Below are 72,089 nucleotides of genomic sequence, written 5' to 3'. Positions count from 1 at the left end.
GACGATATTGCCAAACTTCATAGTTCTATCGCAACGGGAAGTACCCTAAAATTTTTATTCCCTTGAGAGTGTCGAAGTATTGCTTATCATCGACTACTTAATTATTACGAATCAGACTTCCAATTATTTTGCAACTATTTTTTGCAGTAGGTATGTAAGTTCTACGTTAAGCTGATATCTGCAAGCAAATATAGTACTTTCCCTGCTAACTTTGAATAATCGTCTCGTCAGTATGCTGTGGGCGTCTAATCCGAACAATGTGGCTTTTAGAATATTAGGTAATAGGTCCTGTATTCTTTTATGTATTGTATAATATATATGTATTATTGGTGTAGTATTGGCGAAGGGTGTGGTGTTTCGGCGGTTCCGTGGGAATCTGCCAAATCCTACACCGGAACAGGCGACGCAACGAATACCATCGTGTCGCCGAAATAAAATATTTTTTAGCTTGTAAGATTTTTATTATTGTATGTATGTCAGTTTGTAAGGTATGTATCTATGGGCCTTAGTTGCCTGATAATACATAAATGATATTTGATTTGATTTTGATTGGTCCAGAAATAATCGGAATCTTTGTCTTGCATGCATATTTTATATTTTGAAGCGCTATTAGGTACCTAACTAGGGTTATTTTATGAAAAAATGAAATATCCTACCTATTTACGATTACCACATTTATAGTTTCTAAATATACATAGGCATTTTTAGAGGTTACATTTTTTTTATTTCTTTTGTTTTACTTATTATGTATTTAGCCAAATATTAAACAACTTATCATACCTATAGTTTTCAGCAAATATTTTAGCAGTAGCAGTACTTTGTACAGTGTATATAATATATGTTCCCCTGAAACGCGTGAGTCATTAAGACTAACATAACAACCGAGTGACACACCTAGGAACTGTATGTTAAGCTTGCCAAAAATTACCTCATTGTGCGAATTTTAACATGACAACGATCATACTGTTATCAGCCGTATGTCATATCTATTATACCAATAAACCAAACACTGAATGCAGTCTAAACCTCGTCAGACACAACACTCTATAACGGTAAAGCAACGCGGTTACGTCTCTCGCGATTCGTCACAAACATAACAATAATACTAGCACAAACCGACAAGGCATATGCGTTCGTAGGTCTAGTAATCTTAAGCCATTCTACGATTTGTCGTGTGACAAAGATACTATGTCGATTTCACGGCACCATCGGTATGGCAGAACGTTCGAAACAAAAGCGTGCGGCTTCGGGTGCTATGCGCGATCTAGATGGACATGATGGTTGCAGTTTTATCGTCTATCGCGTCATGTGTCGCTCGCAACATACTATTTAGAAAGCGATAGAAACTATGACAGACTAGAAAAGCGCATCCATGTTAGATCCGCTGTTCTTGTATTCTCATGATAGCGCACGTGAGTTCTCCCGCGAACCGGTGTATCTTTACCTCAAGATCCGTAAACGAATGTTTATTTTGCGAGTCCTCTTATACTGGTTGAAGCAATTTGAATGACCCCAGATCGATGTTTGACGAGAAAGCTCTTAGACGGTATGCGAAGACCTTTGCGTAAGCGTTGCGTAAGTTGATAGCTGTAGAGGTGTTATGATTGTTTTTAACTGTGGAACTTTTTGGAGATGTGCTTTGGCATTACAAAACCACTAGCATCCTTGCGAAGGGATTGGTTGATTACATCCTTCAGGAAAAGTATTCACTGAATACTAGCACAAACAAACATAACACAGTTTCGGATCCCATTCTAGAGCTACAACCCCGACTCTGGTACAGCAAAATCCCTTAATATCAATTCTATCACGACAGCATTGCTTCAACGAGGAAGTTGCGTAACCTTGAAAAAACATACACAAGAATGCAATTCGAAGTGCGAATTGCATCCGTCTTCATGATTAAAGCATTAGTCACCGTTTAACTGAAAAAGGCTAGTTTGCACATTAAAGGATATTTGGGTCCCGTGCATACCATATTGGTATTGCTCTCAATGCAATCGAATCTTTATACTTAAACCTAATCACCCTAATACTAACAATAAGTGATCACTAATTCACTGTAAAATAATTTTACTCTCGCCAAAAGTAAGCGTACCTAGCTGCCTACGTTTGCTAGACTCACAGAATAACAATGCGGTATTGCACAAACTTCATTTCAATCCTCAGGCGATCAAAAGATGAAATCATTTAAGCTTTGAGGACCTTACATTTACATCTTATTAACGTATTCGACATTGGAAAACGTGTTTGTTGGTTACAAGCTTTTATTTTTTATACCTTAGCCAATATGTCTCCTGGCTGCATCTTCACCTACTTCCGTATTTACTATGCCAAAAAACAGCTTGTAACATATGACGACTTACTTAATTGTTAAGCAAGATCATAGCGAGATGTTTAATAGACTTCAGAACCCCTAGTATAAATTTCATTCGATAGCGTGACGAGCTTTCGTGTTTGCGTTACCTATATCTATTTTTGTATGGGATTTCGAACAGCGCGCCAAGCGGGACGTTTTGGAAACTTAAAAATCCCACACATAATGACAGCGCAAATGCGTAGCACGACACGCTATCGAATGAAATTTACATTGGGTACTGACAGTGTATTTCATCACGCCGACAGTTAAATTGACACCTGACACTGATAATTTCCTGTACATTTCCGGGTCAATAGGTAAGGATAAGGACAGTAGGTATACTGTAGGTAGCATCAATAAATACTCGTATATTTACTTGTTGAACCAGCAACCGGAGAATTGTCATTATGAGGTGACTTTGAGAATATTCTATTAGGTATATGACATACCTATGTATAGGTACTTTTTGTAATTTTTAGGGTTCCGTACCCAAAGGGTAAAAACGGGACCATATTACTAAGACTCCGCTGTCCGTCCGTACGTCCGTCTGTCCGTCCGTCTGACGGTGCGTCTTGATGGTGCGGAACCCTCCGTGCGCGAGTCCGACTCGCACTTAGCCGGTTTTTTATTATTATAACTTACATTGTACATTCACACACACATAGGACATGAGTGAGTGCAAGCTATCCGAGGATGATGTCGTGGACAGGGCGAAGTGGAGAAGGTTAAGCAGGAAAGCCGACCCCACAACCATGTGGGATAGATAGCTAGGAAGAGAGAGAGAGAGAATTTACATCGTTGACTGAAAATGTATTATTTAAAGTTTTCCTAAATCACTCAAACTGCTTCTTAATTGATATTGTAGAGTACTGTTCTTTAATGTCACTTGCGATTTCATCTCAAGTACCTGGGGGCCGATTTTTGAATTTCGATCGCTCGATTTCGTCACTCGAAAATCGGTGGAAAACGGCGAAATGGTGATTTTTGAAATACGAGTGATAGAAATTGGGAATCTATTGGTATTGACCATTCGTTTTCAATTCAGTAGAATTTACAGGCCTAGTAGTGGAGATATTACTGAACGAAATACACGAAATCGAGCCGTCGAATTTCAAAAATCGGTCCCCTGTACGGCTACCATCAGTTTGGCACTGACATAAACGCCACCGACAACGTAATTTACTTTCTATACATCTCCCCTCAGAAGTATAGAAAGTAAATAACGTTCTCGATAGCGTATATGTCAGTTTTGACACTGTCATTGACTCACGGGCTCTGCACACTTAGCTAACCTATGAAAGTGCTCATGCAAATTTAAACACCCTGCGACGTAATTAATTATCTACCACGTCATGTCATTAGGTTCATGCTCTAATTGACTGCATTCTTGCCCGCTGACCAATTGTCTTCCTAGCTAACTTACTAAGTGCCTAAGGAGCTAATTACGGCCACCCATTTATGAAAAGGAAACCTTACTGCTTTCTAATAAAGGTCAAAACTGCATAGTTATGTGTGAGGCAGGTTAGGTACGCTGTTCGCTTCAAGGCTAATTTCAGCGTATTGACGGTTTATCGTACCAAGATTGTAAATCCGTGTGGTGCTCAATTAAAATCGGAACGTAACTATTACGAATTAAGGATAATTTTTCAACTGCGTAAGTAAGTTGGATACGAGTTGGAGAAATGAAGCGGTATCTAGGTATGATATCACCGGCAATGAATCCAGTTGCAGTGAAAACTGCATTCGATAATCCGGTGGCCTCGTCTTTAAACTATTTGTATAATTAAAAACAATATATTTGTTTTGGAAGGCACGCTAAACATAAGATTGGATTGCTGTCCGGCGGATGTCTATTTACAGAGAAGGTATCAATTTAATATAACAACCTTTTTTAAAGTAGGTTAAAATGTTCTTAAGGTGAAGATGAAGGAGTGCACTCGTAGTAGGTACGCTCAATGAAGATAAGATATAAATACATTGAGCATCACAGAAATAAATAGTGGACTTGTATACTTTTGCCAACCTCTGAAGCCATCTGTAGTTATTTGGATAAACATCGACAATTATTCTTACCGTACCCTTACTTGCAGTAGGTATTTCTATGTAAACCAAACAAACTAACTCTGATAAACTGTAGATATTCATCTGAAATTTTACAAATATAATAATAATTACTCGCAGTCTTTGTCGATCTTATTATGTACGCGAAAAACTTAACAAAAGTTGTAAGATTATTTAATTTAATCTGTCACTTTGTTACCCATTGAAAATTCACTTCTTTCCGGGTAAAAGGTTAGCTGTGTTATGTGGAGCATGTCGAATTATTGTCTCAAAGAATTTATAATGAGTTAAAGTAATTTTATAACGATCATAAAATCAGACGATACAAGGGCGTGATTAAAACAGAAAGTGATCGTAGGCGTCCTGCATTGTTCAACAACAATAGAGGCATCTGTGTAATAAATCACAAGACTTCATTCAAAATTCAACTCTCATCCTACTAATTGAAGTTTCAAAATCGTTACCAATTAAAATTTGAACTCAAAATAGTCACCAGTTAAAAACTGCAATATGAACACAAACTTAATCTGAAGCATATTAAGTCTAAAGTCGATGTCAATTAATTTTATTTTCGTCTTGTAGACTAAGCCGGGTGCCAAAGCATATTGAGTCTTATGAAATTGAAATAAAGATGTGTGTAATAATATATGCAGTTGAATCCGACGCAAAGATCGCATTAGTCATAGGTGCGTACTGCGTAAGTAGTCGTAATATATATCGTGAAATTCCAATATGCGATAATAATATTTACCTAAAATTAAAATTGTGCAATGAATTATTATGTATCTGTCTAAAAAAGTGGTTTTGGTTGTTAAACTATTTATTTCAACATGCGGAATTTAAAAAATGATATGAATATAATACTACCCTCTTCTGTGCAATTCGCATGCACTTACTTACTTTTCAAATTGAATTTAAGAATAGCGTGGAAATATATGTCGCCATTCCACAAGCTGTCGTTAAAATAGATCGTATCGAGCTTAATTGTTTGTTGAACGAACGTAGCAATTGTCAAAATTGTCATTGGCACTTAGAACACAATTTAAGGATCCTTACAGTAGGTATACCACAGACAAGACATCCTCTAGACTGAGCATAGTAACGCTACCCCCTCTGCCACTTAAATACGGTAGTTTTACTCCATCTTCGAGTCAATCCCGTGCCGTGAATGCCGTGATTGGTCCGTGTCTTTGAACGGACCAATCACAGCACGGGATTCGCTCACCTCGTCCCCCTGCACCCCCGTATTTTTAGCAGCATTGGTTTCATGAAATAATTGCTCTAAACTCCGTCTAGAGGATTCCTAGTTTATGAGGTATGCTTACAGCGATAAACCGCCTGTTGCTACCTTACGTTGTAAACCTGTTTTTAATTTTGTTTTCTTTGTGGTGCAATAAATAATATTTATTACCTATTTATTTATTATGCTACATACTATATACCTTCATGCAGTTTAAGAACTCTCTTATTTAATCGCACCTATTTCCTGGTTTTTATCTAATACTACTATGTTTGAATCTACTCTGGAGACCAATTAAAACTTACATTATGACATCTAACTAAGTGATGTCAGTCGATGTAATTTTGAATTGGCCTCCTGGTTTGCTAGTCTCGTAATATGGCCGCCGCTCTGTATGCGCGGCGTGCGCGGGAGCATCAACTCGGGAATACGGAGGCACACAGCTTTTTAAAATAGGATATTGATTTGATGTAAAGTTCTGTGAGTCCTTCTAGCACCAATATTTATGTGAGTGCGTGATGCTGTTATTAATATCAAAGTAAGATAATATTTTCAAAATCTGAATACAGACCTACGCCTCACAAATCTGTGTTTAGAACAAAAAGCCATAGTCAAAGCTATAGATTTCTATCTATGATTTATGACCATATTACTCATTCTAGTAATTTTCTGGTTGGATCCTAAAGATCCACGAATTTGCTCATGATCTTATTGATATTGCCTGCTGGTTTTAATCCTTATAAAGATTATAGACCTTTCAGACCAGCGGGCTCAGCACGGTTCCATTTTTATCGACTATCACTATGCCCGTCACTTTCACACTTACATACTTGTTAGAAGGTGACAGGCATGGTGACAAATGATAAAAATGCGACCGTGCTAGTAGGGTAGAGACCGCACAAAGACAGACAAAAAGAGCCCGGTCTGAGACGAAATATTTTCAGTAAAGGAAGAAAAAGTCAGACAACACCTAGTGGGCCACAGTTGTAGTTTTACGCTAACATACAGACAGACACACATGAGGTGAAGGACTTGGTTAGGGTTCCGTACCCAAAGGGTACCTAAAAACGGGACCCTATTACTCATAAGAGTCTACTGTCCGTCTGTCTGTCTGTGATCAGGCTATCTCATGAACCACGGCTAGACAGCTGAAATTTTCACAGACAATATATTTCTGTTGCCGCTATTATAACAATCAATACTAAAAACAGAATAGAATAAATACTTAAGTGGGGCAACATCCCATACATTAAACGTGATTTTTCGGCCGTTATATACTCGATATTACGGAATGGTACGGAACCCTTCGTGCGCGAGTCCGACTCGCACTTGCCCGGTTTATTATATAAGGTGTAGATGTGAATAATCACTGGTTAAACTCGTTCTTCTGCCGTTGCATCTTAATTATAGCAAAATAATGTTATCTACATTCGACAAAAACAGCAAAGGCCGACATGTCCAGAATCCATCACGGCTCAATAACATCCAGTTCATTTTGGGAATAATTGGTTTGACTCGCATGTAAAGGATGGACCTGCGAGGTCGAAGCTACATTAAAAACTTTCATATAATTTCTTGGTCCATAACTACCAATTAACTTTTAGCGAGTTTCAAGCCCCACCAAGCCGAAAAAAAATGAATATGGATCATTATAATTATAACTAATTAATTATCTTACTTAGCCCTCCTAAGCTACAGACTACTTAAGACTACAGCTTAACTAACTCTTACGTTGCGTACAGTTAACAAAAACACATTTAATCAATACGTTATATTTTTAACTATTCCTGTTGAATCTTCATACACAATAAGTTACTTTTTAGCAAATTGAATATATTAAAATGAGTCTGTAAACCATGATGATAGACGTGAAACTAATTAAATTTTTTAGAATTCTAAATCTACATATAAAATGCTCCATTTTAAATGTTGTATTCAGTTCTCTACGCTTTTTAGGGTTCCGTAGCCAAATGGCAAGAAACGGAACCCTTATAGATTCGTCATGTCTGTCTGTCTGTCCGTCTGTCTGTCCGTCTGTCTGTCCGTCCGTATGTCACAGCCACTTTTCTCCGAAACTATAAGAACTATACTGTTGAAACTTGGTAAGTAGATGTATTCTGTGAACCGCATTAAGATTTTCACACAAAAATAGAAAAAAAACAATTAATTTTTGGGGTTCCCCATACTTCGAACTGAAACTCAAATTTTTTTTTTTCATCAAACCCATACGTGTGGGGTATCTATGGATAGGTCTTCAAAAATGATATTGAGGTTCCTAATATCATTTTTTTCTAAACTGAATAGTTTGCGCGAGAGCCACTTCCAAAGTGGTAAAATGTGTGTCCCCCCCCCCCCTAACTTCTAAAATAAGAGAATGATAAAACTAAAAAAAATATATGATGTACCCATGTAAACTTCCACCGAATATTGGTTTGAACGAGATCTAGCAAGTAGTTTTTTTTAATACGTCATAAATCGCCTAAATACGGAACCCTTCATGGGCGAGTCCGACTCGCACTTGGCCGCTTTTTACTGTTTAGGGCACCCAATTCCATTTTTACACTATTCGTCTTATTAAGTTGTATGACCCGTCATTGCAAGATTTTGCATCACTCATTATATTAATGTAGTACCAATTAAGTTACCAACGAACGTTGAAAGTTGAAACCGGACTTTTGGTGTACCAGCATTCCTTAGGCGATCAGCCTTGTGCAGGTTTGGTAATGACATTTGCCTTGCTTCATTACTTCATTAGGGTTTATGCACAACTAGCTTTATCTTAAAACATTAATACCAATTAAATAAACCTACTTACAGTACCTACAGAAGAACTTGAACTACGTAAGTAAGGTGTTCAGAATTATTCGAAAAATATTAACAGAAAAGAAAAACGTAAGCGATGAGCAGAAGAGCCGCTAGACTATTATTCCTTATTTATCTTTAGGTACCTTATTTTTAAATTATATTCAATTAATATTTTCATATTTTATGGGACCCTTTTGGTTCTTAGTTGTTACTTTAGCCCACAAGTCATCCGGCATAGGTACGGCAGACGTATCTTGTCCAGTCCCATTTCATCTGAGCGCCTGTTTCACCTGCGTCACTTATTAGAGTTTTGGAGTGTACTTAGTACAGTCAGCATCAATAGTAGCGGATGAAACAACGCGCCAAAAGTATCTGCCATACTGGAATTAATTCCCAAATAAAGACATTGAAATAAAGCACCAGAAGATTATTAGAGAAATGTAGACAGCAGTTATTTTAAGACACAATTTCTATTTTAAAACCAGTATGAAACTATAAAGAGTAGGTAATTTGATTGTGACGGCACAAGCTATTGTTTCATATAAATTCCATAGTAGCAAAATCGTTTTGACAGTTCGAAAAAAGAAACTGATTTGACTAGTAGTCAAATACCCTATGGTAGTGATCCATTAATTTTGATACTGATAGTGTTTTTAAGAAAAAAACTTGCTCTAATAAAATATTTAAAGAGCTGCAAGTGTATATTGACCATCTAATCGATATGCTCATTGCCATAAGAACATTGGCTCTACGATACCTACTCACTTCGATGGACTAGTTAGTAATGGGAGCAAGTTATTCAAGTATCGCATACGGCGGCCGTGTATATAGGGAAAAGTATTTAGGTAAATAACTATACGTGTTTACCTTAAGTAACCTTGCTGCCGTTAAGATGTTTAATCTTGTTTGTTATTAATGTTTTGCTTAAAAAGGTTAACAGATTGCACCATTTTTTACTACTTTCATGATTTCAATTTACTCAGTTCAATTTAGTCTTCTTATAATAGAAACTAAAATAACAACACAACCTCGTCCTTCTAGTTCTGCGTAGTAAGTAATATGCTGTCCCTCAAAGCTGAAAACTAGTCGAACTTTCAGGTGAAACTAGTATAAGCGGAGCTCCAGCTAATCTGGCCAACGGCCTTTGATATCACAAAAAGCGGGCCAAGAGCGTGTTGGACCATGCTCAGTGTAGAGTTCCGTAGTTACCTGCCCGTCACAATAGGCTGCCTTGAACAGGCGCTATTATTAAGCATCATGTACAGTCAGAAAAACTTTTAGCTTAGCATACATATTTGTATAATGTGTATAATTGTATATGTTCCTAAACCCAGGTTGACTACGGAACCCTAATAAAAAGGTAGAAATTGAAAAAAAGCGCCTTGTACAGATTGTTTGACATTACTTTTTTTCAGTAAAATGAACTGCAATATTAGCAAGTACCTACTCAAATGCACCATAAATCTAGCAGTAGGTATACTCGTGTAAAAAAAAAATACGAGATCCAAATCGTTAATCTGTTTCCACAGGAGCTTAACCAATTAGGAGCATGTAGATGCAGTGTAGGGACGCCCGGCCGGAAGCAGGCGGGCTGTCGATCGCGTGTTGCGTTCACTCAGCCCAGTTCCCTAATTAGGAGCATACAACAAAGTATCTTTTGGACTTCTTAGGGCGTTTTTCTCACGTAAGGGCATATTTCACCCCGTTATAGATATGTAGAGTTGTGACATCCGAAGGTTGTGGGCGTCCATTCCATCCTTTGCCGTCGATAAGCGACTTGAACAATGCACCCGACTTATGTTACTTTTTGGAATCACGAGCCAGCGTTAATAATTGAGTATTAGAATGCAAGAAGGTAACGCGAGGTAACGGTGCCAGCCGTGTGTGGAATCGGCTCCTGCGGGAGCTTGCACCGAATTTTAATTTCTACAAGCAAATTAGGACAAATAAAGTCTAGCCTGGTATAGTCAAGTGTGGAAATATGGATATTTGGTTCAACCAACAATTACTAACTTAAGTTAAGGCGCTTCACCTTCGTGGTTTTTTTTATGTAAAAAAAGTATTTCGTCCTGAAATGTACATAAAATCCCATTTTTGACGTTTAATCTCATTAATTTTATCTCGTAAATAGTTTACATATACATATTTAGAGAAATAAGAATCTATTAAACCTTTTAAGCTCAGGTGAAAGAGGAATAGCATTCTTCCTTTCACATCGTGCATTTCGCTCTTACTTTTCCGTACATACGAGTATATCGGCTCGGGGGAGACGCACAATAACTAAATCATCATCATCATCATCATTTTAGCCTTCGGTCGCCCACTGCTGAGCATAGGCCTCTCTTCTTGTACGCCACTTGTCCCGGTCCTGTGCTAGTCTCATCCAAAAGTGCCCCGCGATACTTCGAACGTCATCCACCCAACGAACCAACGGACGCCAGGCGCTTCTTTCATCTAAATAACTTGATTCAAATATCATTTTGTTTTTTTAATCATTTGAAATATATTTTTCACCTCAGCAGCTAGAACAAGGGTACTTTGCTACTTAAAAACAGTGAGCAAAATCGCATTTTGCTTACTAAGTGATACAAAATGAGCAAAGCGATTTTGCTCACTGTTTTTAAGTAGCAAAGTACCCTTGTTCGAGCTGCTGAGGTGAAAATTTAATTTTTGGTATATCTTAAGAAAACATGAGTGAATAGAGGTACTTAAGTGATGAAGAAAGAATACATTTTTCGGGTTCTCTAATATGTTCTCACTGCTGAGGTGAAAAGTTTTGTGAACTACACGAGATCAAAGTTATTTACATCTCGTGCGCTTTTGAGTCCCTTACTACGCTCAAGATTCTAGTATAGAATCCTTCGCTTGCACGGGACTCAAAATAAGCACTCAAAGAAATATCAAACTTTGATCTCTTGTTGTACAAATAACTATTTTAATTTCGATCGGCATTTGTCGATGTAAATATGATTATCATCTTGGCTAGGTCCCCTGGATGTGGAGTTGCAGTTTTACTTCTATTCTTTCCATTGTCAGCTACCTAAAAACATAATGTAACCAACTGTACATTGATTTATGTTATGTCCATATTTTTCAGTGTCACTCGTTTATGGAATATTCAAATTCCAAATTAAATATTCAGGAACGGTTTCGGTACAAAACGGGGTTTAAAATCGAGTTGCGAATCGAATTAAAGATTGTGTTATTAAAACTTAACTACTATGTATATAAATGTTTAAAATTAGTTTGAATACGTAAGTAAACAGGTTCTGATAACAAATGGGCGTTTTTTAGGGTTCCGTAGCCAAATGGCAAAAAACGGAACCCTTATAGATTCGTCATGTCTGTCTGTCTGTCTGTCTGTCCGTCTGTCTGTCCGTCCGTATGTCACAGCCACTTTTCTCCGAAACTATAAGAACTATACTGTTGAAACTTGGTAAGTTGTATTCTGTGAACCGCATTAAGATTTTCACACAAAAATAGAAAAAAAACAATAAATTTTTGGGGTTCCCCATACTTCGAACTGAAACTCAAAAATTTATTTTCATCAAACCCATACGTGTGGGGTATCTATGGATAGGTCTTCAAAAATGATATTGAGGTTTCTAATATCATTTTTTTCTAAACTGAATAGTTTGCGCGAGAGACACTTCCAAAGTGGTAAAATGTGTGTCCCCCCCCCCCTGTAACTTCGAAAATAAGAGAATGATAAAACTAAAAAAAAATATATGATGTACATTACCATGTAAACTTCCACCGAAAATTGGTTTGAACGAGATCTAGTAAGTAGTTTTTTTTATACGTCATAAATCGCCTAAATACGGAACCCTTCATGGGCGAGTCCGACTCGCACTTGGCCGCTTTTTTTTTTGTTGTCCCCTACACTTTTTTTTTCAAATTTGGGATTTTTTATGTTATTTCTACTCAGAATCACGAGCTCTTTCTATCCTAATAGGAGAAAAAAAGTATCCCAAAATTTCCATACATTTTTCGATCTTTCCATTCCGCGACCGCCATACAAAGTCTATGAAGATTGGTGACGTAATGGAAATAAAAAACCTTAGGACACTTTTTTTCTCCTATTAGGATAGAAAGAGCTCGTGATTCTGAGTAGAACTAACATAAAAAATCCCAAATTTGAAAAAAAAGTGTAGGGGACAACAAAAAAAAAACGTCCAAATCTATATATATAAATGCAAGTGTCCTGACTGACTGACTGACTGACTGACTGACTGACTGATTCATCAACGCAGAGCCGAAACTACAAAAGCTAGAAAGTTGAAATTTGCACACTAGGTTGCATTTGTAAAGTGTACAAGAGATAAGAAGCGATTTTGAAAAATTCAACCCCTAAGGGGGTTAAAAAGGGGATGAAAGGTTGTATGGGGTTCAAGTTTTAGTTTAAGCTAGAAATTTGAAACTTTGTGAAAATGTATTATATTAAAAAACAAGAAAACTAATTTCAGCGTTTTCGAAAATTCATCCCCCAAGGTGGTGAAAAAGGGGTTGAAAGTTTGTATGGAGATCAAATATTTTTGTGAGTGTGTGACTTTAAACTTTGTATATGGGTATATTATTATAAGACAGGAAAAGTAATTTCAGCGTTTTTGAAAATTAATCCCCTAACAGGGTTAAAAAGGGGTTGAAAGTTTGAATCCATTACAAATGCTTTGAAACTTCTTAGAAAGGCATAATAGCCGATTACAAAAAAAAGTAATTGCGACGTTTTAGGAAATTCAACCCCTAAGGGGGTAAAAAAGGGGATGAAACTTTGTCTTGGGGTGCAAATTTTATTTTTAGCTAGGACCTTGAAACTTTGCAAAAAGGTATTAAATTAAAAAACAAGAAAACTAATTTCAGCGTTTTTAAAAATTCATCGCCCGAGGTGGTGAAAAAGGGGTTGAAAGTTTGTACGGAGATCAAATATTATTGACAGTGCGGGACTTGAGTCTTTGTATAGAGCCATATTATTAAAACTCAAGAAAAGTAATTTCAGCGTTTTTAAAAATTCATCCCTTAAAAGGGTTAAAAAGGGGATGAAAGGTTGTATGGGGTTCAAGATTTATTTTAAGCTAGGAATTTGAAACTCTGTAAAAATGTATTATATTAAAAAATAAGAAAACTAATTTCAGCGTTTTTAAAAAGTCATCCCCCAAGGTGGTGAAAAAGGGGTTGAAAGTTTGTATGGAGATCAAATATTTTTGTGAGTGTGTGACTTTAAACTTTGTATATGGGTATATTATTATAAGACAGGAAAAGTAATTTCAGCGTTTTTGAAAATTAATCCCCTAACAGGGTTAAAAAGGGGTTGAAAGTTTGAATCCATTACAAATGCTTTGAAACTTCTTAGAAAGGCATAATAGCCGATTACAAAAAAAAGTAATTGCGACGTTTTAGGAAATTCAACCCCTAAGGGGGTAAAAAAGGGGATGAAACTTTGTCTTGGGGTGCAAATTTTATTTTTAGCTAGGACCTTGAAACTTTGCAAAAAGGTATTAAATTAAAAAACAAGAAAACTAATTTCAGCGTTTTTAAAAATTCATCGCCCGAGGTGGTGAAAAAGGGGTTGAAAGTTTGTACGGAGATCAAATATTATTGACAGTGCGGGACTTGAGTCTTTGTATAAAGCCATATTATTAAAACTCAAGAAAAGTAATTTCAGCGTTTTTAAAAATTCATCCCTTAAAAGGGTTAAAAAGGGGATGAAAGGTTGTATGGGGTTCAAGATTTATTTTAAGCTAGGAATTTGAAACTCTGTAAAAATGTATTATATTAAAAAATAAGAAAACTAATTTCAGCGTTTTTAAAAAGTCATCCCCCAAGGTGGTGAAAAAGGGGTTGAAAGTTTGTATGGAGATCAAATATTTTTGTGAGTGTGTGACTTTAAACTTTGTATATGGGTATATTATTATAAGACAGGAAAAGTAATTTTAGCGTTTTTGAAAATTCATCCCCTAACAGGGTTAAAAAGGGGTTGAAAGTTTGAATCCATTACAAATGCTTTGAAACTTCTTAGAAAGGCATAATAGCCGATTACAAAAAAAAGTAATTGCGACGTTTTAGAAAATTCAACCCTTAGGGGTTAAAAAGGGTATGAAACTTTGTCTTGGGGTGCAAATTTTATTTTAAGCTAGGACCTTGAAACTTTGCAAAAAGGTATTAAATTAAAAAAAATGAAAACTAATTTCAGCGGTTTTAAAAATTCATCCCCCGAGGTGGTGAAAAAGGGGTTGAAAGTTTGTACGGAGATCAAATTATTATTGAGAGTGCGGGACTTGAGTCTTTGTATAAAGCCATATTATTAAAACTCAAGAAAAGTAATTTCAGCGTTTTTAAAAATTCATCACTTAAAAGGGTTAAAAAGGGGATGAAATGTTGTATGGGGTTCAAGATTTATTTTAAGCTAGGAATTTGAAACTCTGTAAAAATGTATTATATTAAAAAATAAGAAAACTAATTTCAGCGTTTTCGAAAATTCATCCCCCAAGGTGGTGAAAAAGGGGTTGAAAGTTTGTATGGAGATCAAATATTTTTGTGAGTGTGTGACTTTAAACTTTGTATATGGGTATATTATTATATGCAGGAAAAGTAATTTCAGCGTTTTTAAAAATTCATCCCTTAACAGGGTTAAAAAGGGGTTGAACGTTTGAATCCATTACAAATGCTTTGAAACTTTTTAGAAAGGCATAATAGCCGATTGCAAAAAAAAGGAATTGCGACGTTTTAGGAAATTCAACCCCTAAGAGGGTAAAAAAGGGGATGAAACTTTGTCTTAGGGTGCAAAATTTATATTAAGCTAAGACCTTGAAACTTCGCCAAAAGGTATTAAATTAAAAAATAACAAAACAAATTTCAGTGTTTTAAAAAATTCATCCCCCGAGTTGGTGAAAAAGGGGTTGAAAGTTTGTACGGAGATCAAATATTTTTTAGAGTGCGGGACTTGAATCTTTGTATAAAGCCATATTATTAATTCTCAAGAAAAGTAATTTCAGCGTTTTCAAAAATTCATCCCTTAAAAGGGTTAAAAAGGGGTTGAAAGATTGTATAGGGTTTATATTTTATTTTAACCTACGAATTTGTAACTTCGTAAAAAGTTATTCTAACTAACGCTAACTATTGTTAGCGTTTTTCAAAATTCAACATTTAATGTGGTGAAAAAGGGGTTGAAAATTTGTATGGAGGTCAATATTTTTTGTAAGTACGGGACTTGAATCTTTGTATAATGACATATTATTAGAATACGAGAAAAGTAATTTCAGCGTTTTTAAAAATTCATCCCTTAAAAGGGTTAAAAAGGGGTTGAAAGATTGTATAGGGTTTATATTTTATTTTAACCTAGGAATTTGTAACTTCGTAAAAAGTTATTTCATTAAAAGAGAAGATAACTATTGTTAGCGTTTTTCAAAATTCAACATTTAATGTGGTGAATAAGGGGTTGAAAATTTGTATGGAGGTCAATATTTTTTGTAAGTACGGGACTTGAATCTTTGTATAATGACATATTATTAGAATACGAGAAAAGTAATTTCAGCGTTTTTAAAAATTCATACCCTATAAGGGTCCAAAAGGGGTTGAAATTTTGTATAGGGTTCAAATTTTATTTAAAGCTAGGAACTTGAAACTTCGTAAAAAGGAATTTTATTAAAAAACAAAAAAACCTATTCAGCGTTTTTAAAAATTCATCCCCCGAGGTGGTGAAAAAGGGGTTGAAAGTTTGTATGGAGATCAAATATTTTTGAGAGTGCGAGACTTAAATCTTTGTATAAAGCCATGGTATTAGAACACAAGAAAACTTATTTCAGCGTTTTTAAAAATTCATCCCATAACAGGGTTAAAAAGGGGTTGAAAGATTGTATAGGTTATAATTTTATTTAAAGCTAGGAACTTGAAGCTTCGTAAAAAGGTATTTTATTAAGAGAAAAGAAAACTAATTTCAGAGTTTTGAATAATTCATCCCCCATGGTGGTGAAGGGGGTCGAAAATTTGTATGGAACCCAAATATTTATCGGAGTGCGGGACTTGAATCGTTGTATAAAGGCATATTATTACAATACAAGAAAAGTAATTTCAGCGTTTTTAAAAATTCATCCCCTAAAAGTTTAAACAGGGGTTGAGAGTTGGTAGAGGGTTCAAATTTTATTTAAAGCTAGGACCTTCAAACTTCGTAAATAGGTAGTTAGGTAATAGGTTTTATTAAATAGTGGACTTGAAAATCTTCTGGGGATTGAGAGAGATTATATCGAGATTATCGAGAACAATTTTATTCAGTTAGGGGCTTGAAACTTCGTAGCCAGGTTGTGAAAGACAAATCTCATGCGTTGTATAATAATGATTAACCGTCCCTACTTCTATCTTTTGCTGCATAATGTTCTAAGCTAATGTAGAATTTATAACCACCAATATACAAATCCACGCGTACGAAGTCGCGGGTAACAGCTAGTATAACATAAAAATAAGTTTTCTAAGTACTACTTATGCAAAAGTTAAAGTTCTAAAAAATATAACTTAGAAATTCGTTTCCTAATGTAAAAGCGGGCGGGGCGGCGGAAAGCGCCGAAATTTTAAAACGTAACAAATATAAGAGCCTCGGTAGAGAGTACCATTTTGTACCATTTGGAGTTGAAACTCTAGGTTCATGGGGTCCCAGCGCGCATAAGTTGTTCGCAGAAATCGCGAAGCGTCTGGTTGACGTAACTGGTGACCGAAGAGCTGGCGGCTACCTCGCACAACGTATCAGCATTGCGATACAGCGAGGAAATGTCGCCAGCATCCTTGGTACAATGCCTCAAGGGCCTATTTTAGATTTAAGCTAGTTTTTAATTTCTTTTAGTAATACACTGTATATATCTTGTTTGTAAATAAATGATTATGATGTTTCCTATGTAGGTATGTAAAAGTTGATGTTCAGAAGAATATTTAAAAAAATAACCTTAAGAATAAAATGAGAGAATGCTTTATACAGGTTGTCAAAATCAAAAGAATACCACTTCCTTCTTCATCATGGACATAATAATCAATTAATCGCATTATTTATTGAATGTATTATTATTTGCATATTGTTTTTATTTAAATCAAAGTATTTGCCGAATTGTTTCCGAAATCATTATGTATAGTAGGTCTAATTTTGTTTTTACTACCAACATGTTATAATTGTAATGTGTAATGCGTAACACTCGAACTAACTAATTTTATCGAGGGGTGTTATTGAACTTACGTTCGTTCTCACATACTAAGTGTCACGTGATCCCAATTACTAATGATCAAATTACTATCGTCACGTCATTCACACAATGCAAGTATTGCATGCAGTATTCTGACTATGCTGAACGTAACTTTTAAACTAAAATCTGCTATTTAAGTATATGTTGTTACTCACTGCGAATTTCGCACATATTTTAAGCGTTAACGAATGATGACTAAAGGCCTGTGCACACCGGATGCGTGTGCACAGACGTGCACTTGCACGTGCGCATTGTAATAAATACAGATCCTTATGAGAGACGGCACACCGCTTTCGTAATGTGTGCGTGCACGGCTGTAACATTTTAGAGCACGTGCACGTCTACCACATGCAGCCGGTCAAGTCAAGCCGGTGTAATCTGGTCTCATATGATCAAACTGACATTATTTTGTAATCGGTCTTCGGTACTTGATCGATAAATGTTGGGTAAAAATTTATATCGTATGAAAATAATTGCTAATTAACTTATACCTAATCATCTCTCAGTTCATTTATAGCGAAACAAGAATTCAAAATAGATTATGTTCAATTATTAAAGTACTGTTTGATATGTGTGTTGTTATTGTAACATAGATTTCGATCTAGTTCGCGTGACAGCTGTTTGTAACTTCATAGAAACTCAATTAAAACACGTACCATCATAACACTACAGATTTTTCGATGGAATACGATTACATTCAACTATTTGTGTGCCGTTTAGGTATGTACCTACTATATTATAAGCGACTCACGTCTCCCACGTCATTCCATATCATGCTACCTAGGCATTCATCATCAAAGAGTTTGACTACACCATATTCAACGGGGCATCAATGGGCGTTTTTTTTTGTTGTCCCAAACACTTTTTTTTTCAAATTTGGGATTTTTTATGTTATTTCTACTCAGAATCACGAGCTCTTTCTATCCTAATAGGAGAAAAAAAGTGTCCTAAGGTTTTTTTCATAGACTTTGTATGGCGGTCGCGTAATGGAAAGATCGAAAACAGTATGAAAATTTTGGGACACTTTTTTTCTCCTATTAGGATAGAAAAAGCTCGTGATTCTGAGTAGAAATAACATAAAAAATCCCAAATATGAAAAAAAAGTGTTTGGGACAACAAAAGAAAAACGCCCCAATACATTCGATCTTAGATTATAAATAAATAAAAAAAAAATGCTCGATCTTAGATTATTGCGATTTTATGACTCTCCCTTCCGCTTTGAGATTTCGTAATGTTAAAAAGCGAGTTTTAGCGAAAATACGTCAATCTGAATTGGATTAGACTTACGCATTTAGTATCAAAGAAGGCCCTGGAGGATAATAGATAGGTACACATTCCTAAATAGGTATACATACCTAAATATGTATACCTATTTACATAGACTGAAATTGACCCTAACTCAAGTTTCCTCGTAAACTCACAGGTACATTGCTATACAAGGGAGGTCCCCAGGGCTTTATTAAGGCAAACAATTGGACAGGATAGAAAGCCCTACATAATAGCGACTCATGATAGGTACCTATTCATGACTTTCAGACATGAAGATATTTGCGTGGCGTAGACACCGCCGTGTATACCGAGCTTTAGGCGGCACGAATGGGCACGTCTCTCAGCAATAATCGTTCCAATAATCGGTGACATGTAAGTATTTATACGAGTATACGCACTTCCGCGAAAACCGGAAGCTGATGTAACACTGTCCGGGCGGCATTGGCGCGAGGCCGGCCGACTTTCAAAGAGGACCTCGGGTATCTAATTAACCGGGTTATTACTATAAAGGAAAACGTGAGGAAACCAGAAAGCCTAATTTCGATTTGCCTTACTATGACTCGAATACCCCAGAAGGAAAGTGATGTAGATAACGGAATTTCGATTTGTTAGGCCGCACAGGCGCTTAATTGTATGCGTTTACGCAGAAAAATGGAGACATTCCACATAAGAGATTTCATTGCTTATATTTATATAAGAACATTCAATTCGGATGTGGCAGAGTAGATACCTACTTTCATTCTTAGACCCTTGACAAAACTTGAAATGTCGATAACATGAGGTATTTACATATTTCGTTTTTGCTAAGGAGGATCTGCCACATTGAGGCCTTAATCCTAATTAATAACTTAATAACATTTCGCGAAAAAACAGCCGCTCCAGTGATGCCTCCACAGCTTTCTCACGCTCCTTATTCGAGTATTGGAGGGTCTGCCACCTTGTGGCACAAAACTACAATTGTCATTGACAAATCATCACACACATATTATCTAGGTTTACAGAGTGTGCAAGGTATTTTGGTGTGTTTTTCTATACTATGTTATTGAATTTTTGGTAACAGCAATATTACCAAAATATATTTATATTGTAGCCGCATTTTTAACATGTCTTTATCTTTGCATTAAATCGTGTTATTATGAATATAGACTAATGTATACATAAAAATAACACATCTGTTTGTTCCACTTGTTCTGTGTCACACCATTCGAAAAGTGCTTAAACTCTGTCCTTTACTTATTCAAGAGATATAGATCTTTATTTTACATCCAATGTACATATTTATATTGCATACGAGTATACTACATAGTAACATATAGGCACATGGACCCTGGTAGGGTACCGCAAAAATATTTGTAAGTAATACCTGTTAAATAACAGATCAAATTATAAGTTTTATACTTACATGTGAGAAGCATAACATGACTTAAAATAAATTAAGAGTAGGTAACAATTAGGAACAATCAATTTAACATATAACTATGTTTTCTTACATACTTATAACAAGGTATCCTCCATAGATTTGTCTCGCTATCTTGACTATTACTCCTCAGTTCACGGTCAGAGCATTCTTTATAATGCTCCTCAATCTCCCCATATTTGAAGAAACTTTGACAGATGTGTTTTTCTTTAAAAGTGTGTCTCTATGATGAACCTGACTACGCCGCTCAGAGCCGCAGCAGCTACTCCGCTGACATGGCTATTACAAAGGACCGTGGAGGGTCCAACTTGCACACGGTTGTATACTGTGTTCAAGTAGGTGGTGAAGCAGCCGAACGGTGTCTGTTGTTTTAGAAGACGGCTCAGCCAAGTGCGCTGGAAGAACTCCGCATGGCCGGCCAGGGAGCATGTGGACACTGAAACAAATGTTATTTCACTTCTTTAGCGGCGCTGAGCACTTTATGAGGTGAGAAAAAAATGATAAACTCGAGACAGCGTAAGGAGATCACTTGACCGTAAGGCGATCACGTGACCGCAAGGTTTAGATGGCCACTCATTTAGATGGCATTTAAATCAATAAAGAAAAACTTAATGACATTGAACATTACATGAAAAAGGTTCTAATCTTGTACGGGCTGAAATACGAGGATCTTACAGTTACATTCTAACTTTATATCCACATATATCACTCAAACCTTCAAATCAAGGGTGAACAGGCACCTTCTGGGCAGACTCGCTCCATCGTAGGCCACGTCTTCGCTTCGGCTAGTCTGTGGCCATGAGTAAGCCCATTTTTAATAAAAAAAATATATGTATATGTAATTCAATAAAGCTACATCTTGATGAAATCGCTAATAAAAGTGAACTCAATGTCATGACCAAATATATTTAGATGTGAGGTCTGCAAGGTACTTAACTTTACAATTTCTATTCGAATTTTAAACAATTAACGTTACAAATTTAAGCTCACTGGCCAGCAATTTCGGAACTAAAGTTTTTCAATAGAAAGGAGGATGGGTCAATTATTCATAGTGCTGCAGACATTTTGGACTAGTCATCGAGTTTTCACTTCTGTCGGCACTCCCGGAGTGCAACCCCTTGTTTTTTTGTATTTTGTGCAATAAAGTTTAAATAAATAAACAAATGTGTTTTTAAATATTATTTTACATTTTGTTGCAATATACATGTCTGCAGTTTTATCACTCATCCTACTTAGTGACGCTATACCCCGAAGTATACGCAGTGATGAATGTACAAAGTCGAATTCGCACAATTGTCTTACTTTGTTCCATCAACAGGTCGGGCGACTTGAACTTGTTCATCACTATGTACGAGGCCTCCTCGTAGATGCTGTTGCACATCTTGTCGATGAATGCCGCGTCCAGCTGCGGCGAGAACGCGTAGCAGCCTCTGCTGTAGCGCGCCACCAGGAGGAATAATACCCTGTGAGGAATTCAGACAGAGTAACAAGATCAAAAAGAAGATTGAAAGTATATGAACGTGGACGTAAGTAGGTTGTTAGAGGAAAAATTACCTTGACTTTATTAAAAGCAAAAATAGATGGTTAATCATATTTTTGGATTCGATCGTTTACACTATACATATAGCTACGCGACCCATATTTTCCTGGGGGTGAGACGGAAGACAGAAAGCACACTGTGAAGGAAGGTGCACTAGGTCAAAGATTGTACACGACCCAATAAATAAATTTGTTAAAAGAAAACCGGTATGATGAAAGCCGAGCTGCAGAAGGGGCAAGATCTAAATTTAGTGCACACTGTGCACACAAGACGTGTCTGATGCAGCCTATTCAATCGTTCTCGTTTCTCATACTTATGAGAGAGAGAGATAAATTTACCCGCCACTTCCTTTTTTACCCCCTGATTGAAGCTATCAAACTACACTTACCTGTGGACTAGAGAGTACCCAAAGTCAGAGCCATTCTCCACAAAGCTCAGACATTCGTTTGGAGTAGAGCACTTATAAGGGTGTATGCCTGACTTCGCAGGATTCCACCTCAGAAAACTCATGCAGGCATCTGAAAGTGATATTTACTAAAATAAGAGCGCCTAATAAATTAGGGACTAAATAAACAGGGACTAGTGAGAGGTTGATACTAATAAATAGGTTTGTATACGTATTTTATATAACACTTATACAAAGAGTACCGGTAGCTGAATGGAGCTGTGATATACCTTACCCTAATGAAAGTTCGTTGATTGTGCAATTTTACGGTATAATCGTGGGCTGATAACGAACTCTGCTTTTATAAACATGTTGAGTTTGGAAAGAAAAGTTACTACTTACATTGGGCAATAGAAACTTGAGCAGCTTCCTTTTTCGCTATTCTTACGTTACTCGTATTTATAGACGCTTATTTGTAGGTATCAGGGGTATAAACTAGAAAAACATACCTGACTGATCCGGGTTCGGTATGCTATTATCAAAGTCCAGTATCCTCTTTTCGTACCAGGTCCAGTTGGAGTATTCCTCGGTCAGGTACTCCTCGGTAAATCCATGCAGATGTACGTCGGACACCGCCTTGAATTTCTGGAGTCTCTCCGCCCAAATGTCCTCATCTATGAATAAATAAGTAACTGAAAAAGAGGTTAATTTGAACGTTTGCACAGATGGCGGGTCGAAGCCCAGTCCGAACTTATTTTATGGATTGTTATTAATTGTGGCATTAGTTTATGAAGCCGTATTTTAACTTTATAAATTTAACTTTATTAATTGAATCGCATGGTATCTCTAGTTTAGAAGTATAAGCCCATAGATGGTAGGAGCCTAATAGATGTGGTATACGCGTGCATCCGTGAGGGGCAAAACACAGGCAATGCGACAAAATGATTGGTCGAATTTATTTGTTGCCCACCATAATCCATACTAATTTATGGTGAGGAATAAAAAAATGTGAGACTGTGACAAGGAAAAACAATAATAGCGCTTTCGCTGCTACTCCTACTGAAAGATGCATAAGACTATATATCCCGTACGGTATATATTTTCCCCCACCCCTCATGCCTGATCCAGTTAAAATACCTATACTAGATTCATGTATAAGCCATATTCACTGCAATTTATGTCAAATTAAATATCAAAGCATGTACAGATTGTAGGAATTCGAAATGAGCTCCTGTTATCATAAGAATTCATAGGTGCCTGCTAAAAAACATAGGCATATTTTATGCGCGTGATTCTCAATATGTACAGCCACGAATTAACTAGGCGCTTAAAGCTAAAACCACACTTACACTCATAGTTATCGTATTTGTTGGTCCTCATGTACTTAAAGTAGCTCAGTAAAACTTTATTTATGTTCAAAATCTTTTGTATTTCCACCTTCAAAGTAAGCGGTAAGCTTGAATTCCTTTTGAGCATCACATTTTTCAAATTCACTGAAAAGAAAACGTTTTACTGAAAGTAGTAGTAATATACCTATAGTATCTATTGCTACGAGTATTAACATTAATTTTGGCTCAAAACCTAATTCTTTTTTTCCGAAGTGACGATATATATCGACAAATATCAATAATTTTCATTAGGTTATGTGTCGAATATCGACGGATATCAGGGTGCGTAACCAAGATCCAATCGTTTACGCTCCGTAGTGAACGAAACGCAACTGTTTCTGTCGCACTAGTTAATACGGAAGAGTGATACATAGAGATTACCGTATCGTTCGCTACGGAGCGAACGATTGTCATCTTGGCTAAGCACACTATCGATTTTAACACGATCTAATATGTAAGGTTTACCAACTTTATAAGTATACTAAGAACTGCTATTATTACCATTTACAATGAACAGTCCAAGTCCGAAATTTCCGTCAATCTTGTTCTGTGGTGTTCCCGCACTATGTACTATTTTCTCCAAGGCTCTCAAGTACAAAGGCAGATCAGCTTTTGTGGGGAACACATTAGAGTTTGCCGGGTTGACACTCCGGTTCAGTCCAAGAACCAATGAAAATACGAGGAGCAAACATTTGTTTAGTCCCATTGTGCACTTATTCGGTGTTGCAATGAGCGAGTACGATAGGAGACTGATGACCGTCCTAGAACAACAGCAGTTTTATATCCTTTGCTGGAGAACAAAAGATGACCGGGCGTCTAATAAAAATAGAATAAAGTTGGGGCCACTCTGTTAGCGGAAATGTACAGTCAAAGAATTCAATTTTTAACCCATTTCGTGACAATCACTCACCAATCAATCAATCGTGAGAGTCGCTGGAGTCCTCATACTATTGTCACAGTGACAAAGTACAAAATTGTTCGGAAATTAAATTCTTTGACTGCAGGTACCTAATTCAATCGAAATGTTAGTATCTAGGCATAGGCAAGGCTGTTCGAAAGATACTTTAGAAGTTTATATTATACTTAAAAACTCGGAGGCCCTTTTAAATGGGTGTGATTATAATTATTATTATGTATGTATCGCATAAGGGCAATAGATCCTATTAGTAGCTCCACTACTAAGGTTAATATTTCTTAATACAAAAGGCATAAGGTCCACCGATGTACAGTTAACGGTGCGGGCGATGGTACAGTGGTCTACCACCCTACGGTTGAGGTTCGTTTGAACGTCATGAGACAACAAGGTCAATTTTCCCTTGCAATAATATTATGTCAGTGACATTGTCAACCTTAGCGATCGTTAGATCTCGCAGAAACTTTTGTCAAAACTGGTAGACCACTTTCTTGGCCCACTGTACCTAATCCGCGAGGGTCTACCATTTTACTGGGGTGGTTGTTGAGAAGTTAGTAGACTTTATTATGGTGGCAGCTACTCATGCACTGGTGAAAGCTTGGCTGCATGGATCTGATTTGTGTTATGTTAAGTAAGCCAAAAGTTAATATATAAACTAGCCTTAAATTAGACTAACTTAGCTTCTACTAGTAAATCACCGCACTATAATTCGTTTTTTTAGCATTAGTAAGAAGGTACCTATAACAATCTTGACGTGACTTTTTATAAAAAAAATATTAAAAAACGCTTTATAAGATTAATTTATAATATGTTTATATTATGTAAAAGATCGTAACTTCGTAAGTATATGATTTATAATTATAACACATTTGCTGTGATTATTTTTCAATGGTGATTTTTAATAAAAAGCAAGTCAAGATCGCTTACCTTCTTTCTAATGCTAAAAAAACGAACTATAGTTCTTTACCAACCCTGAGATAAGTGTAGACCTATAGTGTACGTATTCGTATCCGCTTAGAGTGGAGCCTTAGGGACCTCCTGCGGGGTGACAGAACGGCGAACACCCCCGATAAGCCCCTCTAGCCCACCTAAAACCACATTCAATTCATTTTAATAAAAAGGAATAATGCAAAACGCTTTTATTTGGCGTTTTGTGAATCTCCAATACTATACCTACCCTAGGTATAGAGTAGGTACTTTTTCTCGGTTTCGTTAAACATAAATCTTCACTCCGCACTTTAAAATAGCGCGTGAATTTTACGAAATTTTGGAGGGCGTATCTTAAAATTAGTTCAAGTGAAAAAAAAACAAAAAATATATACACGTGAGGGTATGTGGGGGAAGGGGGGCTGAGGATTGCCTAAAACCTCTGCAAATATGGGGGGGGGGAGTCAAAAACTAAACAACCCCTGATGATTTAAGTATTTGGTCATTGTATATAGATTATCATTTGATATACTGTTTTTGTTATTGTTTATAACGTTTGTAATCACGTTTAGGCAAGATGATTACACTTCCAAGACACTGTCATCAAATCATCATTCTTAGTCTAGCTAGTAGCTAATAAATATACAATATGTTTAGGTATAAACAAAAACCTACAAACATACCTACCGTAAAATGGGGTGAGTAGGGACAAAACTTCAAACCTCGATAACATTTTATTTTTACATATGAAAACTGAATGGTGTATATAATAAGTGTTCCGGACGTTTGTATTTTATTTAGTTGTTATTTTATTTTGGGTAGTTCCATTTCATAACTTTGACGATAAAGAGGAAAACCCACCTCACCCCGTAGTGCCTCGTATTTGGGGTGAGAGGGGTTTTCATACAAAGGTGATCTCTCAAACCTTCTCTCCCCATTCATAACTCACCACTCCCCGCGAAACCTACTCACCCCGTTTTACGGTACTCGGCGTTTGTCGAATTGTCGATTGACTTTTCTTTGGATAGTGAAGCATAGCGATCGTTGGTATCGGAGACCAAGATCCACTCTGGATCGTCCCGCCACAGCAGTAAATAAGTAGGTAAGTAGTATCTTAAAAACATATTATCCGGTTAAGTAGTTTGTGCTTAAAAAAAGACTTGTCTTGATTTAACTCTAGTCGTTACTCGTTTCTTTTCAAGAGACACTAAGTAAACATTATGAGCCTTGTAGCTTGAAATATAGCTGGTCAACCAAGTCTTGTCAGTAAAAAAAGGCGCGAAATTCAAATTTTCTATGGGACGATATCCCTTCCCGCCTACATTTTTCAAATTTGCCGCCTTTTTCTACTGTCAAGATCTGGTTGACCAAGTATAAATGTTTTTATTTTTATTTATATATTTATTTAACTGTGTACATAGTACTGTCTTCTTATTTATATTATATCCTGCTACCCTAAGGTTGTCTGGTAAAAATTGCTTACAGCGATAAGGCCGTCTGTTGCTAGTGCTACCATACGTTCCACGTCTCTTCTCTTTCCGCACAGACTCTACCAAGTACTATTGATTTATCTATCTAATACCTTTAAACGAGCAATTCTTGTTTATTTATTTATTTATTTATATATTTCGAAGATCTCGGAAACGGCTCTAACGACTTCGATGAAATTTGCTATATGGGGGTTTTCGGGGGCGAAAAATCGATCTAGCTAGGTCTTATCTCTGGGAAAACGCGCATTTTCGAGTTTTTATATGTTTTCCGAGCGAAGCTCGGTCACCCAGATATTTACTAATAATAACCATGTGATGACGTATTATTTTTTTAGCGGTAACCACGGTTTAGGTACAGTTTCTAACTATGTTTCTGCCAAAATATATCTAAAAAGATCGAAATCCTAAGAAAAATCTAAATAGCACGATTCAGAATTTTCACTTCTTTGGACATCAGCATCTAGTGAGGTTTCAGGTAGTTTATTATTAATCAAAACTGTAATGAGTTAGGTGACCATTATCCCAAAAAAATTCTTAATAGCGTGATTCAGGATTTAGACTCCACGGAACAGCGCCATCTATCGAGGGAATAGGTAACTAAACATAAACTGTAACGTCGGGGTCATTATCCTAAGAAAAACCTTAATAGCGTGATTCAGGATTTTGGCTACATGGAACAGCGCCATCTATCGAGGAATACAAACACGTATCATTACCTAACGTGTCACTGTTGGCAGAGACGTGTTGCTCTTGGTCACTGTTTCTGCCTCTCTATCGCTCCAATTTCCAAGGATCTTAAGGCCCCAGTACACAATGGGCCATCGCCGGCCACTCCAAGGGACGCAGCCATGCGGTAGAATGAGATAACAATATCACTTGCTCCCTCTAACGCATAAATGCGTCCCTTGGAGTGGCCGGCGATGGTCCATTGTGTACTGGGGCCTTTATAGGCAGATAGCAAAATTTCGACTTTCCATTTTCGCGTTGCGGTAGGCCAATATATAAAGTGTGTCAAAGGACTGTCTTATTTCAAGCATAGACAGGGAGAGTCATACTATCTTTGTCTTACACTAGTACTAGCACCCAAAAGAAAAGGATGAGTATAGTTTTTTTTTGTTCCTATTTACTGACAAATTGGTCTGACCATCTATAGATGGTCAAGCAAATCTTGTCAGTAGGAAAAGGCGCGAAATTCAAATTTTCTATGGGAAGATATACTTTCGCGCCTACATTTTTCAAATTTGCCGCCTTTTTCTACTGGCAAGATCTGCTTGGCCATCTATAATATATATAGCTGGTCAACCAAACCTTGTCAGTAAAAAAAGGCGCGAAATTCAAATTTTCTATGGGATGATATCCCTTCGCGCCTACATTTTTCAAATTTGCCGCCTTTTTCTACTGTCAAGATCTGGTTGACCAAGTATATATTATACTACTCTTTGCGGTAGCCCCTCAGAGACGTCGAACATGGTTCATATAATATATAGTTGGTCAAACCAATTTGTCAGTAAATAAGAACCAAAAAATATATACTCATCCTTTTCTTTTGAAAGCTAGTACTAGCGTAAGACAAAGATAGTATGATTATCTCTGTGTTTGTTTGAAATGAGACAGTCCTTTGACAAACTATTTTATAATTGTATTATTGATTTGCAAAATTATTGTCTATGTCTATAGAATATGCTATTTACCTGACAACACCATTAAAATGACACGACATAAATTTACTGGCAACCCGAGCATGGCGTCTGTCAACCATTTTGAAGTATCATTCCCTGATTGTTGTCGTTCCGAGTCGGGCGTTTGCTTATTATATTTATACAAATTATGGGTTTAGCCACAGTAGTAGAGAATGAGGGTCATTTCCAACACGAAATGGCCAACGCCGGCACGAAGCTGGTTGTCGTGGACTTCACGGCGACTTGGTGAGTTGTAACCTAGAAGTTTCAAAACTACGGAGTCATCGTGGTTAAGGTACGGTGTTAGCCGTGTTAGTAACAAGTTTTAATGTTTATAGGTGTCCTCCATGCCAGAGGATCGCGCCTTTCTTTGAGCAACTGCCAGCGAAGTTCCCTAGGGCCGTGTTCCTAAAGGTGGACGTAGACCGCTGTGCGGAGACTGCGGCCGCGCAAGGCATCAGCGCTATGCCTACTTTTGTTTTTTACAGAAACAGAGTAAGTGTGCTTTAAAGTAATTTATTTACTTAAATGTTTTTTTTGACACTGATAAATCGTCCCATAAAACGTTGAGTGTTAGCAGAAGCTGGGGTAATTGGATTTCAGTCTTATTTGGAATTGATTGTCCTACTTTGCGACATTATAATTATAAACGAATAAGTATATATATAAACGAATACATGGAGGAGATCATCATGAAATTAAAATGATAGGTCTCACAATTAAAATTAAAAAAAATTAACTGGGACTAAATTGCCTTACTTTATTTGAAAATCATATAGGATAGTGTCAAATTCTGCCTGCCTTGCGAATGTTATACAGTGAAATATTTGTGTTGTGAATAATGTTGTAAGGGAAAGACATTTTTATTTGTAAACAACAATTTTTTTGGTTTATTTTTCCAAATATTGCTATTTGCATCTTGAGCTATCATACAAAATTTATAAGTCTCATGGCAAAACATGTGAATCTTCATTTCTAGTTATGTGTAGGGGGGACAAGATTAAAACAGAGGTAGGTTGAAACTATGTCAATTTGGAGACATCTATACAAGTACAACCGAGCTGGAAAAAAATATGTTTAGCATCTTCCCACTGTCTGCTGGCCCTCTATTTATTATTATTTATTAAATACATTTACACGGCATAACAGCATGTGCAGGACATATCGCACGGTATAAAGACAATAGATGGACAATATTGGCACTGAAATGGAGAGGCCCTATTGGCAAAAGGAAAGTGGGAAAGCCATATAAACGATGGCTAAAATGATATAAATGCTGGGAAAGACTGGCTAAACGAAGCAGAAGACAGGCAAAAATGGAGAGTTGGAGGAGGCCTACACTCTTAGAGGGGTCCAAATTAAATAAATAAATAGTAAATACACACATAAACTTAACACTAACTACTAGCTATAAGAAATTTTTAAGTCTCGTCTCCATATCGCGCGGCAAACCAGCCGCGCGCAATGGATACCGGGCTGCCGCGCGAGTCAACTCGATGCGCCCGGTATCCATTGCGCGCGGCTGCCGCGCGAGCCAATGTTCGATGGTTTGCCGCGCGATATGGAGACGGGGCTTTAGTCACAATCTTTGGCAATCTTCATGATGGTGTACTGTCTCATAACCTATAGCTATTTATTTAATGAATCTTTATTTAGACAAATCAAAATTTCATTTGTCTTGGCGAGTTCTGACACGTGCGTCTATAGTATAAAGTTATGGTTGTGTTTGTTTAATTATGTTTCAGACGAAGATTGATCGGCTTCAGGGGGCTGACCCGGCATCTTTGGAGAGCAAAGTGAGACACTACTATGGATCTGAAGATGCTGGTGATGAGGACAATGCCGTTGCCGGCCATGTAAGTTACTAAAACAGTTTCTACTAGTTTAAGAAAAAAATACATTTCAACATAGAATTAGGGTGACTGCTGCGTCTCCATAGGAATTTGCCACTCTTAACAATAAGAGTTCTTTTGCCTTGTTTCTTTTTGGCTTGTTATGAGTTGCCAATAACTATAGCAGTGACCCTACTCTACTAAAATATGTATAGTCATTTATAAAACAAGTAAGGTCATTAAACGGGTAGTTACCTAATTACTCGTACTAACCCCTATATTCACAAAACGTAGCAACATGTGTTATCAAACCTCTTAAATTATGTCTCTTTTTAACAAACAAATGCCAAAATTATAGGATAGGGACAAACAATTATAAATGGTTTGTTAGATTTAACAATAACGCCAATAAATTATTTTAAGGTTAAGGAAGCATAGCGCTGATGCACAGCGGTCTACGTCCACCTTTAGGAACACCGCCCTAGGGAACTTCGCTGGCGGTTACTCAAACAAATGCACAACAGTTTTAATTTTATTTTTGTCTATAGGTACATCACCAATACACATAGTATCACCAATATCACCATGTAGAATCCAAAACCAAATAAGTAGCAATACATATTCATAATTAAATGATGATATTCATTAAGGCACAGGGAATTGTGTTTTTATAAAACATTGCAGATGGACCTCGGAACTTTCATCACCAAGAGTGAATGCGAGTGCCTCAACGAGGCTGACGAGCACCCTCTGGCGCATGCCCTGACCAGCGGCGGTGGCTACCTCGCCAGCGACTGCGATGAGCAGCTCATTATCAACATTGCGTTCAACCAGGTACTTAATAGTAGTTTATGCAACAGTGATATAATAAGGGTTCTTAAAATTCAAGGGTCGAAGTTACAAAACGAGACGTAGTCGAGTTTTGTAAAAAAAGACCCGAGAATTTTAAGAACCAATTATGAGCTGTTGCATACATTACTTTTTCTATGACAGCTGCAGCAAAAAAAAAAAAAAAAGTTATTATTAAAAAAAAAGAGTTATTATTAAAAAAAAAGAGTTATTATTTAAAAAAAAATGAGTTATTATTTAAAAAAAAAGAGTTATTATTTAAAAAAAAAAAATATTATTTAAAAAAAAAGAGTTATTATTGTAAATGAAAACATACCTCTTTCAATCAAGATGATCGGAACTTGTATCTTTAAAAAAAATAAAGCAGTTGTATTATACTCATAAGATGACTGCTAGCAGTCATCTTATGAGCCTATAGACAAAGCATTCAAATGACATTGCTTTAGATATCACTGTCAGTCATTTAATTGACACATTTAAGTGCTGGAGTAGAAAAATATATTTTTTTTAAATAATAACTCTTTTTTTTTTAATAATAACTCAATTTTTTTTAAATAATAACTCTTTTTTTTTAATAATAACTCTTTTTTTTTAATAATAATTCTTTTTTTTAATAATAACTCTTTTTTTTTTTTTTTTTTTTGCTGCAGCTGTCATAGAAAAAGTAATGTATGCAACAGCTCATAATTGGTTCTTAAAATTCTCGGGTCTTTTTTTACAAAACTCGACTACGTCTCGTTTTGTAACTTCGACCCTTGAATTTTAAGAACCCTTATTATATCACTGTTGCATAAACTACTATAGTTGGAGTGAAGGTGCCTAGTTAAGTGAACATTGTGATTGGTCTTGACTACCTCGCCAGGAACTTTGATCATTAAGATTGGTCAAAAGGTTCAACAAGGTCATATACAAACCATACGTTATCTCTTCTGTTGCCGAAACTTAGCATTCTGGAGATTTATGTATCGTATATCGGCGAACATCGGCTGGTTTGGAACGCATCAAATTAGTGGGTATCTGTCTCTAATTCGTATCTTTCTGGTTTAAATAACAACTAAAACTTGTTTCAGCTGGTGAAGCTGCACTCGGTGAAGATCAAGGGCCCCGCCGACAAGGGCCCCAAGTTCGTGAAGCTGTTCATCAACCAGCCGCGCACGCTGGACTTCGACCAGGCCTCCGGGAACAACTCCGTGCAGGACTTGGAGTGAGTACTTCGAGTTAACTACGCTTACACATGTGCCCCCCCAAATGATTGCGAATTCGTACAATACATAATATTTTTGCTTAACCTTTTGGACGGACTAAGTGTAAGGCCTGAGTGGACGCTCGAGTTGGGCGTGCAGCGGGGCGGGGCGTGCGGCGTGCATGTTAAACAAATGCAAACGTATAGTAGCGGCCTTAGTGCACGCTGCTAAAATCACTTGGGAGCTCGACGCCCCGCCGAACGCTCCGCTTCGAGCGTCCACTCAGGCCTTATACTAAGAAACGAAACCCTGAGCTCCTGATGCCACATTTGTTAATTTGATTGACTGTGCTGATCTAACTCGCAATATATTAACCTAACATTTCCACTTCCCAGGCTCACTCCAAACGACGTGGAAGGCAACCCGGTCCCCCTCAAGTTCGTAAAGTTCCAAAGCGTCCAGAACATCCAGCTGTTCATCAAGGACAACCAGGCGGGCGGTGACGTCACGCAGATCGACCACCTGGCGTTCTACGGCACGCCCGTCGCCACCACCAACATGGGCGAGTTCAAGCGCGTCGCTGGCAAGAAAGGCGAGGGGCATTAATGGCTTGGCCTAGAGCTTGCGTAGGGTGATACTACCTGGCTTTTCTAAATACACCGTGATTTTTTTTAAGTCCGTTAATTTCAGGGGTGCGTTCCTGAGCTTGATTAAGTAACTTTCTCAAAGAAACCGTTTCTGGAGATAACCAATGATTTATTCGTATCTGATATTTAAGGCCCCTACGAGCGTGTACACTTGCCTTAGGGGTTTAGTATGAGTTTATACATCTACTAAACCCAAGAAGAAAATTAACTATGCCATTCGGTTTCCTTAAATGTACTCGGCCATACCCCGAAGTTAACAGAGTTTAAGCAAAACACCGTGTATAAATAAATTATATTCATAAAACTGCTTCTAACATTAATGTCAATGTAACAATTAAGGCTCTTTCCTGACTTATTGGTACAGTATCATACTTACGGTATTTTTACCTCATTGGCAGAGTGATGCCTCTGCCAATGAGGTAACAATACTATTGTCGCACCGATCCCTTACTGCCATTGAATATTGAAATAGTATTGACGAGCGTTTATGAATAGAATTAGGATTTTTTATGGGTATAGAATTTTATATCTAGTGACCCTGCTGGTTAGTATCACACCTCGGCTGCGCAACACTAGGGTATGTACAAACTTTAAAATCACATTGTAGCGCATGAACGAAGAAAGCAAGTGTTGTTTGCAGCGCCGTTGACTTTCTTAAAAAATTAGTGTCATTATTTATATCAGTTGCTGAAGATTGCAGGCTTGCAGCCTTGATTTTCTGTTTAATGATTAAGGTCCATATTTAAAATATGAATTGTGTTTCTTCAGTGTTGAAAACATACGATACGGGTATTTTATGATTTCGTTCCCAGGCCGGACGCCCCGATAGTCGGGATCGTGGTACTATACTTTTATATGAAGAATTTTTTTGTGGCCTGGCGCGGATGTCTTGTTTGGCTGGGTGGCAATGAATGTGTTAAGTTATAGTACTTAGCAAAATAAATAATTGACCGGAGTTATCCTCAGAGCGCCAAACCATGCATGCTTTTTAAAGAAATTCAAGTCCTGTTGAAAATTTTACGAGATAAAATAAATCCTACTTTTATTCTTCTATGAAAGGTTATAATTCCACTGGGCCACGATGTAATGGCTTACCACATTCCGGTATCGAAACTGAATGAGGTGTATATATATTAAAAAATCGTAGTAAATGGAAATCGAAAGTAAAATAAGTCATGTCCATCGTGAACGAAAACGTGTGGTCTAAAGTTTAGTACCCTAACGTGTTGCGTAGCTCTGCCAAAGCCAAGTTTTCCAATTATTGTTATACACATTTCCCAAACTATCTAATTTAGCAAAAACTGAATGTAATATATTTTGTAACATGATTATCATATTATTTAAATGGAACATTAGGTATTCACAATATTGTGTAAGCGTAAGGGTCATAACGAGGTCCGCAGTTTATTAAATGGTTCTGGAATTTCAGACTTTGTATATGCAATAAATAAAGATTATATTTTAGTGATGGTTTTATTGCTTAGCCTAAGGTTTGGGGTCTTGGTTGAGCTCGTAGATCTGTATGTAGGCTTCGGTGAGCGTGATCATCTGCGGCAGGATGCTCGTCACGTGGAGGTCTTGCATTTCGTACCTAAAACGAGGAGTACGTTAAAATAGTGAGCCGTAAATACTTCCCAAGAACATTATGATAATCTTGATCTGATGTTTCATCATCACTTTAACCTTTTCGACGCCGTGTCAAACACAAAAGCTGTCACGCTGACGCCACGTCACCGAAGTGTCAAAACTGAAATTGAACTTTATGCATATGCACGTAGGTCTATGTTGCTCTGTGGTCTGTGACCGATTAATCAGTCTGGCGTTGAACCTACGGTGCGGATATATCGGTCATTGGCGTCCAAATGGTTAAGGATACCCATCTCTTCACAATTTTTACAAATACCGCCGCGTACATCTAATAATTAGGGCCACAATCATGGTGCAAAGTGATGCGTGTCGCAACATTCTCATTTCATTTGGACCGGCTGGCCTAGTGGGTAGTGACCTTGCCTGTGAAGCCGATGGTCCTGGGTTCGAAGACCAGTAAGGTCATTTATTTGTGTGATGACTCATAAATATTTGTTCCCGAGTCATTGTGTTTTCTATGTATATAAGTATGTATATCGTCGCCTAGCACCCATAGTACAAGCTTTTCTTAGTTTGGGCATAGAGAAATATAATAAGACAAGAGTGCTCACTCCATACATCAGTTAGACTATTAATTTCAGTGTCTACATCTAGCATCGAGTAGCGGAACTATCAGTACTGCTACTTGACAATAGATGTAGCACCGACCGGAAAGTCTTATCTCAACAGCATAAGACGCTAATAGTCTTTTTGGTACTAAAACTGATGTATGGAGTGAGCAATCTATGTATTTTTAGGGTTCCGTACCCAAAGGGTAAAAACGGGACCCTATTACTAAGACTCCGCTGTCCGTCCGTCCGTCCATCCGTCCGTCTGTCACCAGGCTGTATCTCACGAACCGTGATAGCTAGACAGTTGAAATTTTCACAGATGATGTATTTCTGTTGCCGCTATAACAACAAATACTAAAAACAGAATAAAAGAAAGATTTAAGTGGGGCTCCCATACAACAAACGTGATTTTTGACCGAAGTTAAGCAACGTCGGGCGGGGTCAGTACTTGGATGGGTGACCGTTTTTTTGCTTGTTTTGCTCTATTTTTTGTTGATGGTGCGGAACCCTCCGTGCGCGAGTCCGACTCGCTCTTGGCCGGTTTTTTTCTCTATGGTTTGGGTAAGATGTCCCCTAATATTTATATTGCCCTAGCTGGAGTGGATTTTGGGCCGTCGATGGATAATAGTGGCTAGTTGTAGTGACGTACCACTGCTGCGTGGGTTTGTGCAGCACGTGCGCGCGGTATGTGCCCTTGTCGGGCGCGCCGTCGTGCACGATGTTGCCGACCAGCTCGTACGTCGTCCGGCCGTTGTGCTTCGCTTTGATCTCCGGCGTGAGGATATCACCGAAGTCTACGTTCCTGTGGCAAATACACATTTTGCACTTATTAGGGTTCCGTAGCCAAATGGCAAAAAACGGAACCCTTATAGATTCGTCATGTCTGTCTGTCTGTCCGTCCGTATGTCACAGCCACTTTTCTCCGAAACTATAAGAACTATACTGTTGAAACTTGGTAAGTAGATGTATTCTGTGAACCGCATTAAGATTTTCACACAAAAATTTTATATATTAGGTACTCGTCGCGGGACAGTTGTTTGTATTAAATATAATTCTAAGTTCTATTTGGTTTTAAATAAGTTTTTTGGTATAAAAACGGACTACCACTTGTTTTTCAGGCGCCTTATAGGCAAGCATAGTAATGAAGGATATAAAATGTTGGCCGTTAGCAGGCCGGTATCCCTCAAACCGCGACTTGAGTCAGAAAATTTAAAACTGTTATTACTATAAAATCTGTTTTTTTAACTATGAAGTACAACTCCATACATTCTCTATGTAAGAAACAAAATATTCCATACTATTTCCTATGAACTACTTCACAGTTAAAAAAACAGACTATAGTAGACTAGCATAATACAAAATGAATGCATATTCGTCGTCGAGAAGAATGTCCTCAAAGTAGACCCAATATGCGTTGGGACGACGACATCAAAAGGACTCGGTTACTTAAAGGTTAGCTGGAAGAGATCCCTTAACGGGATAAGTTCGCCTTTGTACACATTTACTGGATGATCTCTGTGTTATGTACTTGTTTTGTGCAATCAAGTGTTTACTACTACTACTACTACGGGGAATAATTGAAGTGGCTCCAGGTTGCACAGAACCGTGACGCGTGGCGTAAAATGAAGGAGAACTACACCCGAAGGGTAGAAAAGGGTTAAAGAGAGAGAGAATGCATACTCACTTGACAGGAAAGTTGACAACCGTGGGGTTCTTTTCGACAAAGAAGGTGTTCTTGGTGAACCGCTTGATGTACAGTATGAGGTACGGCGGTAGTTGCGTGATCTCGAACCGCTTCAGGAAGTTCTCCTTGTACGTCTTGTATTCTTTGGACGTCTGCCCGTTGAATTTGGAGAGGAGTTGGTAGAGGTTCACCTGGTTATAAATAAATTAGTAAAATCGACGAATCCGACTATCGGATATTTTATGATTTCGTTCCCAGGCCGGTCGACCCGATAGTCGGGATCGTGGTACTACAGCTTTATATGACGAAATGTTTGGATGGGTGGAAATGAATGTGTTAATGAAGATCTGCACTTAACTTTAGTCTTTTTGAAGTGAGACTCAAAAGGATTTTAGTCCATAATAAACACGACTCCAACATACGTTTTGAAAGGTTTCACATAGGCCATAGGGTCTCCAGAACATTCTCTGTTTACTAAGGGAAATGTTCTCGCTCAGGTAGTTTCACATAATTAAGAGTCTACTAAAAGCGTCGCTACTACAATATTTAGTGTTTCTTAAGTCTTTGCATTTGTTGCAAAAACGATTTATCTCTGAAAAGAACTCTTAATTTATACAGCATTCTCAAATCAGCATTATAAACCCTATTCTACTTATTGACTCGTATTTAGTTTCCAACACTGACCTGCGGAATAATATTCTCTCGAAACTCGTCGGTGAAGAGCGGCGTGGGCGGCAGGTCGCACGTCAGGTACAGGAACGGAGACTCCGTAACCAGTTCCTTGTACTCGTCGCTGGTCAGGTCGACCCGGGCTGCGTCGTCCGCGTCGGGCGGTGGCAGTTTCCTGTCAATTGCACCATTACTGGGGCTATCTTTAACCCTTAACACATTCACTACCAGACAAAAAACGGCGCACTACCCCAGAAACCGGTCGTCTATAGCTGTGTATAAAACAACCCGCCCAGCGGGTTGTCCGGCATCTGAGCAAAGTTCACGAGTGCCCACCAGGCGACTTCTCGGTAGTCAAAGTATTAAATGCATAGTGTTGCCAAATGTCTACAAAGCATTAGACAGCTCACAGATTAAGGGTTAAACAAATTCTATTTGTTCCTGTATATTATTTCAATAGTAAAACTAATAAATTTCCCGAATTATTACATAAATTTACACAGTATTTTAATTTATAAAAATTACATTTGTTTACAGACGAAATGTCGGAAAACTTGGAAAAACCTGGAAGTTGATGATTTTTAGTATGTGATTTTGGGCAGATTTTTCGGGGTTTGTAATTATTTTATATTTACAAACTTTATTATAGGAACATGATAAATAGTGTACCTTTCTGATGGCAGTTTTTCCTATACCCTTTACTAATAGCTATATATTTCCAAAAATATGATATAGCCTATGCAACTTTTAACACTGATTTCGCAGTGAAAATGATGATATACATTTTTTTACTATTTTTCCTAGAAACGGCAAACAATTATGTGATACATATATTAATTTCGGGCAAAAAGAAAAAATCATGCATTTAAGGGTTAACCAATCGGGGATAGAGAGCCAACTTAACCTCTTGTCTAGGATTTTGATCGAATTTTTGGTCATCGTTTAGCATTTATTCGAGTATGTTTTTTTCTGCTTTACACAGCTGGCACAACCGAGATTTGAAGCCACGAGTCTTGACTTATATAACGTTAGGAATGGCCTTAAGTTCTGCGATTGAAGCGTCTTTGGCCTCTTTAGATACCTATAAGTATGTATTTGTCGGAAACTATTAATAGTCATTCAAAAGGCTTTATTCTTTTTTTTTTCAATTTATTTGGGACAAAAAACAGTAACACACAGGATTTACACATAGAAATAGAGTACAAAGGATAATAAAGTGTGAGACCAACAACATCGTCCACAGATTACTAGATTACCTACTGATAAATTTAAAATATATAAATATATAACAATTATTAAAGCGTTCTTCATCAATTCTCATCTACTCAAAGGTTAACTGGAAGAAATCCCTTAAAGGTATAAGTTCGCCTTTGTACTGCCTATCCTGCGCCATTCATTTGTGTTTTGTACAACAAAGAGTTTTTACATAGGTACATACATACATAAAGACAAAGATGACAGATGACGTACAGAGTGTCCTTGGTCTACTTGCCTCGTGTATATCCTCATGTGGCCGAGGAAGGACTTGTAGATGATGGAGCTGTCCGCCTTCTTGGTGCCGTTGAGCGCCATGTGCAGGGAGTTGAGGAACCAGGACAGGAAGTCTACAGGATCACCTAAAAAATATCACCAACGGTTTCTTAAATGTCAACAAATGCAGGTTTGGTGATATTAAATTAGTGAATAAGATTGTGATTTCCAATATTTGCAATATGATATCGCTAAATAAACCGTTTTAAATAGTGGCCATACGGTAAGCTAGTCAAATTGGGGTATTTGGTGCAACAATAGCAGATCGAATCAGTCGCAACGCGGCATATTAACACGTCTACAGCATTTCGCAAGGCGCATAATTTATAAATTACACACTTCATAAAATTGCTAAATAAAATAATTCATTCAGCATTAATAACACGACGTTTAATAATATTCAACACATTACAATTAATAAAAATGTACATTCTAGAGCGATTAATGCTTATTTTCGTATAATCTTTCAATTGGAATCGAATATGTATAAGGCTTGTTTACATAGCTGATGCCTACACATTACTCACTTAAGAAGTCTTACCTTAAAAAATATGCGTTAAATTATTTATTCCTTCGCCTGGCCTATATTAATATATTTAATTAATGAAATCGATCCTAATTAGGACTACTACTACTCAGAGCATCAGTTAATACCCTCCTTTTTTTGCCTTTGGATTTACACAGATACTTGGAGACGTTATTTATTTATTTATTTAGAAATTTAATTCAGGCAACAAGGCCCATATTACAAATACCTTACAGACTAACATACATATGTATTTTATAAACTTAAAATTAAACACTAGTTATTTAGTCGATAAAACGGCGTGGCTCCGTTGCATCGGCTGCTCCTGTGTCGGATTCGGCAGTTTGCCCCGGAACCTCCGAAACACGACACCCTTCGGCCAGAAGTCAGCGCACTCGATGGTCCCCTGCAGCGGACAGGGCAGGGCCTGCGTTATAAGAAGCGCGCACCTGTCGTACGCTCCGGGCCTTAATAATGGCCGACAGGCAGAGTCAGAGTTAACTTCGCACTTATTCACTTCGCAGGTATTTATATTATTATATAAGTAATAATAGTAATTAATTTCAAATATTAAACTACAAAATTTGAAATCATTGGTAGGGTTATTAATTAACTATAGGTACGTAATAAGATAATTAAACACTCAAACAAAATTGGAGCATCCTGTGCCCAGGCGAGTGCAGTCCGGTCCGGCCAGAGCGGCCGGTCGACAGAATAATAGGATAAGGAAAAATGTTATTTATTTAGCGCTCAGTGCAGTGGTGTCGGTTGTTGTAATTTAAATGATAGATTAAGTTGAGCATGTTATGAATGTAAGTAGTTTCTTAAGTTAAAAGATATTCTATTGTTGTATAAAATCTACCGCGGATGGAGTATCGAGACAAACCTTACTGGTTTACCGATACTTTTGTAATTAAGTTTAGATATTGTGTTGTAATTACCTGAATAAATAATAATAATAATAATTTTTTTTTACAATAGTCCCAATGCCTGCTGAGACCGGTTAATGGGTGTCTATTGTTGCACCTGTAAACGGGTCCCAGCAGGCGTTCTACATGACATTAAAGCTCTCCAAAGGGCCTCTACGTGTTGGATCTATATCCCCACGCAAGCCTATCAAAAGACCGGGATTTATAGACCCGTGATCCCAAAAAAGGAGATACAAACATAATAATAATAATAATAAATGGCTACAAATAAACGTACTCACTCTGCTTAATGAACTGGAACCGCTTCTTTGACCACAGCACAACAGCCTGCAGCATCTCGTGCGGCGACACGTGCGCTTTGAACGCGCGCGGGTTCCACAGCTTGCGTATCAGTTCGCCGAACCGTTGCACGAGCAGGAAGAGCGAGTCGCCTGGCGGCCGCTTCACGTTCGCGTAGTTTGCTTCTCGGAGGAAGTAGTTACGCAGCGGCCGGACTTGGGAGAGGCACTGGAAATAAGTATTTGTATAAAAGAATGTACTCTTCGCTTTCGTTTATTATTAAGACAATAACAATAATTATACATATACATACATATAATCACGCCTATTTCCCGGAGGGGTAGGCAGAGACCACGGATTTCCACTTGCTACGATCCTGACATACCTCTTTCGCTTCCGTTACTTTCATAACATTCCTCACTCACGCTCACCGGTTTAGGGTGCTCTTGACCTGGCCTTTCTTCAGGATTTCCCCGATCTGATCGGAGTAAGTCCGCCTAGGTCTGCCCCTTCCAACTCCCTCTTCTAATAATTAGCCCAAACAAGGGTAGGATACAGCGTTTTAATGAGTTCTGTTGAACATTTTACGGTCTTCATCTTCACTTCACCTTCAAATGATACTTTCCGAGTGCAAATACAAAATTAAGACACCATAAAAGAGTTTTTGGCTATTGGGTGTTAAGTCCAGGCGGATCCAATCCCAGTCCTAATTTAAGAGCCTCAGTTACCTCCGAGAGTGCGACTTAAACCTTAGCTAATCATTTGTTGCATTATCTATGAAAAGGGACCCTATTGTCGATGGCGCTTACGCCACACAGCGTCGCGCGGCATTGTATTTATATCGGAGCATCGTTAATAATGGCGTAAGCGCCATCGACAATAAGGTCCCTTTTCATAGATAATTTTTCATGGCACAGCTTTGCTGCGTCATCTGATCGGGCATACATTACCTGTAGGATAACGTTGCAGTAGTCGTTTGCCTTGATGTTGTTGAGCCCCACGATCCCCGGCATGTACATGGTGCCATCGATGGCGCGCGACTGCTTGGTGTTGGAGTCCATCTGCTGTATCTGCTCCGGGGTGAACACCGGGTTCAGCACATACTTGATGTCGTTCAGCGATGAGTCTGCAAATTGTTACACAATTATATAATTTAAAGTAAATTTCATAGTATAGTCTACAGTAAATTTATTGTAAAACACTGTAATTATTTTTCTATAGCTTCTTATAAGTTATTTATTAAAATTATGATTTAAAAGAGACCTTAAAGTGCATTGCATAGCATTAAATTAAAACACCAATTATTGTTATACAGCTTCAAGATTCAAGACAATCTTAAACAAAGGGATTTAGTAAATCCATAGAGAAACTTCACAATTCAGAAACAAATATTGATAAACACACAATTAAGGCATTTTAGCCCTCCAGTTTCACAGGCAGGGTCACCAACAACACCATGCATACTTAAAACAAGCGTACCATGTTTTAAACTTACCAATAACCTCATAGTTGTCCGGCAAGCAGTAGAACTTGAGCGTGTGCAAGTTGAGGAACACATGGTGCCCGTCAGCCACAGAATGGGTGTAAGCATGAGTATTTGTGCCTCTTCCCTGCAAGAATGTCACTTATTTGCACTGGTGGACACAGACATCTCACTGTACAAGAGGGATTATGTTATAGTTGCCATGCTAGCCCAAAATGAATAAGGCATATTACATTTCTTCACAATGATTTCTTTGATAGAAAAGTACCTACTTAATTATTTATGAATTGGATTTTGTGTTTCCTTACAATGCTTTCCTTCACAGAAAAATTAAATGAAATGATAAAGTCCCTAGTTAGTTCCGCATAATTTAATGTGTTTCTTTTTTTCCCTGGCTAAGGTGCCTTCAAAATTATGTGTAAAATGTAAAGCGAAGAGGCTGAAGAGTACACAAAACTGTGACCAAAACCTTATTATATGGTGTTAACTTACAAAACCTAGACACACATTTGTGTTACACCTATCTCTATAATGGTTGATTTTAGATAAAAATTATATATTAAAAGATAGGTTCGATTTCCTGTTTTCTTTACAATGATAAAAGAGTATTTAAAAAAATAGCAAAAAAAAATTGCAAGTCGCTAAAACTGAAGTCCTAATTTGCTATACTCTAACCGGATACATATTATAAGATACTAGGATTCTCTAGAGCTACCAGTGTTCACTAACCTGGAAATATTTCCCGCATATGAGGCAAGCGTACACGTTGATGCGAGTCAACGATACAGAACACAACTTCTCGAAGTCGAAATCCAATACGTGACGGTTTATGGTGTCCAGGTACGGACACTGGATGTGTGGCATCTTCACAGGCGGCGCCGAAGCCTCTGGAATTCATGTAAAGTTAGTGAGCGTCGTAAACAAATAGAAATTTAGGTTATGTGTATTGGGCAACTTACCGGGTTCAGCATCGGAAATTTTCCGCTTTTTTGTTACTTCAGACATTCTTGTTACGACGCGGTTTAATTACAAATAGATTATATTTATTAAAAATAGCAGTGTTATTCGGCAGCAGACCTGACAAACTATAATGACATTTGACATTGACAAACTTAACTGACGTTAGTGACAGCTAACTAGCACAGATAATCAATGCGCGTTTAATCGATTCAATAATCGATAGAAGAATGGTAAGAATGGTAAACCATAGAAGGTAGCATCCTATAGAAGTTGTCTACGCGTGCCTCCGTGAGGGACAAAACATATAAATTCGATCAATCATAGCGTCGCAATGCGAATGCGGTTGAATTTATTTGTTATGGTGGGCAACAAATAGATTCGACCAATCATCCATACTAATTTATGGTGGGGAATAAAAAAAAAAGTAAGACTGTGACAAGGACCAACAATAATAGCGCTTTCGCTGCTACTCCTACTGAAAGATACATATTACATAAGACTATCCCGTTCTGTCAGTTATCCCCACCACTCATGCCCAATCCAGTTTAATACTAGATTCATGTACCTATAAATGTCATATTTGATTGTCTGTGAAAACTTGTCAAACAGTTCAAGGTACCTACAGTATGTAAGTATAAGTTACTCTATGGTATACTTAAGTCACTAGTGCTGCACTCTGGCGGCAAAACATTGCAGTAATACTCTCTATTAATACGCGTTGTCGAAGAGTTCCGTTCTGGTCCTCATCAGCAGTTCCACTTCATCAGATGGCAGTTTTTTTAATACAAATGTTTGGTTTGTTGAAGAAAATACAAAAAACGCTATATGTACCTAATATGCATATAAGAGGAGTCTCCTCTTTTTCTATACCTACTATACTATCAGAACTGGACTTTTACAAAAATTTAGTTATTGGCCAAAAACTAAATAACATACCTACCATAAATTCTTGCTTCCCTTTCGAAACCAGTAGGTAGCCTTACCACGACTGCCTTAGCAGCATTCTTAGCAGTGACAAACTGACGATGCGAGTACCTAAGCTAGGAGCAAGATGCATTAAAAGTAAGTTACGCACATGTTACGCACACGTTAGCAAAGACATAAGTATTATGTCAGTGTCAAACTGGTGGTAGCCGTGCTTATTTTAGTACCTACAAAATTTTACAACCTACCTACGTTACTTTACACCTTATGTAAATTGTAATTAAGCATAATCTCTGTAGACTCCATCTCGCAGTGATCATGTTACGGTTATAATACCTATCGCTCACTTTTATTGTTTCCCAGCAACTATCCATTTATTTTTCTTCCAAATTAGTCGCGGGCCGCAGTACGAAGCTCATACCGACAATTTGTGCCATTAGTTTTGCGGTTTAGGTACCACAAAACAAGAATTACGGCCCATTTCATAAAATAAAATTGATGAAACATAGTAGGAAATATCACAGGCAAAAGTAATGTCTAAAAAACATATAAATGACAGAAGAATGACCAAGAACAATTTTGCAAATCTCGACATTACTCAGAGAGAGTAAAGTGCCTCGCCGGGCGTTCTTTCTCACTCGATGAGAAACTTGGAATTTAATAACAGCAGAGGCAAGTGAATAGTTAAGAGTTGCAATCTCCAGGTAATGTTGCGTTCTTCGTGATTGTTATAGAGTTTTTTTATACTGGCCGCCTTGTATTACGCACCCACCGTAGCCTATGAACGCCTGCAACTCCAGAGATGCTACATGCGCATTGCCGACCCTAGACTCCTATAGAGATGTCATGAAAAGCGAGATTTCAGTTGTACCATGTTATACATATATACATAAGTAGTTCTGGTTATAACATTACATACATTGTATAAGTATGTAATTATTTTATTATTGGCGTGTCATCCACCTAAGTCGCGAACACTTTGGCTGTGGAATGAACTGCTTAACGAATTTTTCTTAAGGGACTAAAGTATTCCAAGTTTCTTTATAAACGGAGTACCTAATACACAAGTTTTTAAAGGATGAGAGACCCCTGGAATTTAATGCGTCCATACTCTCCAATCTCCATAGATTGTGGTAGATAAGCGGCTGTCGTCAGGCGAGATACATGTCCTACCATATAACCAGGGCTATAACCGCGAAAATCGAAGTTCGAAATTGCGGGCATTTTTCTCTGTCACTCTAATTACGCTTTCATTGGAGTAAAAGAGAAAGATCCCCGCAATTTGCGAAAAACGGTTTTCGCGGTAGCCCCTCTGTGTAGATCTATTTTCTCAGTTGTATGTACATAATACGTTTTTTAGACACTTTCAATGTAGAAATTGCATTGCAATAACATCACAATGCGTTTATTTTTGCGCGGGAGTTTAAGTTTTGGAGGATTTTATTTTTAATATAACTACCTAATAATATTTCTTAATGTTTGTGTTGATGTGTCCTTTAAATTTCAGCTTTGCACATAAAATCCCCGCGTAAAGATAAATTAGATATTCACGAAATTCCTTTTTCAACTTTACGTACCGTTTTATTCTTTACGGCGATACAGACGCAACCAAGACCTAATTTTAATTCGCAAAATCATCCCAAAAGACAAGCCCTAATCAAATCTGAAATATAATCAGCCGGTCTCATAATTTCGGTATAAATTGTTGCTCAAAGTTGTGGTGAGTCGATACTATGTTACATAAGCAGTGGATTGGATGGACAGTGTTAGAGTCTTGGTTCGGCTCAGTCGAGTACCGCGCCTCGGAGCGAGCGATCGCGCCTGCTTGAGAGGCCCCGCGACCGCGTAACTCTCGTGGTAACTTGAACGTCGTAACCGTTTCCATTTATTTGAATTTGAATCGGGCGGTTTATTTTTTCATCGTTTAGTCTTTATTTTGTTAATAAATGGGTTATTTTGGCTTTTGTTTTATTTATTTGTTGTTGCACTAGGTTTGTTACTTTATTTATTTATTTCAAAAGTGTACGAACTAAAAATAAGAAAGTGAATAGGCATCTATGAATGGAAAATATAGCTTTAACTGGGTAGTTAAAGTTGACGAAATATAATTTGTACCTATTCGACATACAAGCCGTTCGAGAGATTACGAAAGAACCTATGTAGTCCTATTTTATATAAATCTAGTATACATTATGAATAGAAAAGCGGGATATAATTTAGTTTTCCTTTTTCTTTTCTTTTGTGTCTGAGAAGTACAAAAAGCTCAATTGTCTCAAACCTCGCTATAGAGTTATAATTATGAAGTTGTAGGTAGGTATTCATATTTATTATTTTAATTTTTTAAATGTAACAATAGGTACTTACCTATGTCTTGGGTCAATGTCGAGGTCGTTTGGCTAAAAAAAAATTAAATCCCCAAAAAACTTAGAATCACCTTCTGGTAAGTTAAAGCTACAGCACCAAAACCATTGTTGTTACCTATTTGTATTACGAATGAACCCTTCACAAAAAATCGTTAGGTCCTCAATCTGCCAATCCATTTTAAAGGTAAATGGGAGCATTTCACTTATACAAACAAATAATTATTATAGTATAGGTATATACTATTAACACATTCACCGCTAAGCTTGGGGCGTAACGCTACGTTGCCGATAACATGAGTTTCCCGGTATATAGCGTAAATGCTTTGTAAAGGCAAAACGACGTGTGATTAGCGCTGAATAGGCAAGGAACGGTTGATGAAAATCTTGAAAGTATAATAAATCACGGTTGACGACAAATAACGATTTAACCTTGACATACCGCGTACCGTAAAATGGGGTGAGTAGGGTCAAAACTGAAATTCAAACCTCGATAACATTTTATTTTTACATATGAAAACTGAATGGTGTATATAATAAGTGTTCCGGACGTTTGTATTTTAGTTTTTATTTTATTTTGGGTAGTTCCATTTCAAAACTTTGACGATTAAGAGGAAAACCCACCTCACCCCGTAGTGCCTCGTATTTGGGGTGAGAGGGGTTTTCATACAAAGGTGATTTTGGAAGATTGTTGGATCGATTTTCTTTTATTATGCGTATTACTATAGCTCCATTTTAGATTGGAATAAGTACATTACTTTTGTACCAGTAGCCTTAAAATCCCTTCTCACCTGATCTCAAACCTTCTCTCCCCATTCATAACCCACCTCTCCCTACCTACTCACCCCGTTTTACGGTAGTCGGTACGCACGAAGTAATAATTATATTGACGGTTAAGGTCACAACATGAAGATTAAGTACCTAGTTTCATCTAGAATATATCTAGATAGTGACAGATCTGGAATGACGCTGACATATTCTAGATCTGTAATTTGTATCTAACTTTTCAGAATAATTTTCAAGAAAGAGTTAGACCTAGATAAGTCTGCAACGATTTTAATAGCAAACTCAGTGCAAGTGTTATTTATACGTAATAATTTATAAATATCCCTAATGTCCTCCAAAGTTGTTAATTCGCACATTCCAGCCGTATTCTGATTTTAACAACAGGTTGGTTATGAATAAGATCTGCCAGAGTCACTTTTGACACCAGTTCCATAACTAATCCAGATCTATTTCATAACCTAATATTAAAATCAGAATACGCATGTTCATCTAGCTAAATTGAATCTTATTTTCACTTCACTGATCAGGAGTATTGAGCCTTATTTCAATTTCGCAATAACCATTCAAGCTTGGTTCGTTCTAGTTTCATTTTGCGTTCCTATTTAGTAGAGGCTATTAGTTACTTATTCGGAGAATAAACTACCTACATACGGTACCTACCATAGACGACGTGAATCAACCAATGGCATTGGGTATAATCCACATCTCATTTCCGCTCCGCTGGAATACAACCAATGCTATTACTTGATTCCCGCACATCCTCTCATCTCCGCCTCAGTGCAGCTTAAGATCTACCAATGGTCGGTTACAGTTAGTGCAATTGCATAATCAAATTCTTTTCTCGGATACTGTTTTTCGAAATCGGAACATAAATCAACTCAAGTTGTGGGCGACAGCCGACCCGCTGACCACGACCGTACCTATTATTATTACATAGATGACCCTAAGATATAATTTCAATTCCTTACTTAAGTTGTAATAGCTAAAAATAAAGATCTTGATCAACGTAGGTAGCCTAAGACCCAGGTAGACCATGTATTATGCCTAAGTTGTAATTAGTTAAAACCTAACTGAACCGTTAGTTTAAAATGAGTACTAGAACCTTGTCTCTATCCCAGTCATAATAATAATGAGCCCGATTATGCCTACATTCCATTTATATTTACGTGGTGGTGGATACCACGGCGAAAGCCAGCTTTTTCGCCCTCTAATTGGTCGCCAGTAGAGCGAGAGAGTGTGTGAGCTAGACAGGTATAAAAATGGTAATTTTCTCCAATTATTTTGGAGAAACACTTTGATACTCATTCCTACTTCAGGCTTAGAACTATAGCTAGAAGTACGTATGATTATCATTGTAGAAAAAGGTAACGGTGGTGATCTAGGTAAAATCTAGACTCTCACACCTCTCCTCGAACCGTAGGGCGAGAAAGCGTGCCTAGCATTTGTCATTCTTGGCAGATTTTGGCTCATTAATCTGAACCTTGTAGCTAGACCGTAATCATGCACTTGTTTAAACTATTGCCAGTCTATAGAGCGTAAGTAGACGCATCTAATAACATATAATAGTATAGCTGAACGATTTAGCTCGAAGTAGGAAACCTAGATTCTTACCAAATTGAAAGAGAAAATTCAAGCAAATAAGTCTGAACTTGTGCATTTTTACCGAAATCGCATAAGCCAATCACAGTCGCTAGATCGGACGCGTCCCTTGGTTTGTATGTGTGTGTAAACTATCCTGGTCTCTGTAAGTTACCATGGAGAGAGCCGCGAACTTGCGATTGTCATTGGCTAAAAGTCTACACTCGCAAACGTATAAATACGAGCGGGCCTGTAAAAATCGAGTCAGTTGTGACCAGGACCCAAACCGAACAGTTTAGTTGTTATTCAGGACCCGAACGATTAAAACGCGAATCTAAGTGACCCGATCCTAGGCTAGAACCCAAGCTTAGACCTAAGTTAGTGTTGTCGTGAACCTAAGTTACAGTGATCCTTGTAATTTCCATAAGAACCATTATTATAACAGATACAATCAGATCCCTTTTGATTTTGAACCCTTGAACCTTGAGCTATCGTAGATGTCTCTGTAGGCGACCGTCTCCTACAGTTGTGGTCCTTCGCGAAGCCGGATATAAGTTGTGATCCGTTAAATCGCCGGTTAAAATTATTTCATGAACAGTCAGTAGTGCAGTGTAATTTTATGATCCGTAAATTCAGTGTATTACGAGTAATGTTAAAATGGGCGTGACGATCCGGTCCCCGAGCGGCGACAGACGAGCTGAAATGGAACGCCAGCAGCTAGAACAACAGCGCGAGGCCCAGGCCGCAGCCGCAGCGACACGCGCCGCGGCCGGCGGCGGAGGTGCTCCGCGCTCCGAGCAGACCCGTCCAACCGACGATCGAGAGGACACGCCCCAATCGGTATTGCTAATGCCGAGAACACCGAGGAGGGCACCAGAAAGGTTAGCCCGAGGACAAGAACCTGGCCCGTCGGCCCCGCTCCCTGATCCCGGAGCGGCCTCACTCCCCGGTTCACCAGCGCGCGCGGATGCGATCCTGATCTTGAACCACGAACCCCGCGCAGCGCCGCCGAGTTCTGCTCCAGTGCTAAAAGAACGTCGTCGATCCTCACGAGCATCTGTAGCATCGCGTACGTCTATCGTGGAGCTACGTAGACAGATCGCACAACAAGAATCTCAACGGAAGCTAATTGAGATTTCTCGGCGCGAACTTCAAATTGAACGCGAGCTTTTAGAGCTAGATCATCAAATCGAGCTGAGTCAGCTCGAAATTGAAAAGAAAGAGACTGGATCGAGTTCGTCTAACAAATCGATGGTTAATATCACTATAAATGATTGGCTGGAAGAAAATCATACCAATGCGAACGTGAGTGATAATAACGAAACAAGTCCGGACGCGGACGGCGGGGGGCCCCGCGCGTCTGCTCCGCGCCCACCGCGCCACGCCGTGCCTACGTTCGCGCATGCGCCGCGAGCCGAGGCCGAGCGAGCGCGGCCTGCGCAGCCTGCGCGGCCGCCATTGCAGTCAACCCCGGGTACCCGCCGCGTGCGCACGCCGCCCGCGCGGCCGGTAGAGGTACGCGACCGTACGTGCGAACGCCGACAGTACGAAGTATGTAATAATAAAGTGCAATGTGCCGATTACTGCAGATGTAGTTCACGGGAGCAGTCATCGGGTGCGACGGCAAGTCTAGAACAAGTTATGACACAGCTAGTGGCACTGAACAGCAGACCGACGTCGTCGAAGCAAGTATGGGACTTGCCCATATTTACAGGACTACCCAGTGAGTGGATTACATTTTATACTGCTTATACAGAATCTAGCAGCCGTTATAAATTTACCAATTGGGAGAACCTATCCCGGCTAAGACATTGTCTTAAGGGCGAAGCTAGAGATTGCGTCCTGCATATGTTAGCGTCGTCAGCTGATCCAGAGTTAATATTAAGAGTTTTGAAGAAAAACTTTGGCAGATCCGACCTTTTAATAGATAAAGCGTTGAACGAACTACGTAAATTACCGAACCTAGGGCCCAGTGCGGTGGACCTAAATGACTTTGCCATTAAAGTAGTGAATATTGTGACGACACTTGCAAGTTTAGATCGACGTGCGTACGCAAATAATCCCTTCCTTATACGAGAAATCACGGAACGCCTGTCACCTCACGTGCGATCGCGGTGGTGTGAATATGCAGAAGATAAGCTCGAGGAGGCCGAATCCGAGCTCACGCTTATGGTTAACTTCCTGCTTGACATAAGTGATAAAGAACTACAGTACAGCCATGCGCGCGGAGGCGGCATTCGTCGTGGTGCGCCGGCGCCTTCGCGTGAAGACGCGCGCGGAGGTCGACGACCTCCGGCATCGAATCAGCTGTCAAGTGGTGGAGCGGTCCGCAAGTATAATAACGATAACTCAAATCGTGTGCAAACATATACAACTGACAAAACAGAACCTTGTCTTTGTTGTGGTGCCGTACACCCGGCCACAGAGTGTAGGCGTGTGTTAGGTATGAGTGTCGCGGCTCGATGGGAATGGGCGAAGAATAACAAAATTTGTTTTAAATGTCTTAACAGGAAACACAGGCGTGGCAGCTGCAAGGCAGGTGTGTGCGGAGAGCAAGGATGCCAGCATCCGCATCACCGGCTGCTACATGATGAATCTACACTCCTACGAAGGGAACGACAGTCTTCACGGCATGACGAAGCAGCCTCAGCGAAGCCTGCCAGCGCGCCCATCGAGCCAGAGCGCGCACAGAGGGAGCACACGTTGATGATGGCGGAACGACTGGAACGAGAGAGGGCGCCACCAGCGCACCACTTCGTGCTGAACACGGAGCACCAGGAGCCGTCAGACGTTTTACTTAAGGTAATACCTATACTTTTATCTGGACCGACAGGCGAGATCAAATGCTACGCACTTTGTGATGACGGATCGACTATTAGTCTGTGCGAGGAGTCGCTGGCCAGCGCCGTGGGTGCAGTGGGTGTCGATGCGCCACTACACATCAACGGGATTGGTCCGATGACATCAATTGAGCCCAGCCGACGCGTGACGGTACAGATACGCGGTCTGACCGAGGGACATACTAGAATGTTTAAAGTGTACATGTTCGAGTTTGAGTCTTATTGTATAAGACATACGGATCAATTAATTAAGTACAAAGGCAATGTTAGATTTAATATTCCACCGATGGATTCGGTGTCCTCGGCCCGGGGACCAACGTTTCCTTTGCATTATGAGTCCCCTACACGAGTTGACGCGAGCGGGCGTGGCGTGGCAGTGGGGCGAGCCACAGCGCAGAGCCATGCAGCGGGTCAAGCAGGAGTTGGCCTCCGAGCGGACGCTGGCGCACTTCGAGCCCTCGGCACAGCTGACGCTGGCATGTGACGCTGGTCCCGCGGGTCTTGGAGCTGTACTTTCCTTGAAGGACCGAGCGGGCTTCGAGCGACCTTTGGCTTTTGCGTCACGGTCACTGACCGCAAGTGAACGTAACTACAGTCAGATACAAAAGGAAGCTACGAGCTTGATATTTGGTGTGAAAAAGTTCCACCAATATCTTTACGGCCGTAGCGAACCTTTTATCCTTAAGACGGATCACCGACCATTGGTTTCCATTTTTAATAACAATACAGGTATATCTGTGACCACGGCGCTTCGTCTTCAAAGGTATGCAATCATATTATCAGCATATAATTACATTGTGCAGTATACGACTGGCAAAAGTAATGTAGTAGCAGATTATTTTTCTCGAGCTCCATTAGCGGAAACGGTAACCGCTACGGATGAGGAATACGATAAATTTAGTTCGTTAAAGTTCTTAGATTCGGTTTTACCGGCGGTCACCGCAAGTGATATCAAGCAGGCGACAGAAACAGATCCTGTTTTGAAAACAGTGATAAATTATGTTTATAAAGGTTGGCCACGTAAGGTAAGTTGTGAATCCATAAAACCTTATTTTCAATGTAAAGTAGACTTGCAGATTGAAAATGGGACCTTACTGCGCGGGCATAGGGTCGTAATTCCTAGTACGCTACGACAAAAGATGTTATTCCAATTGCATAGTTCACATTTAGGTATAATAAAAATGAAATCCAATGCGCGTGCTCGGATGTGGTGGCCAGGAATCGATGCCGATATCGAGCGGTGGGCCGCTGCCTGCGTCACATGCACCGCGCTGAGGTCAGCGCCGCCGAGAGAGGCTCCAGCGCCCTGGCCTAGGCCGCCCGGTCCCTACCATCGTATTCATATAGACTACATGTCAATAGGGCAAAGGGTATACCTCGTAGTCGTGGACGCATACAGCAAATGGCTGGAATGTATCTATATGAATAATGGTACGACAACGCATGAATTAGTTTCGAAACTCAAGCGTTTATTTGCTATTTTTGGGTTACCTCATGCATTGGTTTCAGATAATGATGCTAAAATAAATAGTAAAGAATTTATAACATTTTGTTCCAGTAACAACATTCAGTATATTACGTCACCCGTTTATCACCCGATTAGTAACGGAATGGCCGAATGTTCAGTAAAAATTTGCAAAAAAATGCTAAAATGTATTTTAAAAGAAAATTTGAAACTGGAATTAGTCCACGAAAAGTTATTGGGCTATTTATTTGAGTATAGAAACACTGTTCACTGCACCACGGGCGAAACACCGGCCAAGCTTATGTTCGGTAGGAATTTAAGAACGAGACTTGATTTAATTTTGCCACCCGTAAAACAAAATTGTTCTGAGCCTCCGTCTCATCGAAGAAGTTTCGAGATTGGTGACGTTGTTTTAGCCCGGTGGTACAGTGCAAGAAATGAAACTTGGGAACATGGTATTATTAAGAGTAAAGTAGGTAATAGAATGTTTAAAGTGTACATGTTCGAGTTTGAGTCTTATTGTATAAGACATACGGATCAATTAATTAAGTACAAAGGCAATGTTAGATTTAATATTCCACCGATGGATTCGGTGTCCTCGGCCCGGGGACCAACGTTTCCTTCTTCATCAGTTATAACCGAGCCCCAGGTAGCCTCACTACCTGCTCCTGATTCGAATGTTTCCGAGGGAGAGAGGAATGTAGTCCAGGGTGAGGAGGAGGTGTGGATAGACTGCGACGGCGACGTCGGAGAGCGAGGGTCCACGGCCCAAGCGCCGGCGGACGCCGCCGCAGACGGCGCGCAGGCGCAGGCGCCGGAACCGGTAGCGCCTGCGGCTGTGCAGCCGCCGGCGGCCGCGCAGCCCGTGCCTCGGCACCAGTTGCGCCCGAGACAACCAGTAGATTATAAGATTAGATGATTGTAAATAAAATTAAGTTTTAATAATTATTTTAATTGTTGACAGGGTTCAAGACTAGTGTGTGAGGGATGAAGTGTATACATGTACCTACATCGTATGTATAGATGCATAGACTGATGCGCTTGCGCCGAAACCTTGTCAAACCACTCTTATTCAGTATTAAATCAGCAACAGCTATACACGGTCGTTTTACTTCGATACATCCCACATACGCATCTCGTCCAACTTAGAACGGTAAAAGACTTAGGTATTAACTCTCAACAAGTGCCAAGAACTTTGATCGACCGCTACAAGCACCTGAGGGGCCTACGGGAGGCCACGTATGACACCGCCACGCCTCGAGTGCTCATCGGATCGGACAACTGGCACATGATATTACCGCTTGAGACCCGAGTCGGAGCAAGAAATGAACCCGCAGCAGTTAAGATAGATCTTGGCTGGGTAATATATGGACGCGCGCCGCAGACCCCGCGACGAGCTGAACGAGTGCTACACCTCTCACAAGCGAGCGAACGAGACAGTGAGTTGAACAAACAATTGCAGCGATATTTTGAAATTGACTCGCTCGGTATAAAGCTGATTGATAAGGTGCGCCCGCAGGACGAGCGAGCACAAAGGTTGTTCAACGATACTGTAAAGCAAGTGAGTACACCAGAAGGCCCAAGATACGAAGTAGGGCAACTATGGCGTGATGATGACCCTAGACTACCGCCTAGCTACAATATGGCTCTAACGAGACTGCGCGGAATAGAACGGAGGTTGGATAGGGACCCGAGCTTCGCCGCGAAATACACCGCCCAAGTGGATAATTTACTGAACAAGGGGTACGCCGAGAGAGTAAGTGAACCAGGCCCAGATCCAGGGTCATACTATCTCCCTCACTTTTCTGTCACTAATCCGAACAAACCAAAGAAGATCCGTCTGGTCTTTGATGCCGCAGCATTAAATCAAGGACAGAGCCTGAACGACTTCATTCTTGAAGGACCGGATATGTTACAATCACTTATCGGCATAATGTTACGCTTCAGGGAAGGTGCATTTGCTGTGACTGCAGATGTAGAAGAGATGTTCCTGAGAGTCCAGATCCGTGAAGAAGACAGAAACTCGCAGATGTTCCTGTGGCGAGCGGCGCGCCGAAGCGGCGCCCCTGATGTGTACAGAATGAAGTCAATGGTGTTTGGAATCGCGAGCTCACCATTCCTCGCACATTCGGTAAGAAATTACAATGCTTACGCTCAGGAGAACCGCTACCCGAGGGCCCTAGAAGACATAGTAAGGAACCACTATATGGACGATTACGTTTCTAGTTATGAAAACGAAGCAGATGCTATTGCATGCGCCGAAGAGGTCTCCGCTTGCCACCAGCAGGCTGGATTTCATCTCCGTGGGTGGTCTAGTAACTCGGCACTTCTCATAGAACGGATCCCAGAGGAGCTACGAGCCGACACACACACACCCGCGCCGATCGGCGACAAGGAACAGAAGGTATTGGGTCTAACCTGGGATGCAAGAACGGACCATCTCGGCTTCAACACGACCATGATCAGAGTCCCAAGAGAGGTGAAGGAGCTTAAAAGGGCTCCGACGAAAAGAGAGACTCTAAGCGCAGTAATGAGTATTTATGATCCGTTGGGAATAATCTCATATTTCTCAATTACAGTAAAGATCCAGCTACAGCGACTCTGGAGCCTGGGTTTGGATTGGAACGCTCCGCTGCCACCAGACGAGTGCGAGGAGTTCCAGACATGGCTGCGAGCGCTGGAACACGTCGGTGGACTGCGCATCCCCCGCCACTACGGACCTATGGAAATGGTGAGACGAACCCTCCATATTTTTGTTGACGCGTCCTCACAAGCATACGCAGCGGTCGCTTATTGGCGTATCGAAAGACGAGGGGAGGTCTACGTCACCCTGATCGCGGCAAAGGCTAAAGTGGGGCCAACACGATCCATTTCGATACCACGAGCGGAGCTACAGTCGGCCTTGATCGGAGCTCGACTGAAGAAGACTATTCTAGAACAACACAGGTACGAGGTAGCGGAAGTCGTCATGTGGTCTGACAGCCGAACGACACTCCACTGGGTAAGAGAAAACGCTCGCCGCTACAGCGCCTATGTCTCGCACCGCCTGGGCGAGATCGCCGAGCTCACGGAACCAGAACAGTGGCGTTGGGTGCCGACACGCCAGAACGTTGCAGATGACGCCACTCGAGCGGACAGTACACGTGAGTTTGACATAACACACAGATGGTTCCAAGGACCCGCCTTCTTACGGCTACCAGCAACAGAATGGCCACAAGAACCATCTTACCAGCCAGAACCAGAGCTAGAAGTACTGGAGGTCAAACAATGCCTTGCGAGCCGCGAGGCTGCCTCGCCACCGCTGCCAGATGTAAGCCGGTTTTCAAGTTACGACCGTTTACTGGGAGCCACTGCACGAATGTTGCAATTTATTGACATTCTAAAATCTAAAACTAAGATGAGCTTACAAACCAAACATATACTGGCCGCTGAACGTTTACTATTGCAGAGAGCGCAGAACGAGGACTTCGCCGACGAGCTCCGGAGCCTCCGCCGCGGCGAGCCTCTGACCAAAGGCAGCGCGCTCTTCGAGCTGGACCCCGAGCTCGCAGCCGACAACGTGCTCCGCATGCGGGGGCGCATCGATGCCGCGCCCGTGCCTATCAACAAGAGGCCGGCCATTCTACACGGACGTAACCGGTTGGCCAGACTTATTATATTTAGAATGCATAGAAGAGCGGCGCACGCTAACAATGAACGCGTTGTAAACGATGTTAGACAAGAATATTGGATATTGCGCCTAAGACCGACTGTGCGTGCGATCGCTAGCGCTTGTCAACTCTGTCGAATTAGAAGAGCGAATCCACGCGCCCCGCCTATGGGAGATTTGCCGCTGTCGCGCATAGAGCCATTTTGTAGACCCTTTACGAACACTGGTGTAGATCTATTCGGTCACATTACAGTTACCATCGGGAGGCGACACGAGAAGCGCTGGGTGGCGCTCTACACCTGCCTGACGACCCGGGCGGTGCACCTGGAGCTGGTGCACTCCCTCAGCACTGACTCCGCCATCATGTCACTTCGCCGCATGGCCGCGCGGCGGGGCTGGCCCCGCACGATGTGGAGCGACAACGGAACTAATTTCCGTGGCGCTACGGCGGAGCTACGGGCTGCCTACGAAGAATGGCTGCCCGCACTGCAGCAGTACGGCCTGCAGTATCGCATGGACTGGCGGTTCATTCCCCCCGGTGCCCCGAACCAAGGCGGCGCCTGGGAGCGGATGGTCCGCTCTGTGAAGACTGCTCTCATGGCCACGCTACACTCGCGAGCGCCCAAGGAAGAGGTGCTTGCGACTTTACTGGCCGAGGCCGAGGCGTGCGTCAACGCTCGGCCTCTCACACATGTCTCGGTTGATCCACGCGATCCCGAGGCGCTGACACCGAACCATTTCCTGCTCAACGGCCCCACGGGGACCCCTCTCACTGGTCCCTGTGGCGAGGTCAACCGACGGGCCTGGAAAGTCAGCCAGGCACTCGCTGACTCCTTCTGGCGTCGCTGGGTGCGCGAGATCCTACCCACCCTCGCCCCGCGACGATCCTCAGCGACGGGCGAGCGGCCACTAGCGGTCGGCGACCTAGTCATCGTCGTCGACCCCTCACTGCCACGCAACGTATGGCCACGCGGCGTGGTCGAACGAGTCTACCCGGGACCAGACGGCGGCGTTCGCAGCGCGGAGGTGCGGACCAAGGGCGGCGTCTTCCGAAGACCCACTACCAGGCTGGCTGTCTTGCCGGTCGATCCAGAGTCGACATAGCAAGTCGACGAGGGGAGTGTGGGCGACAGCCGACCCGCTGACCACGACCGTACCTATTATTATTACATAGATGACCCTAAGATATAATTTCAATTCCTTACTTAAGTTGTAATAGCTAAAAATAAAGATCTTGATCAACGTAGGTAGCCTAAGACCCAGGTAGACCATGTATTATGCCTAAGTTGTAATTAGTTAAAACCTAACTGAACCGTTAGTTTAAAATGAGTACTAGAACCTTGTCTCTATCCCAGTCATAATAATAATGAGCCCGATTATGCCTACATTCCATTTATATTTACGTGGTGGTGGATACCACGGCGAAAGCCAGCTTTTTCGCCCTCTAATTGGTCGCCAGTAGAGCGAGAGAGTGTGTGAGCTAGACAGGTATAAAAATGGTAATTTTCTCCAATTATTTTGGAGAAACACTTTGATACTCATTCCTACTTCAGGCTTAGAACTATAGCTAGAAGTACGTATGATTATCATTGTAGAAAAAGGTAACGGTGGTGATCTAGGTAAAATCTAGACTCTCACACCTCTCCTCGAACCGTAGGGCGAGAAAGCGTGCCTAGCATTTGTCATTCTTGGCAGATTTTGGCTCATTAATCTGAACCTTGTAGCTAGACCGTAATCATGCACTTGTTTAAACTATTGCCAGTCTATAGAGCGTAAGTAGACGCATCTAATAACATATAATAGTATAGCTGAACGATTTAGCTCGAAGTAGGAAACCTAGATTCTTACCAAATTGAAAGAGAAAATTCAAGCAAATAAGTCTGAACTTGTGCATTTTTACCGAAATCGCATAAGCCAATCACAGTCGCTAGATCGGACGCGTCCCTTGGTTTGTATGTGTGTGTAAACTATCCTGGTCTCTGTAAGTTACCATGGAGAGAGCCGCGAACTTGCGATTGTCATTGGCTAAAAGTCTACACTCGCAAACGTATAAATACGAGCGGGCCTGTAAAAATCGAGTCAGTTGTGACCAGGACCCAAACCGAACAGTTTAGTTGTTATTCAGGACCCGAACGATTAAAACGCGAATCTAAGTGACCCGATCCTAGGCTAGAACCCAAGCTTAGACCTAAGTTAGTGTTGTCGTGAACCTAAGTTACAGTGATCCTTGTAATTTCCATAAGAACCATTATTATAACAGATACAATCAGATCCCTTTTGATTTTGAACCCTTGAACCTTGAGCTATCGTAGATGTCTCTGTAGGCGACCGTCTCCTACACAAGTAATAATTCATACAAAAATACATAACATCGCTTGATCAGTAAAATCTGTCAAGTTGAAAAAGTAATCGCGATTGGAAGACCGATAAGAATTTACGAAGACCGCAATTCTAAATCTGCCAACTCTACTACTGCCAGGCGTGTCTCACTCCGCGATTTCGTCGCTTTGCTACAGGTAGCTAAAAGTACATTCGTTAGGCTCCAATTTTGGGGAAAGCCATAAGCCGCGCGTGGCGCTGTCGCCACCTAGCGGCCATATCAGCTGTGCTGATCGTAACAGACGCGTTTTGCTAGAGAGTGAGTCTTCTGTACTTAGTACTATTATTTATTCTGTGCTACTGCTAGCTGTTACCTCTGCCATTTCATGTGATTTTGAATAAAAAATGTCTAATTAGACCATCATAGAAGAATCTATGACCACGTGATAACAACATATGTTGTTGTGATTAATCATATGTTGTTGTTAAACCGTTAAATATGTGCTGTTTATATGGAAATTACTCATTTATCTATTTAATGATCATATTTTTATGATAGTCTGCCTCATATTTAGCACTTGAATTATTGCAAAACCCGGCAAGCCTAGACTGATAAAAAAAAATTGCCTACCGGCGGAGTATAATAATCGGTTTGAAGAGGGGAAAAAAGCAACTAAAAAAAGTACCATTTTGTACCATTTGGAGTTGAAACTCTAGGTCCATGGGGTCCCAGCGCGCATAAGTTGTTCGCAGAAATCGCGAAGCGTCTGGTTGACATAACTGGTGACCGAAGAGCTGGCGGCTACCTCGCACAACGTGTCAGCATTGCGATACAGCGAGGAAATGTCGCCAGCATCCTTGGTACAATGCCTCAAGGGCCTATTTTAGATTTAAGCTAGTTTTTAATTTCTTTTAGTAATACACTGTATAAGTATATCTTGTTTGTAAATAAATGATTATAAAGAACTAAAAAAATAATATTAGGTACCTACCCTGATATTTTGGTTGTCACGCCGGTAGCCCTGTAAACTATTTTAATCAAAGTCATGCTGTTTTACGACAGTCATTACAGAGCTATTGTTATGGTCGTAACTCTACAGTTTGCGACCTACACACTGTACCCACGTGGGCCACGTGATAGAAAATCTATATATATAAACGTGAAAGACCTGACTGACTGACTGACTGACTTAAATCAACGCACAGCCCAAACCGCTGGGACTAGAAAGTCCAAATTTGGCAAGTAGGTTTCTTATAAGGTCTAGAGGTCTGCTAAGAAAGGATTTTTCAAAATTCATCCCCTAAAGGGGTGAAATGGGGGTCCAAAGTTTGTATGGGGTTCAAGTTTTATTTTGAGTTAGGAAATTGAAACTTCGTTAAAAGATATATTATTAAAATACAAGAAAACTGATTTCAGCGTTTTTGAAAATTCATCTCCTAAGGTGGAGAAAAAGGGGTAGAAAATTTGTATGGAGATCGAAATTTTTTTCGAGTGCGGGACTTGAAACTTTGTATATGGGCATAATATTAAAATACAAGAAAAGTAATTTCAGCGTTTTTAAAAATTCATCCCCTAACAGGGTTAAAACGGGGTTGAAAGATGCAATCTATTACGAATTCTTTGAAACTTCTTATAAACGCGTAACATAAAATAAAAATATAACATTAATTGAACATTATTAAAAATTCAACCCCTAAGGGGCTTAAAAAGGGGATGAAAGTTTGTCTTGGGGTCCAAATTTTATTGTAAGCTAGGAACTTGAAACTTCGTAAAAAGGTATTATAATAAAAGAGAAGAAAACTGATTTCAGCGTTTCTGAAAATTCATCCCCCAAGGTGGTGAAAAAGGGGTTGAAAGTTTGTATGCACATCAAATATTTTTTTGAGTGCGGGACTTGAATCTTTGTATAAGGGCATATTATAAGAATACAAGAAAAGAGATTTCAGCGTTATTAAAAATTCATCCCTTAAAAGGGTTAAATAGGGGTTGAAAGTTTGTATGGAGATCAAACATTTTTTTTAGTGCGGGACTTGTATCTTTGTATAAAGGCATATTATTAGAATACAAGAAAAGTTATTTCAGCGTTCTTGAAAATTCATCCCCCAAGGTAGTGAAAAAGGGGTTGAAAATTTGTATGGAGGACAAACATTTATTTGAGTGCAGCACGATTCAAATCGTTGTATAAAGGCATATTATTAGAATATGTGAAAGTAATTTCAGCTTTTTTAAAAATTCATCCCCTAAAAGGTTGAAAGTTGGTAGAGAGATCAAATTTTATTTAAAGCTAGGAACTTCAAACTTCGTAAATAGGTAGTTAGGTAGTAGGTTTTACTAAATAGCGGACTTGAAAATATGCTGGAGGTTGAGAGGGATTATATCGAGAACAATTTTATTCAGTCAGGGGCTTGAAACTTCGTAGCCAGGTTGTGTATAATACTTAATTAACAAATGATTAACAGTCCCTACTGCTATCTTTTGCTGCATAATGTTCTAAGCTAATGTAGAATATGTAACCACCAATATACAAATCCACGCGTACGAAGTCGCGGGCAACAGCTAGTAATAAATATTTTGACAATGTTACTAACATAATTCACCGAGGCTAGGTAACTTAAAAATTGTCTTTGTATTTTTTAATCCTTGATGGAAAAAAGGCTCTGTTATAAATGTCTGTTGTTTTTGAATTTCAAATTAAGAGTTATTTAATCAAAGCTGGGAAATAAGTTTAATTTATTTGATACATTTTTACATATTATAAAAGGCCAAATATAAACTAAATGTTTTGTTATAATATGTAAGCTACATAGGTACACACATACTTTCATCGTCATCGTTCTGAGGATTTGGTGTAAGTATAGTTGTTTTCTTCAAATTTAATGTCACTACCAAACCAAATGGCTACCATTTTATTTACCGTTTGTGTCATTGAATAGATTAGATTCATTCCATTAGATTCAAAGGAAATTAGATGCGAATAGAGGAAACGTTCGACCTAGTTTTCTGTATTTTATGCTAAGAAAGAATTTGTAACATAGCAAGTATGTATGTACCTATGTATGTATGTAGGTGTATTCAGATACAATATACATTGGAATGCAGTACAGCACGTGACTTTTGTAAGCTTTTAGACGAGACATCAGGAATCAGGATATATACCTATGTACTACGCGGTTTTACGCTAGGTTACAAATTAGTAGTGCTAACGGGTTCGGCTCGGTTTATGATTACTTAGTTACTAATAAAACGGTAAAGTTCACTCACCTTTTTAGGTTGAAATGCTTTTCGTCAGGGAGGAAACAAACTACCCACATTTTCAGAATATATTTAAACTAGTGGCGCTGTGAGCTGTAGACCTCGTGAGCTTAACTTAAAACTGAATAAATAAAAGTATGGTTCCGCCATTTTGAAAAATATATAAAAAACGAATCGATAAAAAGTGTTTGTTTAATCATCGAATCAGCTCACAAATTACTAGGATCGGTTGAGAGTTGCGATCATATATATATATATATATTATACTACTCTTTGGTTGCGATCTGTACCTATAGGAGAACATCCGGACATACGAAAGCCTTTTTACCCAAGCTGAAACGGTGACCTTCGCGAATGCTCGGTCATACATACATATATCGTTACTGTTTAGAACTTATAATGAGCCCATCTCTAAAATTATCGTTTATTTTTTTATTTAGAAACGGTTACATAATTCAGAATTTTTATTCGTATTTCTTTTATGCATTTATCACGAGAGCTCAACTAATCGAAGGTTCAAGATTCTTTGTCCGTCTTCAAGACGAATCTTAAACCAAAAGACTTTCTTCTACACTCCCGGGAAGTGACGGTTACTGATTGGACAGTGATGGACATAAACAATGAACAGTGAAATGGAGAAAAAAGGTGACGACAAGCACCGGTCATCTTCACAAGAGCACGGTAAGTAAAAATTGTATCTACTTGTTTTATAATAGTTATTTGTACAACAAGAGATCAAAGTTTGATATTTCTTCGAGTGCTTATTTTGAGTCCCGTGCAAGCGAAAGATTCTATACTAGATTCACGAGCGTAGCGAGTGAATCTAATTTAGAATCTTGAGCGTAGTAAGGGACTCAAAAGCGCACGAGATGTAAATAACTTTGATCTCGTGTAGTTCACAAAACTTTTCACGTCAGCACGGTGCCTACAGTTAAATTCATGTCCTTTAAAATTGCAAAATCGGCACTGGTGGTTTTCCAATTAAGCGTTTCCATTTTATTAAACGTTGAAACACAAACACAAATGCTGAAATAACTCATAACCCGGAGGAACAAGGTGTGATTTATATTCAAGGTATTTTTTGCACACATAATTTAGGTTAGGTAGGTACCGTAAAACGGGGTGAGTAGGTTTCGCGGGGAGAGATGGGTTATGAATGGGGAGAGAAGGTTTGAGAGGGGGGTGAGAAGGGATTTTAAGGCTACTGCTACAAAAATAATGTTATCCCATTTAAAATGGAGCTATAGTAATACGCATAATAAAAAAAATCGATCCATCAATCTTCCAAAATCACCTTTGTATGAAAAACCACTCTCACCCCAAATACGAGGCACTACGGGGTGAGGTGGGTTTTCCTCTTTATCGTCAAAGTTATGAAATGGAACTACCCAAAATAAAATAAAAACTAAAATACAAACGTCCGGAACACTTATTATATACACTAGCGGTCGGCAACCTTTTAGCAACCAAGGGCCACATAGTAGGTAATGAAGTTGACGCGGTCCTCACTTTGTTAACATTTATGACTAGACTAGACATTGTCGTTTGTCAATATTACATACAAAATAGCCAGGGAGGCTCGCGGGCCGCAAGTGACAGGTACACGGGCCGCATGCGGCCCGCGGGCCGCGGGTTGCCGACCGCTGATATACACCATTCAGTTTCCATATGTAAAAATAAAATGTTATCGAGGTTTGAATTTCAGTTTTGACCCTACTCACCCCATTTTACGGTATAGGTACGTTTAGATACGGGCACATATTTAATTTCACAAACGGGTCTAACGCGATATAATTTCATTGTTTTTACAATGAAACAAATAAACAATGAAATTATATCGCGGTAGACCCGTTTGTGAAATTAAATATAGATACGGACGTACCCAAAATCACAAAATACAAACAGTCGCGGCTTAATTGCTACTACTTCGTATAAAATTTATTCAAATAGGTGGTGAATGTAATGAATGACCGTAAAAGTTATTCAGTATGACCTTCTTAAATATTCAGCTTTTGTATAACTGAAAAAGCGTAAAGTGAAAAAAAAGCTACCTAACCTAATAGGTAAAATTAGGTTCAACATTACATTATATTATACAGTTCGATAACAATTGTACAGGATAAACTGTACTTTGGGATATTGGATAACTAGGTACCTACATAACTTTGTGTTTACACCTTACCCCGTATAGCTCTGTGGAATATAATAGCAGTCAATGAGGAAAAGAAAAGTAAGGGTAAACTTTCGAATCATAAGTAAAATAATGGGACAATATTTTATTATTTAACATGAATTCCAAATTAACTGTAAACTTTGCTTAAATCCATACTAATCCATACTAATATTATAAATGTGTCTGTCTGTCTATCTGTGGGTTACCTCTTCACGCTTAAACCGCTGAACGGATATAGTTTAGCCCCGGGTAAGGACAAAGGATAGTTTTTATGTCGGAAGTCAGCATCATGTTCAAATTAAATGATTGCCATTATCCAGGCGCTATACTTACTTTAGCTGCTGTCACTAACTCCACGCCTAAGTCGCGAACAGAAGCTAGTAGGTAATATTGGGAGTAAAAAAAAAAGATGAGTATGTTGTTTGTTTGCTTGCTTGAGGTTCTGGTGATACTGCGGCTTCTATTTAAATAAAGTATTACCTCCATTTACTCTAGTATAAATAAACTGGTATTATGTATATTGCATGCTAGGTAGCAATAGGAGAGAATCCGTTCTTTAGACTGTCCGTACCCATTTATGGCTCCGTCTGTTCCACTTACTAGCAAAACGAGCGAAGCCTTTTAGCCCCCAGGCCTGTATCGCCAATGAAACTTCGTGACAAAAATTGGAACTGATTTTCTTCGTTCCATTTGAAAACCTTAACGTATTTAGACAGGTACCTGGCCGTTTTTCACAAATAAATGTCCCATATTTCATTTCAGATAAAGACAATTTTGTATTTTCCTTGTTACCCCAATTACCATGAAAAATATACTTAGTTTAGCAAGAGTCGTTTACCTGTGAAACACAGGAAATAATCGTAGGTAGGTATTTAATTTTGTAGGAAAAATTGGGTTTTCTTTTTCTTTATCAGGATTATTAGTAAGGTCCTAGTTATAAATTCTGAGTGGCAATAGTAAGTTTTCGATATAATACAATTTAATACTTTAATTAATAAGAATTTGATTTAAAATGGTTTTGACTTAGGTAAACTAAACGAGCCTTGGTCATAATTGAATTATCATCACAATGTAAAATAGAGGGTGGAGCCGAAAACGGGGACACATTCCTAATTGTATAATGTGACCTATTTAATGTAAAGTCTGTAGCGTGTTGAGTATCTAAAGCCCTCTAGACTAACGATAACATTGAAACATTAAATGAACGCGTATTAAATAAACAATGTCTGTAATTAAAATAAATTATTCAAGTTGGCACTAGAAAATTGTACCCCGCAGTCATTGTAGCATCCCTACCCTCATCATCATAATCACCTATTCTCCTAACCAGTTTCTTTTTTAGAACTGTGAAAACGATTTGCTAATATGGAATTTATTTAATTATGAAACATTACACAATGACGTCCCGGTCAACTCACCTATTTTTTTACATTTCTATCCGATTTATTAAATAGAACTACTCAGACTATGAAACAGACCCTTATACTTATAAGATATAATAGTAAGTCATAATGTCATAAGTAGAACACACTCGCTTATTATTAGAATAGTCAACTAGTCAATATACAACTAGTATATTATCTGTAGGTACCAATACTGCAGCCTATTCAACTTTTGTCACTTCCCAGTTAAATAAGCCCCTAGTAGTTGGGAAGTAACATAATGGACGTAACAATGCGGAACGTTAGCCGTACGTGACACCATCAAAGTCACGTAGATAGGGCTAGTGTTGGGTGTTGGAAGAAGTCGAATCTTCACCATGCCGTGCCATGTTTCAGCAAATCAGCTTGTGTGTGTGCATGTAATTTATTATAAAACGATTAGTTGAAAAGATAAACAATTTTATTACAGGAAATAAGTGAGTTTTGGTGCTGTGCATGAGCCACCCAGAGTATTCTTTTGAGTCTTTTTGAAGCGTGACTGAAAAGGAGTCTAGCCCTTTAATGTTTCTTTGTTAGTAAAGAAATTCATCGCTTCTGTATACAGAAGTGTACAAAAGTATTAAGTATACAGATTTCTTGTTTGGATAATAGTACCTATTCGTATACTATTATCCAAGATGTTTAACGCGTTCTTGTTTCTTTAACGTAAAACATTATTTCATTAACCATAGCCGTTCATAAACACTTTTAGCTGAAACTATTTTATCTTGGTTGTCACTTTAACACTTGTATTTGTTGAAAAGGTAGAAAACAGATTTGCAGCTTAAAAGTCTTTAAAAAGAACTAAAGTCTCATGGAAATTTAAAAGAAAGATACTTACGCCTAACGTGGCTCGGTTCTTTCAAAATTTCATACCGTAAAATGGGGTGAGTAGGGTCAAAACTGACATTCAAACCTCGATAACATTTTATTTTTACATATGCAAACTGAATGGTGATTTAGATTTAGATTTAGATATTTATTCTCATAATATGAAATTACATTATAAATTATGCTAAACGAATCTACATGAATTTATATTATGATCGTCATTAACATTAACATGATATTATTTATTAGATACAAATTAAAAATGTCTCAAAAATAATCAATCTTCTGTCAACAATTTTATCAATTCATGTCAAAACAAAATTCGGGAATAACTAAGTACGAGTATCTCTTAATGATCGTCATGTTCTAAATACTAGGTATACATTACGTTGAATATCAATAAATGAGAACATGTCAAATTTACACGATTCATATTTACAATTTCAAATGTCAAAGTCATATACTCATTTACTGAATAAAGTGGATTATCCAATAAAAGGACCCTCAGTTGACATTCAAATATTTCGTCAGATGTTTCCATTCGTAATTCAGCGGGTAGATGCTCGTAGTATGTCGGGCCGATTACTCGCGGGTTTTTGCATGAAAGTACCATGCGTCGCGGCACTGTTCTGAGTCTCCCCGTGGATCTGATTAATTTGCCCGTGACCTCAACACATTTAAACTGTGGCAAGTTTATATAATAAGTGTTCCGCACGTTTGTATTTTAGTTTTTATTTTATTTTGGGTAGTTCCATTTCATAACTTTGACGATAAACAGGAAATGCCACCTCACCCCGTAGTCCCTCGTATTTGGGATGAGTTGAGTTTTCATACAAAGGTGATTTCGGAAGATTGTTGGATCGATTTTTTTTTTATTATGAGTATTACTATAGCTTTATTTTAAATTGGAATACATTATTTTTGTAGCAGGAGCCTTAAAATCCCATCTCACCCCCCTTTCATCCCTTCTCTCCCCATTCATAACCCAACTCTCACCGCGAAACCTACTTACCCCATTTTACGGTACTTTTTAGAAGTGCCAATGGTATAATAGTCTAAAAGGAGACTGGAGACTCAAATGCCTTACAACACTACGCCACAGGCATTGATCGCATTATCTTTATTACGTTACTTTACTACTTACTTGTCGCTTCTCAACTCTCAAGGGCTAGCTGGCGACTCTATGTATCTTGGCCTCCATGTTTTGGTTCTCGGACTAGGACAAAGCTCGGAAATTGGAGGCGTATTCTAATTAAAATAACAGGTTGTGTTGTGAATTTGATTTGGATTTGTTATGGATGTGTTGTGTGTCAGTGTCAAAAAAAACAGGAGTTATTAAGAGGGGGTAGAGGAGGGTAAATTTTCAGATTCTGTCAAATTACCCCATTACACACACAAACGCAGCTCACGCACACTACCTCAACTTACTGGGACAGGTAGTTCGATTGTATTACAATCTGACCATTTATTACACGTTTATTATCTCTGTATTTATCTCTCGAACGTAGGTAATAATATAGTTTGCGGTTTTCACCTATCAATAAAGTAACTCTTAAGGAAGGTTTAGGTTTATAATTTGTTAAGGTTCTACCCGTGCGAAGCCGGGGCGGCTCGCTAGTATTTTTACATTTGTACTGACTTAAGTTATTATAGAGCTAATTGATTCCATGAAAAAAAAAACTCATATGTCTGTGTTTTACACATGCCCGCCGGTAGGTATACAGGCTAATTGCTCTTGCATAAATAATATCATGTTAAAATTTCTGACCGTTGAGTACCTACATGATGTACATGTGACAGTCCATCGTAAATACATGGTGGAAAAATGAGAACCAAAATTATGTGATTTTTACTGTCCGCGAAGGAGTTGAAGCGCGCAATAGTTGCAGCAAACGATTTGCTTGAGCTGCTAAGATGAAATGCAATACGAAGTAAGTAAATATAAATGAATAGTATAATAATACATGAAAAGTATTAGTATTGAATTTTGATCCCTTGCAATACACTGCGAGTGCTATATTTTGCCGAAGAAAGTGTTTTAAAAAATCTTGAGCGTCAAAAGGAATCCTAACATGAAATCTTGAGCGTACCGAGTTATGCATGGGCCTGAAATAGACGTCATTTTGCTATTGTGAAAGAGGAAGGTAAAAAGGATTTTAAATCATGTACGCAGACCATCTGTAATACCATGGTTTGCCACAAATAAATTATTATGATAATTAAAATCTGTTATATAGGCTACTGTTGCGAACGCAACCGCAATTCCTAATGCAGTAGCTAAACGCGGCCGTCGGGCTCGGCTAGTATTCGGAAGCTTTTTCTTAAGCACCAATAGGGGCGCTCCACATACTTTGTAATCTTTGTATAGCGGCCAATTAGAGGCACCTAAATTTAAACAACCTTTTGTACTGATCAATTATTGCAACTCACCCTCTCATTCAGCCTCCATACAATAACCACACCACTTCTGCATTTAACCGTTTAATCAAGAACCCCTTGTAACCAGTACTTTGGAAGATTACATCAGTTTACTTTAAATTGCAGCTTTTTATTTGAGTCGTCGAGCTCCTGACCTGCACGGCGGCTACAGCTACATATTACACAGGCCTTATTCGAGCTGTGGTTTGTACTGCGATGTTGCGTGTGGCGCCTATTGAATTAAGAAGTTTGTATTTATATCTCTCGGCTACAAACTTGTTCTTAATAAACTTCCACAGAAGCCGTGTCTCACACAAAGACCTTCGTTATACAAAACCATTTAATTGGCGCAGTTCATGCCCGTCGCTAAAGGCAATTTATCTTCACTTGAAAGAATAAACAACAAAAGAGCGATTTAATTAGGTCAATAGATTATTGAAACAAGAGCGTAGGTACACATTGAATAAACACTCGAGAATCGACCAGAATAGTAATTATGCCAGTTTGTATAAACAATTTTTTTAAAGATAAGAGAAAACTAGGGCATTAGGGAAACTACAGATGTAGTGCATAATTGTTTTCCATCGTATTTTTTCGGAAACGTTCGTATTTGTCACGCTACTTCCATCAACCTCAGTGCTTTTTGTACCGAGACTGACTGAAATAGCAAGACACGTTCATACGTTTCCGTGAAAATACAATGGAAAATCATTATGCACTAGATTAGTAAGCAATCGTCTCACTCCTCCTCTTGTCTCATGTAAAATAAATGGAACTCCTTAAGAAACCTTAGAGGTTACTTTCTCTGTTCATTATTTTAGAAACTGGATACGAAACTTTATTGGAAAAAGCTATCAACACTCTTTGTATAAGCAGATGTTTCTAAAATTATAAAGTTAAACATAATATATAAACGAACGAAAGAGTATTTAATTTAAGTTAATATTTAATAAAGAAAATCAAGTCTACATCAAGATTTCTATTATCAAATTTGCAATAGTTAAATATTAATTAAAATTAAATAAAAATACCTTTTTGAAAGAACCCACGTTATTCGCCCGACCGTGTCGGAGGTTTGGCGCAACGATAAAAAATAAATAAATGAAAATTAAAATGAGAATTTGCAATCACTCGGGTTTACCGATTTCTACGAATAAGATACTTTTGATATTATTCATTCCATTGTTTAGTTAGAGCAAAGAGTATGCATGACATTAAAATAGGTATAGGTTGTTACTGTTGCAGTATTGCAGCCCGAAATTACTGCCTACTGTACGAATTGTAGGCTGTGTGCATTTGTATTGCTGCAAATGCTAAAAATTCGGCCTTCAACATCGATATCTTAACGATAACAGGGCCATTGGGAAACTCATTCAATTGTTTAATAAATTTGAACTGGTTTTCTAATGGCTGTTATGCGTGGCATGGCAGAGCTCACAACACAGCAGTCTGCACTTGTCTAACAATAAGTTTTAATAGAGAGCAGACTCCATGTTTATTAGAGCGCACCAACGATGCAACGTGCGAGTCGAGTGGAGAATCCTCATTGATATTCGGAATTACCTAACTTTGATTAAATCGGTGTACCCGAGCGTGGCTTTTAGTTCCCGGTCTCCTAAAGAGACGATAATGGGGTTCGTCCTAAATGTATGAGAATGTAGGTATAGTCACGCTCCGTGATAACGCCGTTGTTACGCCATTTAGGGTTCTACCTAAATTGGGATTCCATAGCGTAAGTATGCATCAACCAATTTAGCTAGGACCCTAAATGGCGTAACAATCCCTGTACTGTACAATCATATGACCTTTCCATTGTCAAGCCATTTTGTATTATAAGTAGAGTCGTCTAAGTATATGTACCGACATGGCCAGCTAAAGAATGTGAAAGTTCCAGCATTAAACGTCGAATTCTTCTAAAATATGACGTTTGAAGGGGCAGAGCGTGGAGCCACACTTTGTCGTTGTCAAGTCGGTAAGCTTAGACGAACTATCGAACATCAAAATTAGTTTAAAATCATAAGTGCATAAATGTTAGTCCGTAACCGTGCGATTAATAAAACAAAAGTTTTGAGAGGCCCCGAGACGGTCAAAGTCCATGTCAATTTTACTTAATAAATGATAATTTTCAGATCCAAGCGACTGTCAATCGAAGTTACTTGATTGAGATTAATTGACGAAATTTTTAATTTACATAAAATTATTTCTAGTAAATAGATAACACGATTCAGGGTAGTCGTCTCGACGGATTTCAACAGCCTACGGGATATAGTGTTATGCTAATAGTAGCTTCACCCGCACGCTGTATACGACATATTCTCGTTCAGATTAATTAAGCATTCTCTACAAGGAGGTGAACGCATCACGGCATCTTGGCTAGCCCTCTGATTGCATCTCGGGAGGACCAACCAGCGTTAGCAGCACACTTTAATTGGGACAGCGGTACACGGACTCAAGTACGTATTAAAATAAGATAATATACATAGATAAGTTACACCGTATCAAGTTTGTAAAACAGAATCGGCATCTAATTAAACAGTGAATTGGTTAGATAAGCACAACCCTTTTATTTCGGCTGCAAACAATCTCGCAAATGTAAACGGCGCCTAGC

At 39.0% G+C, this 72,089-nt stretch overlaps 4 protein-coding genes across 5 annotated transcripts; 2 read left to right on the top strand and 2 right to left on the bottom strand.

The window, feature by feature from the left end:
- Positions 1–20,550: 20,550 nt before the first annotated feature.
- LOC134661445 (uncharacterized) lies at positions 20,551–24,420 on the bottom strand. Of its 2 annotated transcripts, none has more exons than XM_063517538.1 (6): positions 24,187–24,420; positions 23,647–23,790; positions 22,807–22,989; positions 22,301–22,430; positions 21,675–21,835; positions 20,551–20,808 (listed from the first exon to the last, which is right to left on the bottom strand). In XM_063517538.1, the coding sequence occupies exons 1-6, from the start codon at positions 24,389–24,391 to the stop codon at positions 20,582–20,584; spliced, it is 1,050 nt and encodes a 349-aa protein (XP_063373608.1). In that variant the 5' UTR covers positions 24,392–24,420; the 3' UTR covers positions 20,551–20,581. The 2 variants fall into 2 exon arrangements, with proteins under 2 accessions (XP_063373608.1, XP_063373609.1); XM_063517539.1 differs by having other exon boundaries at positions 22,807–22,971.
- A 4,358-nt stretch (positions 24,421–28,778) lies between these two features.
- Positions 28,779–33,199, top strand: LOC134661727 (thioredoxin-like protein 1). Its single transcript, XM_063517906.1, has 6 exons — positions 28,779–28,940; positions 29,033–29,189; positions 30,440–30,550; positions 31,211–31,360; positions 32,446–32,579; positions 32,955–33,199. Exons 1-6 carry the CDS (start codon positions 28,843–28,845, stop codon positions 33,163–33,165), a joined length of 861 nt encoding a protein of 286 aa, XP_063373976.1. The 5' UTR covers positions 28,779–28,842; the 3' UTR covers positions 33,166–33,199.
- A 1,461-nt stretch (positions 33,200–34,660) lies between these two features.
- LOC134661217 (ubiquitin carboxyl-terminal hydrolase 39) lies at positions 34,661–43,620 on the bottom strand. Its single transcript, XM_063517187.1, has 10 exons — positions 43,464–43,620; positions 43,234–43,391; positions 42,517–42,631; positions 41,972–42,147; positions 41,024–41,249; positions 39,250–39,373; positions 37,773–37,932; positions 37,089–37,279; positions 36,054–36,206; positions 34,661–34,797 (listed from the first exon to the last, which is right to left on the bottom strand). The coding sequence occupies exons 1-10, from the start codon at positions 43,507–43,509 to the stop codon at positions 34,692–34,694; spliced, it is 1,455 nt and encodes a 484-aa protein (XP_063373257.1). The 5' UTR covers positions 43,510–43,620; the 3' UTR covers positions 34,661–34,691.
- A 10,380-nt stretch (positions 43,621–54,000) lies between these two features.
- On the top strand, positions 54,001–58,170 carry LOC134660688 (uncharacterized). The gene is made up of 2 exons (XM_063516468.1): positions 54,001–54,315; positions 54,511–58,170. Exons 1-2 carry the CDS (start codon positions 54,001–54,003, stop codon positions 58,168–58,170), a joined length of 3,975 nt encoding a protein of 1,324 aa, XP_063372538.1.
- The last annotated feature ends 13,919 nt before the right edge of the window (positions 58,171–72,089 follow it).

This window comes from Cydia amplana, chromosome Z (genome assembly GCF_948474715.1).
Source record: "Cydia amplana chromosome Z, ilCydAmpl1.1, whole genome shotgun sequence".
Classification (NCBI taxonomy): Eukaryota; Metazoa; Arthropoda; class Insecta; order Lepidoptera; family Tortricidae; genus Cydia; species Cydia amplana.
Note: the sequence above shows the minus strand (reverse complement) of the source record. Positions and strands in the feature narration are given on the sequence as shown.

What these genes read in the sequence shown, in the direction of transcription:
- LOC134661445 (XM_063517538.1), bottom strand. Translation starts at nt 24,391, where the DNA reads ATGGGACTAAACAAATGTTTGCTCCTCGTATTTTCATTGGTTCTTGGA. An exon ending in TGGACTGTTCATTGTAAATG is followed by an intron (nt 23,791 to 24,186) that starts GTAATAATAGCA and finishes TTTTCTTTTCAG; the next exon opens with TGAATTTGAAAAATGTGATG. An exon ending in ACCGAACCCGGATCAGTCAG is followed by an intron (nt 22,431 to 22,806) that starts GTATGTTTTTCT and finishes TATCACTTTCAG; the next exon opens with ATGCCTGCATGAGTTTTCTG.
- LOC134661727 (XM_063517906.1), top strand. Translation starts at nt 28,843, where the DNA reads ATGGGTTTAGCCACAGTAGTAGAGAATGAGGGTCATTTCCAACACGAA. An exon ending in TCAACATTGCGTTCAACCAG is followed by an intron (nt 31,361 to 32,445) that starts GTACTTAATAGT and finishes AACTTGTTTCAG; the next exon opens with CTGGTGAAGCTGCACTCGGT. An exon ending in AACTCCGTGCAGGACTTGGA is followed by an intron (nt 32,580 to 32,954) that starts GTGAGTACTTCG and finishes TCCACTTCCCAG; the next exon opens with GCTCACTCCAAACGACGTGG.
- LOC134661217 (XM_063517187.1), bottom strand. Translation starts at nt 43,509, where the DNA reads ATGTCTGAAGTAACAAAAAAGCGGAAAATTTCCGATGCTGAACCCG. An exon ending in AATTTCCGATGCTGAACCCG is followed by an intron (nt 43,392 to 43,463) that starts GTAAGTTGCCCA and finishes CATGAATTCCAG; the next exon opens with AGGCTTCGGCGCCGCCTGTG. An exon ending in ACTGCAACGTTATCCTACAG is followed by an intron (nt 41,250 to 41,971) that starts GTAATGTATGCC and finishes ACTTATTTCCAG; the next exon opens with TGCCTCTCCCAAGTCCGGCC.
- LOC134660688 (XM_063516468.1), top strand. Translation starts at nt 54,001, where the DNA reads ATGGATTCGGTGTCCTCGGCCCGGGGACCAACGTTTCCTTCTTCATCA. An exon ending in AGTTGCGCCCGAGACAACCA is followed by an intron (nt 54,316 to 54,510) that starts GTAGATTATAAG and finishes AATCAGCAACAG; the next exon opens with CTATACACGGTCGTTTTACT.